The 54,876-nt window shown below is 41.7% G+C and overlaps 1 protein-coding gene and 1 long non-coding RNA gene across 2 annotated transcripts; one reads left to right on the top strand and one right to left on the bottom strand.

Annotated features, from left to right (window-relative positions):
• Window positions 1-4,569: 4,569 nt before the first annotated feature.
• Window positions 4,570-24,601, top strand: LOC116987836 (myosin-4-like). Its single transcript, XM_033044092.1, has 41 exons — window positions 4,570-4,627; window positions 4,846-4,886; window positions 5,423-5,641; window positions 5,738-5,881; window positions 5,960-6,116; window positions 7,554-7,581; window positions 8,919-9,036; window positions 9,148-9,240; window positions 9,362-9,425; window positions 9,527-9,625; window positions 9,728-9,831; window positions 10,725-10,863; window positions 11,482-11,600; window positions 11,688-11,837; window positions 11,947-12,117; window positions 12,224-12,524; window positions 12,622-12,686; window positions 12,816-12,903; window positions 12,998-13,115; window positions 13,224-13,347; window positions 13,651-13,787; window positions 13,915-14,170; window positions 14,256-14,498; window positions 14,600-14,776; window positions 14,866-15,011; window positions 15,473-15,563; window positions 15,670-16,059; window positions 16,168-16,294; window positions 16,406-16,524; window positions 16,804-17,000; window positions 17,109-17,292; window positions 18,109-18,274; window positions 18,476-18,600; window positions 18,796-19,104; window positions 19,361-19,564; window positions 21,532-21,657; window positions 21,779-21,949; window positions 22,039-22,143; window positions 22,715-22,810; window positions 24,190-24,324; window positions 24,479-24,601. Exons 3-41 carry the CDS (start codon window positions 5,438-5,440, stop codon window positions 24,491-24,493), a joined length of 5,805 nt encoding a protein of 1,934 aa, XP_032899983.1. The 5' UTR covers window positions 4,570-4,627; window positions 4,846-4,886; window positions 5,423-5,437; the 3' UTR covers window positions 24,494-24,601.
• A 1,455-nt stretch (window positions 24,602-26,056) lies between these two features.
• On the bottom strand, window positions 26,057-36,504 carry LOC116987839. Its single transcript, XR_004415803.1, has 3 exons — window positions 36,446-36,504; window positions 36,142-36,205; window positions 26,057-26,172 (listed from the first exon to the last, which is right to left on the bottom strand). It is a non-coding gene; the product is annotated as an uncharacterized LOC116987839 (long non-coding RNA).
• Between the last annotated feature and the right edge of the window lie 18,372 nt (window positions 36,505-54,876).

The following is a 54,876-nucleotide window of genomic DNA, read 5'->3' as shown; positions in this document are numbered from 1 at the left end:
GCCATCACTATCAGAGTAAAGAAGTTCCCCCTCATGTTACCCCTAAACTTCTGTCCCTTCATTCTCAAGTCATGACCCCTTGTTTGAAGCTTCCCTACTCTCAGTGGGAAAAGCTTATCCACGTCAACTCTGTCTATCCCTCTCATCATTTTAAAGACCTCTATCAAGTCCCCCCTTAACCTTCTGCGCTCCAAAGAATAAAGCCCTAACTTGTTCAACCTTTCTCTGTAACTTAGTTGCTGAAACCCAGGCAACATTCTAGTAAATCTCCTCTGTACTCGCTCTATTTTGTTGACATCCTTCCTATAATTAGGCGACCAAAATTGTACCCCATACTCCAGAATTGGCCTCACCAATGCCTTGTACAATTTTAACATTACATCCCAACTTCTATACTCAATGCTCTGATTTATAAAGGCCAGCACACCAAAAGCTTTCTTTACCACCCTATCTACATGAGATTCCACTTTCAGGGAACTGTGCACAGTTATTCCCAGATCCCTCTGTTCACCTGCATTCTTCAATTCCCTACCAACCACCGAAGTCCGACTGACTGGCCTGTAGTGCCCACTATTCTGCCTTGCTCCCTTTTTGTGCAGCAGGGTCATATTGGCATTTTCCATTAATTTGGGACCACTCCTGACCCTTAATTCCTGAAATAGCATTATCAATCCCTCCACAATCTCTAAAGCCAGTTCTCTCAGAACCCTAGGGTGCAGTCCGTCTGGCCCAGGTGACTTATCCACCCTGTCAGCTTCACCAGCACCTTCTCCCTAGTAACAGCCACTCCACTAACTTCCACCCCCTGACTCTCTTGGATTTTAGGCACATTGCTGATGTCTTCCACTGTGAAGACTGATGCAAAATAGTTATTCAACTCCTCTGCCATTTCTTTATTCCTCATTATCACTTCTCCTGCACCATTCTCCTGTGGTCCAATGTCAATTCTTGCCTCTTCCTTTCTCTTTATATAACTGAATAAATTATTTTATATTATTGGCTAGCTTACCTTCGTATTTTATTTTTTCTCCCCGTATTATCTTTTTAGTTACCCCTGGTGTTCTTTATAATCTTCTAAATCCTCTGGCTTCCCACTAGTCTTTGCTATGTTATATGCCATCTCTTTTAGTTTTGTACTGTCCTTGACTTCCCTTGTCAGCCACGGTCGCCTCTTTCTCCCCCTAAATTCTTTCTTCCTCTTTGGAATGAAAAGATCCTGCATCTTCCAGATTATTCCCAGAAATTCCTGCCATTGCTGTTCCACCATCATACCTGCTAGGGTCCCTTTCTAACCAACTTGGCCAGCTCCTCCCTCATGCCCCTGTGGTCCCCTTTGCCCAGCTGTAATACCGACACATGCGATTTCACCTTCTCCCTCTCAAATTGCAGATTAAAATTTATCATGCTGTGGTCACTACCTCCTAATTTGGTTAATTAAATAACACTAAATCTAAAATTGCCTTTTCCCTGGTGGGCTCCGCTACAAGCTGCTCTAAGAATCCATCTTGGAGCCACTCTACAAATCCCCTTTCTTGGGATCCAATACCAACCTGATTTTCATAGTCTACCTGCATATTGAAATCTCCCATGACCACCGTAGCCGTTTTTACAGGCTAATTTTATCTCCTGATGCAACTTGTACCCTATATCCTGGCCTCTGTTTGTGCGCCTGTAAATAACTCCCATTGGGGTCTTTTTACCCATATAATTTCTCAGCTCCATCCACAATGACTACATCTTCTGATCCTATGTCACCCTCACCAAGGACTGTATTTCATTTCTAACCAGCAGAGCTACCCTACCTCCTGTCATTCCGATATGATGTATAAGCCTGAATATTTAGCTCCCAGCTCCGATCCTCTTGCAGCCAAGTCTCTGTAATTCCCACCACATCTTACCTACACAGCTTTCTGTGGCAAAAAAATCCACAAATTCACCACCCGCTGACTAAAGATTTTTTTCCCTAATTTCCTTCCTAAAAGAATGGCCTTTAATTCTGAGGCTATAACCTCTAGTCCTAGACTCTCCCACTAGTGGAAACATGCTCTCCACATCCTCTCTATCCAAGCCTTTCACTATTCTGTATGTTTAAATGCGGTCCCGCCTCATTCTTCTAAACTCAGACAAAATAACACTAGGTGACGTTTCAGGTCGAGACCCTTCTTCAGACAGTCTCAAGAAGGGTCTCGACCCAAAATGTTACCTATTCCTTTTCTACAGAGATGCTGTCTGACCCGCTGAGTTACTCCAGCTTTTTGTGTCTATCTTTAATTCAGAGATCTGTTAACAATTTCTTATTACATCAAAAGCATTTGAATCATTTCCGATTAGTTCATTTTGTTCCAGACCTTCATACATTCAGATAGAACATCTTTTATTTTATGATTTTTCATTGAATCTCTGTTACCTCCTGCCACATTCTGACTCTCAGTGACATCCATAAATCTGGCTGACCAAAGAGTATATATATTCCTGGATCAAATTATTCGGTAACTCTACGCTTCCTGCATGCCCGCAGCTAGGATTTATGTTCCTCGTGTCCCGGGGAAACACAGCAGATGAGGCTATTGGGAATTTCACTGATCTCCAACCAATCCTCACATGCTGCAGCTGCAAATCCTTCCTGTCATCCCTACATAATATTGTCATATATGCTCAACAATAGGTTGCCATTCATGATAATGAGTTAATTTATTGACTCATTCAATTATCTGAAGTTAAGCAGTCTACATTATTGATAACAACCATTTTATTTGTTGAAAGCTGTATTTTAAATACAGTCACTTAAACTAAGCACTAATTCTGTAACTGTAAATCCTTCCCATATCTTATCATCGAGGCATCACAGGTATTAGTGATAAGTAGCATATTGTTTTGCATCAAGTTCTCACAATTACCTAATTACCCCATTAGGACACGAAGTTGCATTCCATCGATTTCCATTCTCAATGACCACTTGCGAAACTCCAATTGTTTCAAATGATTGCAACCATTAAGCATTTTATTATAAGTGTCGTCACAGATGTAATGAAGAAAATTCACACCAATCGGCACATTTTGGAACAAGTATGGTCTCCTAGCTAGAACTCTCATTACTAGAATCAACTTCTATCTTGACCATATCACCAGGACCCTGACTATTACACACCGTGCATCTCCTGATAGACTCAAACATAGTCATTTATAAGATTTCTGTTTATTTATCTTGGAGTTGAGCTGCTGGGCAACACCTCCAAATGTTTCAAATGTTACAGACAATTATGTTTCTTACAAGAAGTGTAATGTAGGACATAAAAGAAGTCCGCAGCATTCCACATATTTTGATAGCAAGACTGAGAGCAGATTGCTATTTTTAAAAAGCATTTAAGGGAGAAAAGTTACAATTTTGGTGTAAACACCCAATTACTCACCACTATTTGTTGTTGCACTATTTGCACACTCTCAACACTATTATGACTACACAAATCTGGTAAGTCTTGTTGGGTGTAAATGATTAGTTTGCATGAACTACAGAGTTTACGCAAAGACATAATAAATGGGAGCATGAATTGTCTATTGGTCTAACCAAGCTTGCACTGATTTTCATTATGACCTGGCTGATTTTTTACTTCGGTGACATAGTCTGGCATTGTCCCCATATCTTGTTCTCTTAATATTCTGACCAAAATGACTTAGGCTTTTCAATGCTCTATGATAGTAAATTCCTAATCTTCACCGTTGTGTGAATGAAGAAAAAAATGTTTAAGCCTCCTATTTTCTCTTCTGAAACTGTGCCCTCTAGTGCTAGATTCATCAGTCCGGGAAACATTTTCCCTGCACCCTGCCCATCGAGCCCTTGAGCACATTATATGCATCATTGAGATCTTACCTTATCCTAAATTCTAAAGAATGCATTCACAGTCTACTCAATCTCTCCTCAAATAGTAAACATGACATCCTGTTATTGTACTAGACTAGTGAATGTTTACAGCACTCTTCTGGTAAATATAGCCTGTCTTTTGCCCAACGTTGTTAATACTACACACATAACTCCCAGTGCAATCTCATCATGACCTTATGCTATGGTTTGTGGAATATGTCACATGTTTCACCATATATTTTATGGAAATTATGGAAATGTAAAATTTTGCATTTTAATTAACCCTATACTGTCCTGACCTCTTTTAATTAAACTCCAGCTGTCCTGGCCATAGTTTCAACATGGATATTAGGTGCTGGACAGGAATTTATAAAAACAATTTAGTTTTGTAAACGGATTTGTAAATTATAAATGTGACTTATGCTTATGAAAAAAAAGTACCACCTGTTTAGTAGAAGCCTATTTTAAAGGTTCAGTGGAATGAAGATACAAAAACTTGGGTTTGTTATTTGTCAGCTTTACAGCTTCAACTTATATGGCTGCGTGTCGTGTCAATCGGATTACTGCTAATGAATTCCAAAGCAAATTGCTTATGTTGCTTGTCTAATTATATCCCGATATTAGAACACCAGTCAATGCAACAAGAAAATCTGCTCATCAGGCTGTTGTATACTAAATATAGGAACCGGACTTGCTGTGGCTCACAAAAAAAAAGTATATATAAGTTGACCAGAGCACAGAGAAAGCTGCTGGTGCCCAACCATCGGGGTAAGTTTCTCACTTTCTTCATAAACATTCACTGGCGAAGCCGGGAAGGGGAGGGGGGGACCCCATCACGTCTCTCGGGTATTAAATGATAAGGAAGAAGCAATCAATCCAGAAACCCCTCACAAATATAATAGACCAACCAACATAAACATTTTGGCTCATGTAGATCAGACCCCGAATGATGTAAAATTAATTAATTTATTATTTTCTTTTGCTAGAATTGCGTGGAATATTTTATTCTTCACCGGGACTGAAAAAGGTAAAGGATGACTGAGCAAGCAAATGTTTTAACAGAAACTTGTGATTGATGAAACTGCGTTTGATTTTTAAAAGTTGATAATCGTTCGGTGATAGCGCATAAAATTAAAATACATATGTGCACTTTTAATGATTCAGTACGAGTTGTTATTGAACACCGCATTAAAAGTAGTTGCTTCAACATCCACCGGCGCAGCGTGATGTATCATGTATCACGAATAGCATAAACGCTGCACATATTCTGTGCAACGGTGGCGAGGTGATCAGACTTGTTGATACAGAACTGCTAACGGATGCGAATGAATTCTGTGTTGTGAATGAGTGATACAGGCCAAGAGCAACGTGACGACAATATAGAAATGAAAGAATGTAATTATTTTCCGAACAAGTAATAACAAGTGAGGTTAAGTCCGAATAAGAGCTCTGTTGTTTTCTGATAAATAAGTCAGTGAATCATTTGTTACTGCTAAAACGAAATGCATGGATTTTGCTGATGCTATTTAGAATCATATATACACATTTTCCCGTCAATTCCAGCAATAGACCGAAGCCATGGGGGATGCGGAGATGGCAGTGTTTGGAAAGGCGGCGTCGTATTTACGGAAGACTGATAAAGAAAGGCTTGAAGCTCAGAACCGACCGTTCGATGCCAAAACCTCCTGCTATGTTACCGATCCTAAAGAACTGTTCGTGAAGGGAACCGTCAAGAGTAGGGAGGGCGGCAAAGCCACCGTGGAGACCTTATTAGACAAGAGGGTTCGTTGAATAGTTAAACGTCATACCGTATTCGGAAACCTCTGCAGCGTACGCCAATGACACATTTCATTAAATTTGCCTGTTGATTATTTTCAGATCGTTACTGTTAAAGACGATGACGTCGTGCCGATGAATCCTCCAAAATACGATAAAGTAGAGGACATGGTCATGATGACTCACCTGAACGAGGCAACCGTGTTGTTTAACCTCAAAGAGCGTTATTCGGCCTGGATGATCTACGTAAGTACAGTTGTTGGATCTTGCAAAATGACCATACTGAAATACCTGATAAATTCTAATTCCATTCTCCCACCTTAGACCTACTCTGGGTTGTTCTGTGTCACTGTGAACCCCTACAAGTGGTTGCCAGTGTACGACTCGCAGGTTGTGTCGGGATACAGAGGGAAGAAGCGTCAAGAGGCTCCTCCTCACATCTTCTCCATCTCTGACAACGCGTATCAAGCCATGCAGACGGGTAGGTGGCCAGACTTGATCATAATAGTTTTCAGTTTCTGTTTAGAGTCGAATTACTACCGAGTTGTAGCAAAAACATGGAACAAAGGTATACAGATAACAAACAATGATTCCGACATCTGTACTCTTGCCTTCGGTCGGGGCTTGAGAAGAGAGCCAGATGACATTTTGCAACTTAATAGGACTTTGGTTCCGCTGCGTTTGGGATATGGTTTGCACCTTTGATCGCCCCATTACAGGAAGGATGTGGTGTGTAGACAATAGGCAATAGACAATAGGTGCTGGAGTAGGCCATTTGGCCCTTCAAGCCAGCACCGTCATTCAATGTGATCATGGCTGATCGTCCATAATCAGTACCCAGTTCCTGCCTTCTCCCCATATCCCCTGAATCCGCTATCTTCAAGAGCCCTATCTAGCTCTCTCTTGAAAGTATCTAGAGAACCGGCCTCCACCGCCCTCTGAAGCAGAGAATTCCTCAGGCTCACAACTCTCTGCGTGAAAAAGTGTTTCCTCATGTCTGTTCTAAATGGCTTACCCCTTATTCTTAAACTGTGGCCCCTGGTTCTGGACTCCCCCAACATCGGGAAATTGTTTCCTGCCTCTAGCATGTCCAAGCCCTCAATAATCTTATAAGTTTCAATAAGATATCCTCTCACCCTTCTAAATTCCACAGTATACAAGCCCAGCTGGTCCATTCTCTCAGCATATCAAAGTCCCATTATCCCGGGAATTAACCTTGTGAACCCACGCTGCACTCCCTCAATAGCAATAATATCCTTCTTCAAATTTGTAGACCAAAACTGCACACAATACTCCAGGTGTGGTCTCACTAGGGCCCTGTACAATTGCAGAAGGACCTATTTGCTCCTATACTCAACTTCTCTTGTTATGAATGTACAACAGAATGTTACATGGATTAGATGGTATAAAATGTAAGGACAAGTTAGACAAATTTGGATAGTTTTCTCTGTAGGTTGAGGAAAGACAATATAAATATATTAAGATATAAAGGGCACAGTCAGTATCTGTGCCCTTGATCAGCCATGATCATATTGAATGGCGGTGCAGGCTCGAAGGGCCGAATGGCCTACTCCTGCACCTAATTTCTATGTTTCTAAATTGGAAAGATTAAAGGGCATCGTTTGAAGGAGATGAGTGGCCAAATATCCCCTGGTGATGGTAGTGGAGGCAAAGACAATATGGCATTAAGAGGTTTTCAGACAGACACATTGTTATGCAGGGAATGGAAGGATGTTGATCCCGTGCAGGCAAAGGAGATCAGTTTAATTTGGCATCAGGTTCGGCACCGATATTGTGGGCTGAAAGGCCTGTTCCTCTGTTGTACTGTTCTATATTCTACATGTGCTGTGTCGCCCAACAAACCCACACCTCTCTGTGATTTGAACTCTGGATACTGATGTTGTTTTCTTTTTCCCAGATCGTGAAAACCAGTCCATCCTGATTACGTGAGTGTTACTGAGTTCAGAGCTTGCGATAGTGTGATAGAGGTGTCATTATTTATTTTTGCATATCAATCACATCGCTAATATCACCATGTAAATGCATTTTCTGTTAAAACCCACTTCCCTGTTTCCTCGTCGACCCCAACTGCCGACCACTTCTTCAATCCAAAAACCTCTCCAAGTCAGCGAAACTGGAGCTGTCCTCCTCCCCATTCGTATCCAGTCACGTTTAGTTCTGTGCTCACAACCTTCCCTGCAGCGACACCTCATTAAGATTCACAATTCTTCCCTGGCGTTGTCTCTTCGGCTATATTTTCTATCCACGTAATCAGGGGACATCTAGAATCATTCAATTATAGTCTCATATGCGGCGCTGATTTTAAATCACTCTACGTTTAATAATTAATAATTTAATAAATAATTAAATGATTTCTTAAATAAATTTGCCATAATTTTATGAAAGAATTCCAAAAGTTAGCTTCTTACGCATAGTCAGAGCTGAGTGGTGTCCAAAACACCACAGGGTTTCTTCGGAGTTTCTATTATTAGGTTACGTGATCGGTCTTTTCATAGTCTCGTCGACCTCCCCCTCCAAACCCCTCAAGACGTCCCACTATGGCGACCTAATTTGCGAGTTTAGAAGAGTTCGCGCTCGCCACAAACACACAGCATGGTCTTTTACCTTCCTGTTCATCGCGGGTGTGAATTTCAGACAGCGCTCTCCCGCTTTCCCTGGCCCCCGCCATTGTGATGTGTTTGTGTGTGTGTGTGCTGACGGTCGATCCAGCTCGCGGTTTCATCGCTGACAGTCGATCCAGCTCGAGGTTTTTCAGGTGAGTGCCCTCGAGCTTGAAGGTCGAAGACAGTTGTTGAAAAGTCGCGTAAGTGGGATAGGCCCTTAAGTGTTTCTTCTTCATGGCGATGTGAAATTACATTCATTGGCGCAGCCGTAGAGTTGCTGCCTTACAGCGAATGCAGCGCCGGAGACCCGGGTTCCATCCCGACGACGGGTGCTGGCTGTACGGAGTTTGTACGTTCTCCCCGTGACCTGCGTGGGTTTTCTCCGAGATCTTTGGATTCCTCCCACACTCAAAAGACGAACAGGTTAATTGCCTTGGTAAATGTATAAATTGTCCTTAGTGTGTGTAGGATAAAGCTAATGTTCGGGGATCACTGGTCGGCGCAGACCCGGTGGGACGAAGGGCCTGTTTCCGTGCTGTGTCACCAAACTAAACTACACCAAGCTTTTTTTGGAATTGTAGTTCACTTGAATCTTTATTCCTTCAGTCTGTCTCGCTGTTAGTTTGGTAATTGTTCACTTCGTCACGTTCTTCATGCAGCGGAGAATCCGGTGCCGGGAAGACTGTGAACACGAAACGTGTCATCCAGTACTTCGCTTCGGTTGCAGCAGTTGTCGACACCAAGAAGAAGGAAGCTCAAACTTCTGGGAAGAATAAGGTGAGACAGAGCTGGTACCACGCGCAATCTGACACCTTCCTGCAGTTTACTTCTAACTTAATTTAGTAAATTAATAAATTCTAGATTCTAATATCGAAAGTATTTTTGCAGGGATCACTGGAGGATCAAATCATCCAGGCTAACCCACTGTTGGAAGCCTTCGGTAATGCCAAGACTATGAGAAATGACAATTCATCTCGTTTCGTAAGTTTCCTGAGCAGTTTCATTACCCTCTTGTGTGCAGGCAATGATTAACAGAGCAGTGTTGATTAAAATGTTTCACACAACTAAATCGGTTTCTGATATGCGTTCTTTATATTTCAAGGGTAAATTCATCAGGATTCACTTCGGTACCACTGGAAAACTGGCTTCTGCTGACATTGAAACCTGTAAGTGCAGTGGAACTGGATTTGTAAATATTGTGTGTAAATCAAATTGTTGACTAGTTTGACATGTTCTTTGTCAATTCTATATTTGTTTGTCTCACCAGATCTCCTGGAAAAATCCAGAGTGACATTCCAGCTGAAAGCTGAAAGGAGTTACCACATTTTCTACCAGATGATGACCAATTTCAAACCAGAAATCGTTGGTAAGATTCAAAGTGTTGAACTGAAGAATTAAAATTAATTGGGTTACATGTTGTCTTTCTGTAGTTGCTCACAAGTCTTTCCACAAAACATTTATTTTGCAGAGTCATGTCTAATTACCACAAATCCTTATGATTATCCTTTCATCAGCCAGGGTGAGATTACAGTCAAGAGTATTGATGACACAGAAGAATTGATTGCAACTGATGTGAGTAGTTGCTCTGCATTTATTTGTACCTTCTTAATTTGACTAATACATTATAATACATTAATATAATCAAGCCATCATTGACATTAATCTATATTGACACAAAAGATATTCATAACTGAATGAAGATGATTTGATTTAAAGAAAAATAGTGAAAATAATTACAATGGTTGACCTTGGAAGTGTTTATGTATATGGAAATAAGAAAAATAAACCTGCCATCAGACTTTCAGGTAACACATAGTAGGCCGGATTGCATCCCAACTTTTGGTTTGGGAACAGCTCTGCCCAGATCACAAGAAACTGCGAACAGTTGTGGATGTAGCCCAATCCATCACAAAGACCAGGCACCCTACCATTGACCATATATACATTCATGGTGGCTTGGAAAAGAACCAATATAAACAAAGACTTGTCCCACCTCTCTCATTTGTTCCTCTTTTCCACTCCCATTGGGCAGAAGATAAAGAAGCTTCAAAGCGCACACCACTAGACTCAAGAATAGCTTCTTTCCCTCTGTTATTAGGCTTCCGATTTGTCCTTCCATACGTTAGGGTACTGTCTGATTCACATTTACACCATTGTGGACATTGGACTTTGTCTCTGGAACTGATGCACACCAATGCAGATAATTATATTCTGCACTCTGCATCTTTCTTTTGCTCTACCTATTGTACTTGAGTGTGACTTGATTGTATATATGTACAGTATTATCTGATCTCATTGGTTAGCAGGCAAAACAAACATTTTCACTGTACCCTGGTTCACATGACAATAATAATCCTACACCTACAAAAACGACTACTCAAAATAGTTTTTGGATGTGTCTACTAGATAACTGATGTGTTCAATGCAATAATATTGTTTTGGATTCTAACCATTTTGTTGCACAGACTGCCATCGATATCCTTGGCTTCGTCATTGATGAGAAATGGGGCATCTACAAACTCACTGGCGCAGTGATGCACATGGGCAATATGAAATTCAAACAAAAACAGCGTGAAGAGCAGGCAGAACCAGACGGCACAGAAGGTAACAGTTCATTTCACTTCCGCATTTATCATTATTTACAAATTCAAAATAATACGGACCTTCAGTATAATGTAAACAGTGCCAAAATATTTTTGAAAGATACTCCACCTCCCTAACAAATATCTACAGAGTTAATGTTCGCCACCAGAATGTTGCGCTGTTCTGTGTTATTTTTCCACCCTGGGCCCATCACAAACCAACTCACTATATTGTTCATCGGTAATTTTATGTTAGCTACTTGGTACAACATTGATATATTGTGAAGAAGATGTTAAAATAAGGTCGGATGAATCAGGCAAACAGCTTGCTGTGCACAGATCCAGATATTCCAGTGTATTGCCAGCAGTTCCACACAGAGAGAAAACTAAACTTCCTGGCAGTTGCTTAGAGAAATTTCTTGAGTGAATGCCAGTGTATAGATTGCTGGAATGCAGCAAACAGTCCGTGAAGGAATGGGCATAATGGCATTGCTTCTAGGGAAGCCATGCAGGATTCAAATGGCCTTTTGGCTGCCTGTGTGTCTTTATGAGAGAAGATAACATACAAAAGTTATTTTCTCCAAAGAAAACAATTCATTGCCATTTTCAAATGTAATAATTTGCCTTTACCTTATGTTAGATGCCGACAAAGTGGCCTACCTGACCGGCCTTAACTCAGCAGATTTGCTAAAGGCATTGTGCTATCCACGAGTAAAGGTTGGCAATGAATTTGTGACCAAAGGGCAGACGGTTCAGCAGGTACGGTTACCATGATGGTTCACAGATGTTTAAAATACTTTATTTAGAGTGTTACCTTCAACTAATACACATATTCTATTCTTTTAGGTCAACAACTCAGTTGGTGCTCTTTCCAAATCTGTTTTTGAGAAAATGTTCTTATGGATGGTCATCCGTATCAATCAACAACTGGACACAAAGCAGGCCAGACAGTATTTCATTGGTGTGCTGGACATCGCTGGTTTTGAAATTTTTGATGTATGGTTCAGAATTATAAACATTAACAAGATCAAATATTTAAAATTGACAACACTAAAGGCTAATAAGGGAATTAATGATAACACAAGAAATGTCTTTATTTGTTCAGTACAACAGCTTGGAGCAGTTATGTATCAACTTCACAAATGAGAAACTGCAGCAGTTCTTCAACCACCACATGTTTGTTCTGGAACAAGAGGAGTACAAGAAGGAAGGAATTGAATGGGAATTCATTGACTTTGGTATGGACTTGGCTGCTTGCATTGAGCTCATTGAGAAGGTAGGTAATATCATGGAAGACACTCTGCTATAATGAAAATAGAATATAAATCTAGTTTTATATTAATGGAAAAGGCTTAAAAAATAAACATTGGCATTGTCCACAGCCCATGGGTATCTTCTCAATCCTCGAGGAGGAGTGTATGTTCCCCAAAGCCTCAGACATTTCCTTCAAGAATAAGCTGTATGATCAGCACCTTGGAAAGTCAAACAACTTCTTGAAGCCCAAGCCTGTCAAAGGAAAGCCTGAAGCTCACTTCTCACTGGCCCATTACGCTGGCAATGTGGACTACAACGTTACTGGCTGGCTGGATAAGAATAAGGATCCACTGAATGAAACTGTAATTGGGCTATTCCAGAAGTCATCAGTGAAACTCTTGGGTATTCTCTACGTTGCAACCCCTGAAGGTAAATCTCTGCTATAAACGGCTGTTAGCAATGGTATTGCTTTCTCGCCTTTAATAATTTGTTAAGAACAATTAAATGTGTTGCTTCTTTTTCACAGAAAGTGGTAAGAAAGCGGGCAAAAAGAAGGGTGGTTCATTCCAGACAGTGTCTGCTTTGTTTAGGGTAAGATTTTTCCTTGCACATTCACTTATCACAAGTTATATGAATCGTGAATTAATATGTAAATTATTGACTGAAATGCATCAGACTAATGTACAATTGTGTAACTGTCTTTATTTTTTAACCTCACAGGAAAACTTGGGCAAGCTGATGACTAACCTGAGAACCACACATCCTCATTTTGTGCGCTGTCTCATCCCCAATGAGACAAAGACACCAGGCAAGTCGTAGTTCCATCTATCCAGTCAATGTGTCATAGAAAATAATTTTGTGTTCTACTTTATTCTTTCAATTACTTATGTTGTAAACACCAGGCACTATGGAAAATCACCTTGTCATACACCAGTTGAGGTGCAATGGTGTGCTGGAAGGTATCAGAATTTGCAGAAAGGGATTCCCAAGCAGAATCATCTACGGTGACTTCAAGCAAAGGTGAAATATCTCAAAATATACATTTTTATTCCATTTCAAATAAGTTGGTCAATATATTTAGTTCTAATAAAAATCACCAATAATGCGTATAAAACTCTCATGCAACAGGTATAGGATTCTAAATGCAAGTGCCATTCCTGAAGGCCAGTTCATTGATAGCAAAAAGGCATCTGAGAAATTACTGGGATCCATTGATGTAGATCATACCCAGTACAAGTTTGGACACACTAAGGTAATTATGTTGAAAGTGTAAGTTTTGTAATGTGAAATAACGAGATGAATCAACAATATACTTTTGAATGTAATCTTAGGAACAGGTGATTTGAAAAACATCTTTGTTAATATGTAAGTGGATATCTGAGGCCAGTAAAATTCAACTAAAATGCACTCCATTAGTTCAGTTCTGCAAAATACTTATTCTATGTTGACATTCTGATACATATTTTTATGCACAAGAAAGCAGTTTAAACTGTGCTCCTAAAATGTTTATGTTTTTAGAGTTAAGTATTCAAACTGATCCCTTACTTTGTTTAAGGTGTTCTTCAAGGCTGGTCTCTTAGGTGCACTTGAAGAGATGAGAGATGATAAGTTGGCACAGCTCGTTACCCGAACTCAAGCTGTATGCCGTGGCTTTTTAATGAGGGTTGAATTTACGAGAATGATGGAAAGGAGGTAAATATTGCTTTACAAATATCCAACAATATATTTACACATAAACAAATTTTATACATGAATATAGCAGTTTATTCCATAAACAGAATATTGCTCTAATCTTTGTTAATTTTACCATGGCCTTTAGGGAAGCACTGTATACTCTACAGTACAACATCCGTTCATTCACCAATGTCAAACACTGGCCATGGATGCAACTGTACTTCAAGATCAAACCTCTCCTGAAGAGTGCTGAAACTGAAAAGGAAATGGCAAACATGAAAGATGAGTTTGAGAAAACTAAGGAGGCACTTGCCAAATCTGAAGCACGGAAGAAGGAATTAGAAGAGAAAATGGTGGCCCTTGTGCAAGAAAAGAATGATCTCCTACTTCAAGTCCAATCGGTACCTACATTGGCTATCTTTGCATGGTTATACATGTATACAAAACACATGGCCTGGTATAATTCATTGTATCATTTTATTGCAGGAAGGTGAAACTCTGGCAGATGCAGAAGAAAGATGCGAGGGGTTGATTAAAAATAAGATTCAACTAGAGGCTAAAATGAAGGAAGCTAATGAAAGATTGGAAGATGAAGAGGAGATGAATGCTGAGCTGACAGCTAAGAAAAGGAAACTGGAGGATGAGTGCTCAGAACTGAAGAAAGATATTGATGACTTGGAGCTCACATTAGCCAAAGTTGAAAAAGAAAAACATGCCACTGAGAACAAGGTATTAAACAGTGATTTTGATGTCAAATTGATACACTATCCATAAAAGATTTCTGATGATTACATGTCATTATTCTGTTCATTTTGTTTTGCTGAACATAGGTGAAAAACCTCACTGAAGAGATGGCTAGTCTTGATGAAAACATTGCTAAAGTAACCAAGGAAAAGAAAGCTCTCCAGGAGGCCCACCAGCAGACCTTGGATGATCTCCAGGCTGAGGAAGACAAAGTCAACACTCTAACTAAAACAAAGACTAAGTTGGAACAACAAGTTGATGATGTGAGTATTTTAAACCATGATCATGTGATTTTTTTTGCAGTTATCGTGGATTGAAGTAAATTTTAATAAACATATTGTTTCTTAAAAAGCTTGAAGGTTCTCTGGAGCAGGAGAAGAAACTCCGCATGGATCTGGAGCGTGCTAAGAGAAAGCTTGAAGGTGACTTGAAGCTGTCTCAAGAAATAACAATGGACTTGGAGAATGACAGGCAGCAACTGGATGAGAAACTAAAGAAGTCAGTATTTAAAGTTATGAACAAATATGTTTTTTTTTTGTAATCCACTGTTTAAAATTATTTTCTATTTGTCACGTTGATGCCTTGCAAAATATCCAGCAACTGGATGAGAATTAAAAAAGTCAGTATTAGGTCTTTGTTATGTCACTGTTTAAAATTGTATCCCACTTGCCTTGTTTATGTCATGCAATGTTTATTTTTCATGACATTGACACTTCTGTTGGAAAACGTTAAGTTGTACCTATTTAAGCTTCTGTGATTGTGCTACATATATTACATACATGAACTTACACTTAAAAGATATATGGTGATATGTATAAAGTATATTTTTGGTATCTGCTGTTTAACAAGTAACTATTTCTTCCGAATGCCAATGAGAATAAGCCATTTTTCGTGCGTTCATTCAAAATACGTTAAAATATTCAATTAATTAACTGAATTTTTCATTTTTGTTATTAAAGGAAAGAGTTTGAAATCAGCCAGCTTCAAAGCAAAGTTGAAGATGAGCAGGTTATGGCTACCCAACTACAGAAAAAGATTAAAGAATTACAGGTGATGTATAAGTCCAGTAAAATTATCACTGCCTTTCAGTGAAAGTCATGCACATGAATTGATACTACTGGTTCCATGATTATAACCAATGCATATTTATCTTAAGGCTCGTATTGAGGAGCTTGAGGAAGAAATTGAAGCTGAACGTGCCTCTCGCGCTAAGACTGAGAAACAGAGAGCCGATCTTTCTCGGGAACTTGAAGAGATCAGTGAGCGACTGGAAGAAGCTGGCGGGGCAACTTCAGCTCAGATTGAAATGAACAAGAAACGAGAGGCAGAATTTCAGAAAATGCGCCGTGACCTGGAAGAATCTACCCTCCAGCACGAAGCCACAGCTGCTGCTCTTCGCAAGAAGCAGGCTGACAGCGTTGCAGAACTTGGGGAACAAATCGATAACCTGCAGCGGGTGAAGCAGAAGCTTGAGAAGGAAAAGAGTGAACTGAAGATGGAAATTGATGACCTCGCCAGCAACATGGAATCAGTGTCCAAAGCTAAGGTACGGTGATAGAGGACACTAAATACTACACTTTTATAGTTAACTTTGAATTGTTGGTGTTGTTCGGTTGGTGTCACAGCTCTTGAAAACTGGTTGCTTTGTTTTCAGGCAAACCTTGAGAAAGTAGCACGGACACTAGAGGACCAGGTCAGTGAAATGAAGACCAAACACGATGAACATCAACGGTTGATCAATGACTTATCAACTCATAAAGCACGTCTTACAACAGAAAACGGTATTGATCTTGATTTCAAAATAATATTGATCTATATTTGTTGTTCACCATATAGAAAACATTACCATGTAATATTTGTAATATTTCACTCACATTATCTTTAATTCACAGGTGAGTTGAACCGCCAAGTGGAGGAGAAAGAGGCCTTGGTATCGCAGCTGACAAGAGGGAAGCAAGGATATACCCAACAGCTTGAGGAACTGAAGAGGCAGCTGGAGGAAGAAACCAAGGTACTAAATTAACTTGAGAGATTTGTTTCACAGGGAAACTTTCTAAACGTGCATTATTGTCAATTTTGAACCAATTTAATGTTATAAAAATGCAACATTTATGTTATAAAATATTATATTTTAATGTACTGATGTCCAACAACTTACTTTAGGATTTCCCTCTAAAGCAACATTTCTTTTCATTGTGACCATAAGCAAATTAACAAGGTTAAGTTACTTTCTAATAATCACAATGATATTGAATATCATGTCGTTCATGCCACGTTGTAATCATTTCAGGCTAAGGGAGCCCTGGCCCATGCTCTGCAATCTTCCCGCCACGACTGTGACCTGCTCCGTGAACAATATGAAGAGGAGATGGAGGCAAAGGCTGAGCTCCAGCGTGGAATGTCCAAGGCCAACAGTGAAGTGGCTCAGTGGAGATCAAAATATGAAACTGATGCAATCCAGCGCACAGAGGAACTGGAAGAAGCCAAGTATGTAACAAAGAGGAACCTATGTTCATGCAGCACATGCTGTCAAGGAGAATGTATGTTCTTCCAAAATTTCCTGTGAGATGGACTTGATGGTTTTGTGTTTTTCAGGAAAAAACTTGCTCAGCGTCTGCAAGATGCAGAGGAGCATATTGAGGCCGTGAACTCCAAATGTGCTTCACTGGAAAAGACTAAACAGAGACTACAGAATGAAGTGGAGGATCTGATGATAGATGTAGAGAGGGCAAATTCAGCAGCAGCAGCTCTGGACAAGAAACAAAAGAACTTTGACAAGGTAGGAGCTGGTTGTTGCGTTGTTTCTCTTTACATGTCGTTCTGAAGGAAGTAACCAACATCATGTATTTCCATTTTAGCCAGGGACTGGCAAGCAGCTGGTAGTTTAAACAAATGTCTAAACAATTGAAAGGGTTCAGTGATTTTGGCATTTCCTGAGTGTGAAAAAGTCACATTAGAAATAACAGACATTATTAAATTACTGAACCCTTTTAATATTGTACCATCCTAAGAAGTACTTCTTTCTTGTTTATTTACACATTCAAGCATAATATTATGTTTTGGAAGTCATAAAATCTTAGAGAGTCATAGTCATAGAATCATAGAGTGATACAGTGTGTAAATAGGCTCTTCGGCCCAACTTGCCCATACTGGCCAACATGTCCCATTTACACTAGTCGCATCTGCCTGCGCTTGGTTCATATCACTCCGAACCTGTCCTATCCATGTACCTGTCTAACCGTTTCTTAAATGTTGGGATAGTCCCAGCCTCAACTACATCCTCTGGCAGCTTGTTCCATACACCCACCACCCTTTGTGTGAAAAAGTTACCCCTAAGATTCCGATTAAATCTTTTCCCTTCACCTTGAACCTATGTTCTCTGGTCCTCGATTCTCCTACTCTGGGCAAGAGGCTCTGTGCATTTACCCGATCTAATCCTCTCCTGATTTTATACACATGGATGCTGGGAAAATATCAGTTCAGTTTTCAGATTGAAATCTATACATCTTTCTCACTGGCTCTCATACCTCATTGATACTGAGACAGAAGTTAAATTTGAGTATACATTTCTTACATTTACAATTGTACACTTAAGGTTCTGGCAGATTGGAAACAGAAATATGAGGAGACCCAGGCAGAACTGGAAGCATCTCTGAAGGAATCTCGTAGTTTGAGTACAGAAATCTTTAAGATGAAGAATGCATATGAGGAGTCTCTAGATCACCTTGAAACTCTTAAACGGGAGAACAAGAATCTACAGCGTAAGTCTATACCCATTCTCTCATTTAATATTATTAACAAGATACTTACTTATCTTGGAATTTAATGCTTTTACAGATTCTATTCTCATTGCCCATTCCCTCTGAATTTTCATTAATAATGTAAAATATGCACGCATTTCTATTGTAATCCAAGTTTTATCAACTCAAGATAGGTTGAACTAACACTACATTTAAACACAGAGGAGATTTCTGATCTGACTGAGCAACTGGGTGAAAGTAGCAAGGCCCTCCATGAGATGGAAAAGGCAAAGAAGACAGCTGAGCAGGAAAAGAGTGAAATCCAGTCAGCATTGGAGGAGGCAGAGGTAAGGTTAACAATTATTTCAACATTACATTTTAGAAATAGATATTTTGAACTATCATAGTTGTCAAATAGATTAAATGTTGCAATAATATCAGAGTAACGACCTGTTTAAAAGATATTTTTAAGATATAAAGAAATATACTTTTGCGACAACAATGTGCAAAATACTGAAAAATACAGTTAATCTCTCTCGTAGGCCTCTCTGGAACATGAGGAGAGCAAGATCCTCCGCATTCAGCTGGAACTGAACCAACTGAAATCTGAAGTTGACAGAAAGATTGCAGAGAAAGACGAGGAGATCGATCAGGTGAAGAGGAACCACCAGAGAGTTGTGGACACAATGCAGAGCGCTTTGGAGGCTGAAGTCAGGAGCAGGAATGATGCCTTGAGAATCAAGAAGAAAATGGAGGGTGATCTAAATGAAATGGAGATTCAGCTGGGACATGCCAATCGCCAGGCTTCAGAAGCTCAAAAACATCTCAGAAATGTACAGGGCCAATTGAAGGTTTGTATGATGAGATAATGATTTCCAGTACACTGTTATTTTAAATGTTGTATGATTGTCAGTCAATTATGTAAGTATTGATTTTCTTCTCGCAGAACCTAATATAAAATGCAAGATTTGTTATTTGAACTATGAGTTAGATTTTTCAAACTATTTATTGATGAAAAACAGCTTATTACTACCTGATTCAATTATAAGATAAGCATTACAGTGTACTGTAATACCTGGTAACAAAGCAATCTTGCATTATAAACAGGACGCCCAGATACAGCTGGATGATGCCTGCAGAAGCCAGGAAGACTTGAAGGAGCAACTGGCCATGGTGGAGCGCAGAAGCGGCCTGCAACAGGCTGAGATTGAAGAAATGAGAGCCGCTCTGGAACAGACAGACCGAGCTCGCAAAATTGCTGAACAAGAGCTGATCGATGTCACTGAAAGAGTTCAGCTGCTGCACTCTCAGGTTAGTTCCCACATTGATGTCACCTTACATTACCACCAGGTCTTGTTAGGCATTGGTCAGGTTAGTCTTGTTTAGGTTATCCTAAAAGGGGGATTTTACAATTGCTTTGTTCAATTTCCTGTTTGGATACCATCTGGTTTACAGGAAATGATCTCCAGTGATAGAACATTGAAACACAGAGACATAGAAAATAGGTGCAATAGGCCATTTGGCCCTTCGAGCCAGCACGGCCATTCTATATGACCATGGCTGATCATCCGTAATCAGTATCCCACTCATGCTTTTTCCCAATATCCCTTGATTCCGTTAGCCCGAAGAGCTAAATCTATCTCTCTCATGAATACATCCAGTGAATTGCCCTCCACTGTCTTCTGTGGCAGAGAATTCCAGATTCACAACTCTCTGGGTGAAGAAGTTTTTCCTTATCTCAGTCCTAAATGGCCTACCCCTTATTGTTAAACTGTGACCCCTGGTTCTGGACTTCCTCAACATAGGAGACAAAATTCCTGCACCTAGCCTGTCCAATCTCTTAAGAATGTTATATGTTTTAATAATAACACCTCTCATCCTTCTAAATTCCAGTGAATACAAGCCCAGTGACCCATTCTTTCATCATATGTCAGTCCCGCCATCCCGGGAACTAACCTGGTGAACCTACGGTGCAATCCCTCAATGGCAAGAATGTCCTTCCTCAAATTAGATGAAAACTGCACACAATACTCCAGGTGTGGTCTCACCAGGGCCCTGTACAACTGCAGTAGGACCTCATTGCTCCTGAACTCAAATCCTCTCACAAAGAAGGCCAATTAGCTTTCTTCACTGCCTGCAGCACCTGCATAATTATTTTCAGTGACTGATGTACAGGGACACTTAGGTCTCATTGCACCTCCCCTTTTCCTAAACTGACACCATTCAGATAATAATCTGCCTTCCTGTTCTTGCCACCAATGTGGATAACCTCACATTTATCCACATTATATTGTATCTGCCATGCATCTGCCCACTCACCCAACACACCCAAGTCATCCTGCAGCCTCATAGCATCCTCCTCACAGCTCAGCTTTGTGTCATCTGCAAATTTGGAGATGTACCATTTGATTCCCTCATCTAAATCGTTAAAATATATTGTAAATAATCGGGGTCCCAGCACGGAGCCTAGCGGCACACCACTAGTCACTGCCTGCCATTCCGAAAATGACTCGTTCATTCCTACTCTTTGTTTCCTGTCTGCAAACTAGTTCTCTATCCATGTCAATAACCTACCCCCAATACCATGGGCTCTAATTTTGCACAATAATCTTTTGTTGCTCATTTTTCCTGCTGTATTCCAACCTCAAGAATCCAGATCAGCACCAATAATGGTGTGAGGGCCAATTTAAATGTTACTTGATTGCCTCATCTCTCCATAGCATGACTTCAGACATCCAATATCCACTGGCATATAGCCAGCAGCGGATTGATATCCGTCTCCCTATATTTTGTTTGTTATTGGTTCCGTCAAAATTCTTCCTCCACCTCCCACAATATATTAGTGCATATTGAAACTGAGATTAGATTCATCTTTACTCCTGCAAAATTAACATTAGGGCACAGATAATGTGAATGCACAGTCTTTCTTCCAGGGAAGGGAAATGAAAAGCTAGAGAACATAAATTTAAGGTAAGAGAAGAAAGATTTAAAAGGGACCTGAGAGGCAATTTCTTCACACACAGAAGGTGGTAGATACTGTATATGGAACAAGCTGCCAAAGAAAATGAATGTGGTTGGTACAATAATAACATTTAAGAGACATTTGGACAGGTAAACGGATAGGAAAGATTTAGATGGATATGGGCCAAATTCATAAAATGGGTCTAGCCTAGATAGCCATTTTTGTCAGCATGGATAGGTTGAGATGACGAGCCTGTTTCAGTGTTGTACTTCTCTATGATTGTATGACTCTTATTCAAATGTGTCTTTTCCTGCAGAACACCAGCCTCATCAATACTAAGAAGAAGCTGGATGCCGACCTGAATCACATCCAGTCTGAAATGGAAGAAACTATCCAGGAGTCAAGAAATGCTGAAGAGAAAGCCAAGAAAGCTATCACTGATGTACGTCATAAATTATTTTAACAATTTGATTTTTGTTTTCAAATATTACCTCAATTAATTACGTTGATAAAATTAGAATTTTGAACATGTAATGATTTGCCCAATTGTCTCATATTGCAAGGCTGCCATGATGGCTGAAGAGCTGAAGAAGGAACAGGACACCAGTGCTCACCTTGAACGAATGAAGAAGAACCTCGAGCAGACAGTGAAGGACCTGCAGCTTCGCCTGGATGAGGCTGAGCAGCTGGCAATGAAAGGAGGAAAGAAACAACTCCAGAAACTGGAGGCCAGGGTAAATCCTGAGACTGTTTTACTGTGCACACTGAAACTTTGGATATAATATGAATATTATGGAATAAATCCCGTTTTGTGGTTGTTTAGGTGCGCGAGCTGGAAAGTGAGCTGGAAGGCGAGCAGAAGCGAGGTGCTGATGCTATTAAAGGTGTTCGCAAATATGAAAGAAGGGTCAAGGAACTATCTTATCAGGTACTGTACAGTTAATAATCAATTGGTGGACTTAATTCAGCCAAAGCTCTGGAAGGATAACAGTGTTCCTGTAGCTATACCCCTGCAGTCAGCATGATTGGTGTCCTGACCACCCTACAACATTTGCTTTGTCCTTTGAGGTTAGCCCATTCCCCGAAAAGTCCTGATTGAGATGTTACTTTCCCAATCTTGGTTGATTGAAGAAAGTGTTGTCATTTGTATGCACCAAGTAACAGAATCTTCCAATAGAAGGAATCTGGTGGGCATAACACAAGTCTTGTGGTAAAGGCATTTTGGGGTCGTACAGACAATTAACCTTTGACTGGGTCACTGAAAAGAAACCCTTTCTCAACACTAATCAGAGGGAGGGTCCTGCTGTGAGATGATGAGCGGAGCCAGAAGAGGCCATTGGTGATGAAGTGAGTGGAGCACTGAGAAGGCAGCAATGTAAATATCACAGAGGGATGAGTGGGTCAGCAAGAACCAGGATATGTATCTTTAAATGTGTCATAAGAATACAATAAAATGAAAAATAAAACATTTCAAATGTTGCTTCTTTTGTGACATTCAGTCAGAGGAAGACAGAAAGAATAATCTGAGACTACAGGACTTGGTTGACAAGCTGCAGATGAAGGTTAAGGCCTACAAGAGACAATCGGAGGAAACTGTAAGTTATTATGACTATAACTGCAATTTTTCAAGAAAATTATTTTGTATGACATTAAATTTTAAGATTTTTGTATAATATAAAGAAGAATTTAACACAATCTACATTAATAGTAAGGTGGGAATATCATGTCTATGGGCAGAGCATTAAAACAACATCTCTATTCATTGTTCTAGAAATGTTTCAATTAGATTCTTTCCCATTGCTCTAATCTCAAAAGAATAGAATCCTTGTGAATATCTGAGCTCTGAAATATTTGTCATAATATAAGGCTCATTATCATAATTCATGAAAAGCTTGTTTTTAACGGGTCAGTTAAAGATTAACAGCATTATATGTAGGACCAGGTGCAGCATAGTAGGCTTATCAGCCTTCACCATTCAATAAGATTAAATCCATTCTTTAATTTTTCTATCTATTTTCCCGTATCGAGAAATCCACCAGGTCCAAGCTGGAATGGACTTGACAAAGTCTTTTGTGTTGGAAATTCTAAAAGTATTTGCTTTTTCTCAGTCCTAAAGTTATTCTAGTCTCTTCAGGCAGCTTCTCATCATCTACTTTAGCAAATATCTCAAGAATTTTAAATAGTTCAAGAATACCATCTCCTGTTGTTCAAAATTCCAAAGAATGTGAGCATGTTTTATTATGTACAGTATCTGCTCACATGACTGGTCTCACCTCAAGAAAATAATAAAATGGGCAAGTGGAATGCTAGCTTGATTCAGAGGACTGAAGGACAATTTATATTACAGTTCCACAAAACATTGATTAGCCCACAGCTGAAATAGTGCAAACAGCTATGAATGCTTTACCTGAGGAAGAAAATATTTTCCTTTGGATGAGATTAATCAGAATGACACCTAGACTCCAAAGGTTACATTTTGAGGGGTTTACCAAACTAAGATTCTATACCATGAGATTTAGATTAAGGGTTGCCAAGATTGTGTGGAAATCGAGAGGATTGATGTAGGAAAACTGTTACTATTTGAAGCCAAGCGCTAGTAGGCATAGCATGATTGTTTTCCACATTAGAAGTAAATAGCTAATCATTTCTTTGAATGCATGTGATTCACTAATAAATTAAAGTATCTTAACCCCAAAGTGTAAGAGATCAACACAAAGAATGTTTCAGAAGAGACCTTCATCCAATCTAAACTAAGTAAAATCATGTATTTTGTGCAAAAGATTGATTAGTGCAGATTTGTGCATTATCCAATCTTGATATTCAAAAAGTAAAGCCGGCAGACCTTCATCCAATAAAGCTCAAAAACTGTAAATTTCTTAATTAGTTGGTCATCAAAAGTATAATGGTGTTTAGCAATCACCTGGTAAATAATTTTCATTCTTAAAATCTGAGCTTTCACACTGTTTTCCTACAGGAGGAACAGGCCAACGTTCACCTGTCCAGATTCAGGAAGATTCAGCATGAACTGGAGGAAGCCGAGGAACGTGCCGACATTGCCGAATCTCAAGTCAACAAACTTAGAACTAAAACCCGCGAAATTACTATCAAGGTACAGTAAAAAGTATTCAAAATGGTGATTTATATCAACATGGAGGAATAGATAAAGCGATCCTTATTTCTGTCATTAATCAATGTGCAAGTAAATTTGAAAGGCACATTTATAATACTGATTTAATCATTTGCATTTCCTTTTTACCTATCAGAGCGCTGAAGAGTAGATGACAACTTGAAATGGTCCAAAGAAGAAATCTACAAAATGTGTATTTCTTTGTAACATAGTTTTATAAATGTAGCAATATCAACAAAAATAAACGTGCAACACTAAATTGTTTCCTTGTTTTATTAAGACGATGCAATAATTATAGTCCATCTCAAAGCCTCTTAAGTGCCACCATCAATTCGGCCTCCACTGCCACCCCTGGCAGCACATGCTAAGCACCAACCACTCTATAAGAAAAAAAACTTGCCCTGCATACCTCCTTTAATTTTTCCCTCTAACTTTTAAGATGTACCCTATGGTCTTTGACAGTTCCACCCCAGGAAAAAGGTTTTGTCTACTGCATATAATTGTATATATGTGTATACCTCTCATAATTGTATAGACGTTTATCAGGTCTCCCATCAACCTCCAAGTTCAAAAGAAAACAATCTAGATTTGTCCAACCTATCCTTGTAGCTAATACTTCACCTTCCTTATGGCTCTGACAAAACATTTTATGTGGTTAAACAAAAACTTCTGTCTTCAGTCATTATGTTCGTTTGCAGAAACAATACCTTAATAGATCACGTGCATTTCCTACGCACCAAAATATCTGGAAGCATATCTAAATAGTTCATTTCTTCCTCATTTATATTCCTCAATTTCAGGTAAAATTGAATTTTCTAAATTAGGTAACTAACCAACAATAACAAACCTTTCCCCTTCCCCATCTCCTTCCACCTATATATCTCTTCCTCTGGCTTCACATGTCATGCTTCTTCTCTCCTGATCTCATTATTTCATAGTCTTTTGTCTTTTTCCATTCCTGGACTTTGTCCACCCATCTACTAATCAACCACCTGTATCCTTGCATTGTCCAGTCCCCACCTCTCTTCTAGCTTTCTCTTCCCCCTCCACCCCCCAACTACTATCATCTGAAGAAGGGTCCCGACCCAAAACATCACTCAGCCATGAAAGAGAGAGACATTTCAAATAGGTGTCTTTGAAGCCTGGGAATTTTGTCTCCCAATGGGCCTCATGGATATAAATTTGCTGAATCCAGTCCAAATAATGAACATTTGGATGACATGAGATTAATTTCCATTTGAGGTCATAACATATGTTTCAATCATTATAGCATCCACTTTTCCTGCTACACATTATATTTGGCAAAATTCGCAAGCCAATAGCTTCAACAGATGCCCACAGTCATTCTGAAAAGAATTTCATGAAAATGTTTCCTGGTCTTAATGTTATGGAAACATTCGAGGAAACATCAAAACTCAAAATCCTCAACTGGAAGAGAGATAATTGTGATAACTGCAGTCCAAAGTGATCGGAAACAAAAACTGCCAATGAAAATAGTAAACAGGCAATGTAAGTTACCAATAATACATAGTTTTCAAATTAGGCTCGGCACAATGAGACAGAGTGCTACGTGGAGAGACAGGAAAGTCAATCCAAATCTGGAACCCTTGGATAACAATGGGATAGTTACTAAAATAAATGGAAATGGCACATGCTAAATTTCGACTATTGAAAAAAGCAAGAAAATAGGCAGTGCAGATGGTGAAGAGCAGCACCGAGTGAAGATCGCAAGGATGGGTTGATATACGCACCTTTAAGGACGTTTAAGCCAGATGTTTTGAGCCAATGATCATTTCATGTGTGATGGCAGCCTTTATTAAATTTTCCTTCCTACAAATTTATTAAAAGAGAATTTGATTACAAGACTGATATTCCTGATATTCCAATTGTATTAACCGTTGTGATAATGCATTTAGAAAATTGCGCACAGCTTGGATTCCCAAACTGAGAAAAGATACACATATAAGTTGAGTACAGCTGAGGTTCACCAAATTCATTTACAATATATATTAATGATTTAGAGTAGGGAACTAAATGTGACCTCCAAGTTTGCGGATGACACAAAGCTGGATGGCAGTGTGAGTAGTTCAGATCAGGTCAGATCAGAATGCTTTATTGTCATTGCATGTGTCACATACAACGAGATTACTGTGTCTCTCCATTTAAAAGAACTTCAAACATTCACATACTCATACTTTTTACACTCCCTCCCTCCCCAAACCCACCCATGGATTCACATTTACATAAATTAACACTGTCTCCCACCCCCCCTCCTTCCCCATAACCCGCTCCCAAGACAGAGTTCAGTTCCAAGATTGCTGATGGGTACAAGCTGTTCTTGAGTCTGGCAGTGCGTGACTTTAGCGACCTGTACCTTTTTCCTGAGGGCAGCAGTGTGAAAAGGTGGTGACAAGGATGTGTAATGTCTTTCACGATATTACAGGTACTGCTGCGGCATCTGGAGTGGTAAATGTCCTCCAGAGGGGGCAGGGGGAGTCCAATGATACCCTGGGCAGTTTTTATCACCCTCTCGAGAGCTGCTCTGTCAGCTGCTGAACAGTTCCCAAACCAGGCACTTATGCAGTAATTCAGTATGCTTTCTACCGAACAGCGGTAGAAAGACTCCAGCAGTTTAGCAGACAGATGGGCCTTCCTCAGTGTTCTGAGGAAGTAAAGTCTCTGTTGCGCCTTTTTTACAACTACAGCAGAGTTCACAGACCATTTAAGATCCTCACTGTTGTTGATCCCCAGAAATTTAAAACTAGGCACCCTCGCCACCTCCTCGCCCCCTATCTCCAGTGGCCTGAGCTCCGCTCTATGTCGCCTGAAATCAGTGATGATCTCCTTCGTCTTTTTAGTGTTCAGAGAGAGATTGTTGTGAGCACACCACTCAGAAAGTCTGTGCACCTCCTCTATATAGGCGACCTCGTTCCCATTTGAGATGAGCCCCACCACGGTTGTATCGTCCGCAAATTTTATGATCCTATTTGTGGGGTGATGGGGCAAGCAGTCATGTGTGTATAGGGCGTAGAGGAGCGGACTGAGCACACAGCCCTGCGGTGCTCCTGTGCTGAGGGTCAGGGATGTCGAGGTGTTCCTCCTGGGTGAGGAATTTTCAGGCAACTACACACAACTCCAAGAGACAGTGCAGATTAAAAAATAATGTTTAAGCTTCTGAAATTATACCCATTGTTTTATTTAATAGCCTGGGATATAGTAGCTTTGGTTAAATATTTTATCCGGATATATTTAGCTGCTTTCAAAGATGCCAAATCCCTTAATATCTCCTATTCTATATGGCTTATTCCGTCCAATATTTTACATATTTTCTCTTTAGCTAATGCTTCACCACTTTTCCTCTCCTTTGTAAATAAAGCAGCAAGGTATCCCTTTAGAATGTTACTTTAGCTATGCATCCGCACATGGGTTATTATTTTAGTCCCTTTGTTATCCTCTTGCCCTTTATATAGATCACATGGTTTTGATTCTTCCTTGATATTACCTTCCTGGTAAAATTTCTCTAGTAAAAATACATGTATACATACATAGTAATAGATACAAATATTTTAAAAACAAGTATTTCTTACACATGTTTAAAGAGAACTTCATTTATTATAAATACCATCTACCTAACCTTCAATGGTACTAACTTTAAAATTTTAAACATTCAGACCAGATGTAATTGGTTTTTGTTTAGTTTAGTTTATTATTGTCACGTGTACCGAGTAAAGTGAAAAGTTTTATATTGCGTGCTATCCAGTCAACGAAAAGACTATACACGAGTGTACTGTACGCCTTGCTGCCTTACAGTACACTCGTAGAGTTGTTGCCTGACAGCGAATGCAGCACCAGAGACCTGGGTGCGATTCCGACTACGGGTGCAGCCTGTATGGAGTTTGTACCCCATGATCTGCGTGGGTTTTCTCTGAGATCTTCAGTTTCCTCCCACACTCCAATGAAGTACAGGTTTGTAGGTTAATTGGCTTGGTAAATGAAAAATTGTCCCCAGTGGGTGTAGGATAGTGTTAATGTCCGCTGGTTGGCGGGGACCCAGTGGGCCGAAGGGCCTGTCTCCACGCTGTATCTCTAAGCTAAATTATATGGCAAAAACAAAATAAATTGCCCCATCCACCAATGGCTGTAATAATTTCTTCGTTTGGTGAGAGTCACCAACAGTCTCACCCATGTAAAAGTCTGTAATTCTCACATTGGCCTCTTCCACCACCTCAGACCACACAGAACTGGAATGGCAATGAGCCATCCTCAATCTGGAGAGAATCATTATGGTGGCCTGTGATTACATCATAATATTGTGATCCTGTAGGCCAATTTATTTTGTAATTACCTCATCAGGGCATTCTATGCATAGTGAGCTAGCAGATCAGCTGTTTTCACACTTTCAAGCCATCACTGGTATTCCTATGATGCAATTTAAATTGGTATATTCATATTAGAAGTGTAATGTTACAAGAAACTTTATGGTTTATTTTGCAAGCACTTTTAGAGTCACTCACAACCATTGAAATGTTTGGCAAACAAAAAAAATATTGATTTATGTTTTGCAGAGGACACAATCAAATCATTTATACAATCTTCAATTAACAATGGAAGGTAACAGAAAAAAATCCTTTCCAAAATACAACTGAAATAAAACTTGCAATCCCATTTCGCAGTATGAGAAACATAGCAGTTGCTTAATGTCAAGAATAATCAAATGTTGCTAATAGATTTTAACATCCTGTCGACATAGTAAGTTTTAAAATGCAATACCTTGTTCATCTGAAGCCTAATAAATAAGTTTAATATGACATTTAATTTTCACCGAAACAGAAATGAAACGTTCCTCTTCCCATGGTCACTTTGTTATTACTTTAAATAATGTATCAGGATATTTGATAAATTATAAATAAGGAAGATATCATCTCTAAAAGAGATTCAACATTATTTTGCAACCTTAATTACAATCTTCCAAGTTAATTCCCCTTTACTTTGTGTTATATGCCATCCAGGTTGCCTCCCGAAGTAGTCTATACTCAGAGATTTATTGTTATCCATGAGCTTAGTGTCTAAAGGTCAAGAGTTATATTACAGTGTGTGTGAAAATCTTTAGAACATTGAATTGCTGTGAGTGCTTTTAGTTGCAGACTATGATGTCGGCTCATTCAGGTCTACAACTCAGCACGAGTCCTTGCCAGGTGAACGTATGCGAGACCATTTTCAAGGATGGTTAACCCCACATTGATCAACATTTGGACACAAAAAAGGCAGATATTTCTTTAGTGTGATGAATATTGCTGGATTTGAATATTTCAGGAAAGAAACAGAAACAAAAATATCAATAAATTACTTTAAATTAACAAATATTAAAAGGTAATAAATTAATAAATAATACCAGAAATAGGTAAATATTTTCATTTCAACAGCTTGGAGCAGTTGTGTGTCAACTTCACCAATGAAAAACTGCACTGGTTCTTCAACACCACTTTTGTTCCAGAACAAGTGTATGGGAAGAAAATAATTGATAGGGAATTCATTAACTTTGTATGGAATTGATTGTTTGCAATAAAATCATTGAGAAGGTGGATATTATCATAGAAAAGACCAATACGAGGTGAATAAGAGTGTGAAGACAAGAGTGTCAAGTTTGTTTAAATATCATATGCACCAGGAATGGAACATTGACATTCTTTCTTGCTGCAGATTTACTGACATAATAACACAATAACACAATAATGATATAATAATCAAAAACAAAATATATTATCTGTCACACGAAGTAACCAGAAAATAATGGTTCAAACTGAAGTACATCATGCATCCAAAACAAAACCCATAGTAAATTGTGGCTGAGGTAGGGTTGTAGTTAGGGTTGTGTAGTGTGGTTAAAGAAACCTGATGGTTGATGGGATCTGGAGGGTCTCGGTTCTTACACTATTTTCCCAATGGTCATAGTCATAGAGTCATAGAGTAATAGAGTAGGGAAAGAGGCCATTCGGCCCAACTCGCCCACACCCGCCAACAATGTCCTAGCTACACTAGTCCCACTTGCCTGCGCTTGGTCCATGTTCCTCCAAACCTGTCCTATCCATGTCCCTGTCTAACTGTTTCTTAAACGATGGGATAGTCCTAGCCTCAACTACCACCTCTGGCAGCTTGTTACAACACTACCCAGAGGTCTACCATTTACTGTGTAAGTCCTGCCCTTGTTCAACGTCTCAAAATGCAACGCCTCACACTTCTCTGTATTAAATTCCATCAACCATTCCTCCGCCCACCTGGCCAATCGATCCAGACCCTGGTGCAATCTTTCACAACCATCTTCACTATCTGAAAAACCACTAACTTTTGTATCATCAGCAAACTTGCTAATCTTGCCCTGTATGTTCTCATCCAAATCATTGATGTAGATGGCAAACAGTAACGGGCCCAGCACCGATCCCTGGGGAACACTACTAGTCACAGGCATCCAGTCTGAGAAGCAACCTTCCACCATTACCCTCTCCAGTAATTTACCAACGACAGATGTTAAGCTCACCGGCCTATAGTTCCCAGCATTTTCCTTGCAGCCGTTCTTGAAAAGAGGTACAACATTTGCTACCCTCCAGTCTTCCAGCACCTCTCCTGTATTTAAGGACGACTCGTAAATTTGAACCAGGGCTCCCGCAATTACCTCTCTAGTTTCCCACAATGTTCACGGATATATCAGATCAGGCATGGAGATTTGTCTACCTTCAAACACCACAGTACCTTCAGTACTTCTTCAGCAGTAACACTGACTGCTCTCAAGCCACTTCCAGTGACTGCTCCAATTTCCTCCGTCCAACTGTTTATCTCCTTGGTAAATACAGAGGAGAAAAACTAATTTAGTACCTTGCCCATCTTCTGTGGCTCCACACAGAGGTGACTGCTTTGATTCTTGAGAGGTCCCATTCTCTCTCTAGTTACCCTTCTCCCCTTATGTATTTATAAATTATTTTGGGATTGTCCTTAATGCTACTCACTAGAGCAATCTCCTGGCCCCTTTTTGCCCTAATTTCCTTTTTTAGTTTACTCCTTAGCTCCCGAAACTCCTCCAGGGATGCACTTGATCCCAGCTGCCTATACCTGTTCCATGCATCCTTCTTGTTTTTGACTAACGTCTCAATTTCCCTCGTCAGCCAAGCTTCCTTACGTTTGTTTGTTTTGCCTTTCACTATAACTTGGATGTGCGTATACTGAGCTTTTGTCAGCACACTTTTAAAAGCATCCCACTTGGCTGATGTTCCTTTCCCATCAAATAACCTGCTCCAATCAACTTGAGCGAGACCTTCTCTCATACCCTCAAAGTTGGCCTTACCCCAGTTGAGCATTTTAACATGTGGACCCTCTCTGTCCCTATCCATCCCTATCTTAACCCTAATTGAACTGTGGTCACTGGTCCCAAAAGGCTCCTCCACACACACTTCATTAACTTGCCCTTCCCAATATTGCAATACAGGATCCAGTGTTCCCCTCTCACGTGAGAGGGCCTCCACATACTGTTTAAGAAAACTCTCCTGAACACTTTTGAGGAATTGCACCCCATCTAAACCCTTCACGCTATGATTTTCCCAGTCTATATTGGGAAAGTTGAAATCCCCTACTACAACAACCTTATTAGACCTGCAGCTGTCTGCAATCTCTCGGCACATGTGGTATCAGCGTGATGAGAGCATGGGCAGGCTGGTGTGAATCTTTGATGATATTAGCTGCTTCTTTGAGGCCAAGATACTCAACTAAGCAACTTCAAATTGCATCCATCCCTCTAGAGATTCCCTGTCAAAGTACCCTGTCCAAACGTCTTTTAAATGCCTTTACTTTACCTGCTTCAACCATTTCCACTGGATGCTCAGTTCACATGCATACCACAAAAAAGTTGCCCCTCAGGTTCCCTTTTAAATCTTTCCACTCTCATCTTAAACCTATGTACTCTAGTTCCCCAACACTACGAAGACTGTGTGCATCCACCTTATCGATGACCTGACCACCCCACCACACATCACCTCGTCCTCAGTCCACCCACCTGCCTTCCTCCGGCCCCAACCCCCATCCCTGCCGGGTGTTCACCATCGCCCCTGACCTCCCCCTCTCCGATACAGAACGTTCTGTCCTCAGCAGAGTTCTTACCTTTGTCCCCCTTCGTCCCCACCTCAATGAGTTCCGCGCCCACTACAACTTGGAGCTCTTCTACCGTCGCCTCCGCGTCACTGCGTTCTTCTATGGGGCCATGGTAACATCCCTTTTCCCATCTCCAACGCACCCCCTCCTCGTGGACCCCCCCTCGTGGCCCTCCGGCTTTAGAACCTTTTATCCAAAACTGCCTTCACGACATCAACCGCCTCAACTTCTCCACTCCCCTGTCTCACTCCAATCTCTCCCCCCCTGAATGTACTGCCATCGACTCACTCCGCAACAACCCAGACTGGGTTATCAAACCCGCCGTGGTAGTCCGGCACGTCGATCTCTACAAATCTGAGGCCACGCGCCAACTCTCGGACACCTCCTCCTACTTACCCCTGGACCATGACCCCACTGACGATCACCAGGCCACTATCTTTAGCACCATCACCGACTTCATCACCTCCCACGCCCTGCCCGACCGAGCCTCCAACCTCATCGTTTCCCAGCCCCGCACGGCATGATTTTACCTTCTCCCCAAAATCCACAAACCTGACTGTCCCGGTAGACCCATCGTCTCTGCCTGTTCGTGCCCTACCGAACTAATTTCCACATACCTTGACTCCATCCTATCCCCCTTGGTTAAATCCCTCCCTACCTATGTTCAAGACACCTCAGACACTCTCCGTCGTCTCCACGCATTTAATTCTCTAGGCCCTCATCCTCTTATCTTCACCATAGACGTCCAGTCACACTACACCTCCATCCCCCACCAGGATGGTCTCAAAGCCCTACGGTTCTTCCTCTACCGGAGAAGCAACCTATACCCGGCCACTGATACTCTCCTCCGCCTAGCGGAGTTGGTCCTTAAGGTTCATAAGGTTCATTTATTGTCACATACACCAATTGGTATAGTGAAATTCATTGGCCAGGTCAGTCATATAATTTAAAAAGCAACAGACTCAAAAACACATTTTAACATAAACATCCATCACAGTGACTCCTACACATTCCTCACTGTGATGGAAGGCGAAAATAAAGTTCAAGTCCTTTTGTCAATAACTTCTCGTTTGACTCCTCCCATTTCCTCCAAATACAAGGCGTAGCTATGGGCACACGCATGGGCCCCAGCTACGCCTGCCTCTTTGTCGGGCAAGTCGAACAATCCTTGTTCGAGACGTACCAGGGCCTCATCCCCGACCTCTACCTCCGCTACATCGATGGCTGCTTTGGTGCCACCTCCTGCACCCACACACAACTGACTGACTTCATCCGCTTCACCATTAACTTCCATCCGACACTCAAATACACCTGGACCATTTCCGACACTTCCCTACCATTCCTTGACCTCACTATCTCCATCGCAGGAGATAGACTTCTGACCAACATCCACTATAAACCCACTGACTCCCACGACTATCTGGACTACACTTCTTCCCACCCTGCTTCCTGTAAAGACTCCATCCCCTACTCCCAATTTTTCCGTCTACGCCGCATCTGCTCCCAGGATGAGGAGTTCCACACCAGGGCATCTGAAATGCCCTCATTCTTCAGGGAACGGGGGTTCCCCTCTCCCACCATGGATGAGGCTCGCACCAGGGTCTCGCACCAGGGTCTCTTCCGTACCCCGTAACGCTGCTCTCTCTCCCCATCCCCCCACTCGCAACAAGGGCAGAGTCCCCCTGGTCCTCACCTTTCACCCCACTAGCCGTCACATACAACAAGTAATCCTCCGTCAGTTTCGCCACCTCCAACGTGACCCCACCACTCGCCACATCTTCCCATCTCCCCCCATGTCTCCTCCAACATCATCTATTGCATCCGCTGCTCTCGATGTCAGCTGAGATACATCGGTGTACATCTACATCTGCTTGGTCACACCGATGTAGATCAGCTGGCGATCGTTTCGCCGAACACCTCCGCTCGGTCCGCACTAACCAACCTGACCTCCCGGTGGCTCAGCACTTCAACTCCCCCTCCCATTCCGTATCCGACCTCTCTGTCCTGGATCTCCTCAGAGTGAGCTGCACCGGAAATCGGAGGAACAGCACCTCATATTCCGCTAGGGGAGTCTGCATCCTGGTGGCATGAACATTGAATTCTCCCAATTTTGTTAGCCCTTGCTGTCTCCTCCCCTTCCTATCTCTCCCTCAGCCCTCGGGCTCCTCCACCTCCTCCTCCTCTTTCCTTTCTTCTTCCCGCCCCCCCCCCCCCCCATCAGTCTGAAGAAGGGTTTCGGCCCGAAACTTTGCCAATTTCCTTATTTCCTTCGCTCCATAGATGCTGCTGTACCCGCTGAGTTTCTCCAGCATTTTTGTGTACCTTATCTATGACCCTCATGATTTATAATAATAATAATAATAATAAATTTTATTTAATGGGCGCCTTTCAGACATCTCAAGGACACCTTACATAGTAATCGGAATAAAAACATATAATCGGAATATAACAGGTAATAAAGACATCACAGAGACACAAATTAAAAACAGAATTCAATCCAAAAACAGAAAATCAAAAACACAGTGTGAAGAGAGAGCAGCGGCAGCCAAAGCGCGCCAGTGTCCACTCTCTGACCTTTCTGACCTGGGCCACCTCCATTGTCAGAGTGACGCCCAGCACAAATAGAAGGGACAGCACCTCATATTTTGGTTGGGTAGTTTACACTCCAGCGGTATGAACATTGACTTCTCTAACTTCAGATAGCCCTTGCTTTCTCTCTCCATCCCCTTCCCAGTTCTCCCACTAGTCTTAGTCTCCGCCTACATTCTATCTTTATCCCGCCCTCTCCCCTGACACCAGTCTGAAGAAGGGTCTCGACCCTTCTCTCCAGGGATGCTGTCTCCCCCGCTGAGTTACTCCAGCATTTTGTGCCTACCATTACCTAACTAAATTGATAGAATTTTAATTAGTGGCCAATAAAATTCATTGCTGGGAAGATTGACGTTGTTTTGGCAGGATGTAGGGCAGAATACCAGTGGGCAGAATACTTTCCCTCAGTTAAGGCGGTGTCACACCGGGATGATGTTTACTGTATAAACTTTATATTCAGTGGAAATCACATTACTGCCATTTCATCAACTTTTAGTTCATCCAGAGATACCTCAGTTTATCACCAACCATTTCTTCTTTGATCGTCATCCGTCCCATCTCATGACATTAACAATGATCTGGTACCATTGATAACGGAGACTCTCGATCGCGCAGGCATCTTATTTAAACACGGCCCGAACTTGCACAGTTGTCAGCACGTAATGTTCTTTAAGGTATATCAAATTTGTTCAAATGTACCTGTCTATATTTTATTAAGATGTGGAACCTAGTGTAACATTTGGAAAGTTTCCACAATTATCTGAGCACGTTAACAGAAGTTACTTCAATCTAACGATTCCCGCTTTGAGATTTTTAAAAATATTGACTAATTTCTGCGCTGATGTAAATTCAGGAAAAAGCTCGCGTTCTGCGCAGTAGGATATATAAGATGATACAGTTGATTATACTAATAGTGATACAGGACCCTGTGAAGGTCATTTCTTAACCAGCTGTTTGAAGGACAATCAGTGTGCCAGTCGGCAACGTGTAACATTGCAATTGATCTTCATGGCTTATATTTGAAAAATTAATAATCAAATTTCCTATTTAATTCTATACTAACGGTTATTTTACCTTTCACGCAATGCAACTTGTCTGATTCCGCCGATTCCTCTTCATCCAAAGATGCGGTAACAATCTGCAATCAGATAACAGAAATAAAGAGGAACCGCCGTGATTATTAAAACCGAGAGGCACATTTTGGAAATGATAACCACAGGGTTTGTAAATTAATTTCATTTCATCGGAGACATTATACAAATACCGTCTCAGAATATAATCGCAAATGAAAACCAATACAGATCCATCATGTTATGCATAACGGAATATGTGAACAACTAATTTACAACACGGCAAATTTTATCGTGTATAATTATACCATAAACTCCCGATTAGCGTGAAGAAAGTCAGGGAGGAAGAGACCCGTTGGTTGCACCCCAGAAGCCGCCAATGTACTGTCAGGCAATTTATATACCCCTTTTATTGCCTGTGCAGCAAGCCTGGTCCCTATTTGGACTTTGGGAAGCACGACGGGTGGATTTGGTTGTGGGATTAACTATCGTTTTCTCGTATCAGGATAAATTTAGAGAAGCTATGTCAGTAGTTTTGGAGGAATTCTTCAGCGATTAATCCAATCATCATCATGTGTCCAGAGACTTTGCACGGAAAACATGTGACATGTTTCTGTGGTCATAAGAAACTTCCACCAGATGGAACATTTGGGCGAGGAACTCTGCATCAGCAGAAAGTACAAACACGTGTAAAATGCGTTACCGTTTCCTAATCGTCGCTGGTTTTAACGACAAAACCAGAAACTTAATTTGGACGTTGTGCTAATATATGGCGTTTTCCTGAATTGTATCCAATAAATGAAAGTACAGAGCGTGTTTGCCCCAAACTTTGCACAAACCGCTTACGGAAATTAACAATTATGAAAGGATCCAGCGTTTTTGGAACAGCGTTTCTTCCACCGGTTGAAGAACTTTAGGAAATCACAGGCAGTGGCACAGGGGCGCAGCTGGAAGACCTGCTGCTTCACTGCGCCAGTGACATGGGTTCGATCCTGATTTCGGGTGCTGTCTGTGTGGAGTTTGCACGTTCTCCGTGTCCGCCGGTTTCCTCCCAAATCCCAAAGACGTGTATGTTTGTAAAATTGCTCCTACTGTGTAGGGAGTCGATGAGAAAATGGAATAGCATGGAACTAGATTGAACGGGTCGGTGTGGACTCGGTGGGCCGAAAACGGTGCAGAAGAAGGGTCTTCAGTCTGCCGCCTTGGTAATCAGGCATCCCTGTAGAACGAGTCAACAACACTTCGGAGTTCAACGTGGACGGAGGAAGCGCGGTCTGATCAAGCCAATCATAGAATTTGTAAAATCATTTAACCAGCAACGACATCTTCAAACCAGCATGTTATTGATATAAACAGTGGAGAAATACATTGATCCCCATGACAAAGATGGACCCAACCTCCTGTCTACGTCTTTAGTTATTAGCAGTTATGGACAATGCAGAACTTACATGATGCAGGGACCAGATATTGGGGGGGGGGGGGGGGGGTAATAGCTGTGTCAGTAACTTTCTTGTAATCAGTTTCCTATCTATTCCTATGATTATTATATCCTTATAGGGTGGATATTCCAATGTGGTAGTTATAGGGATTTTGCCAAGTAAACTGCATTCCTGTTAGACCAATGGAAAGTTGTGCATTTCATTTCTGCCATTTACATGTTAATTTTCAGAGAGAACAAATTAAAGCCAGATATCCAAGTTGTCTGCTGACAACCTTGCACTAATTGGACTAAGTTTTCTTAAAATTCCCCTAAGTTTTCCTAAAACCAATTTAGAAACAATACAGTGGCAGTGATTATTTATGACCACAAGAATGACTAGTGTAAGATGCAGTTATTTGTGTCAATAGAACTTCCTAGATGGATCTTTATGAGAGGGCAAGATACAAGAGCAAGATCTGAAAGTCTGGAAGAGATAGTTCATGTTCATAAGTTATAGGATCAGAATTAGACCATTCGGCCCATCAAGTCTACTCCGCCATTTAATTATGGCTGATGTATACTTCCCCATTCTCACCATCCCCGACCTCTATCTCCGCTACATTGATGGCTGCTTTGGTGCCACCTCCTGCACCCACACACAACTGACTGACTTCATCCGCTTCACCATTAACTTCCATCCGGCACTCAAATACACCTGGACCATTTCCGACACTTCCCTACCATTCCTTGACCTCACTATCTCCATCGCAGGTGATAGATTTCTGACCGACATCCACTATAAACCCACTGACTCCCACGGCTATCTGGACTACACTTCTTCCCACCCTGCTTCCTGTAAGGACTCCATCCCCTACTCCCAATTTCTCCGTCTATGCCCCGGACGACAGATGGCACAATGGGCTAAGTGTTCGGCTGGCAACCGGAAGGTAGCTGGTTCGAATCCCGCTTGGAGTGCATACTGTCGTTGTGTCTTTGGGCAAGACACTTCACCCACCTTTGCCTGTGTGTGTCCTTGGGCAAGACACTTCACCCACCTTTGCCTGTGTGTGTGGATGTAATTATGTGAAGCACTTTGGGGTCAATGCAAGTTGACTAAAAATGTGCTATATAAATAAAGAAATAATAATAATAATCTGCTCCCAGGATGAGGTGTTCCACACCAGGGCATCTGAAATGCCCTCATTCTGAAGTTCAGGGAACGGGGGTTCCCCTCTCCCACCATGGATGAGGCTCGCACCAGGGTCTCTTCCATACCCCGTAACACTGCTCTCTCTCCCCATCCCCCCACTCGCAACAAGGACAGAGTCCCCCTGGTCCTCACCTTTCACCCCACTAGCCGTCACATACAACAAGTAATCCTCCGTCAGTTTCGCCACCTCCAACGTGACCCCACCACTGGCCACATCTTCCCATCTCCCCCCATGTCTGCTTTCCGCAAAGAGCGCTCCCTCCGTAACTCCCTTGTCAATTCTTCCCTTCCCTCCCGTACCACTCCCTCCCCGGGCACTTTCCCTTGCAACCACAAGACATGCTACACTTGTCGCTTTATCTCCCCCCTCAACTCCATTCAAGGACCCAAGCAGTCGTTCCAGGTGCGACAGAGGTTCACCTGCATCTCCTCCAACATCATCTATTGCATCCACTGCTCTCGATGTCAGCTGATCTACATCAGTGTGATCCAAAGCGGAGACTTGGCGATCGTTTCGCCGAACACCTCCGCTCGGTCCGCACTAACAAACCTGACCTCCCGGTGGCTCTGCACTTCAACTCCCCCTCCCATTCCGTATCCGACCTCTCTGTCCTGGATCTCCCCAGAGCGAGCAGCACCGGAAATTGGAGGAACAGCACCTCATATTCCGCTTGGGGAGTCTGCATCCTGGTGGCATGAACATTGAATTATCCCAATTTTGTTAGCCCTTGCTGACTCCTCCCCTTCCTATCTCTCCCTCAGCCCTCAGGCTCCTCCTCCTCCTCCTCCTCCTCCTCTTTCCTTTCTTCTCCCCGCCTCCCCCCCCCCCCATCAGTCTGAAGAAGGGTTTTGACCCGAAACGTTGCCTATTTCCTTATTTCCTTCGCTCCATAGATGCTGCTGCACCCACTGAGTTTCTCCAGCATTTTTGTGTACCTTATCTATGACCCTCATGATTTATACACCTCTATAGCATCACCCCTCATATGTTCCAAGTAATAAAATGCTAGCCTGTCCTACCTCTCCCTCTAACTCAGCCCTTGAGTCTGGGTAACATCCTCAAATCTTACTCTTTCCAGTTTTACGTTTTCCATTCAGATTTTTTTCCAACACCCTTTTGAACAACAAAAAAATAATCTTTCCACCTTTATGGATAAACCCAGCAATGAAAGTCATTTGAACCTGAGCTGTGGGAAAATATACATAAAAAACAACAAAATTATCATGAATTTGTTAAAGACATACATTACCTAACCTAGCGCAGGCTCGGCGATCGTTTCACTGAACACCACTGCTCAGTCCGTCTTAACCTACCTGATCTCCCGATGGCTCAGCATTTCAACTCCCTCTATTATTCCCAATCTGACCTTTCTGTCCTGGGCCACCTCCATTGTCAGTGTGACGCCCAGCACAAATAGAAGGAACAGCACCTCATATTTTGGTTGGGTAGTTTACACTCCAGCGGTATGAACATTGACTTCTCTAACTTCAGATAGCCCTTGCTTTCTCTCTCCATCCCCTTCCCAGTTCTCCCACTAGTCTTAGTCTCCGCCTACATTCTATCTTTATCCCGCCCCCTCCCCTGACACCAGTCTGAAGAAGGGTCTCGACCCTTCTCTCCAGAGATGCTGTCTCCCCCGCTGAGTTACTCCAGCATTTTGTGCCTACCATTACCTAACTAAGTTGATAGAATTTTAATAAGTGGCCAATAAAATTCATTGCTGGGAAGTTTGACGTTGTTTTGGCAGGATGTAGGGCAGAATACCAGTGGGCAGAATACTTTCCCTCAGTTAAGGCTGTGTCACACCGGGATGATGTTTACTGTATAAACTTTATATTCAGTGGAAATCACATTACTGCCATTTCATCAACCTTTAGTTTATCCAGAGATACTTCAATCTAACGATTCCCGCTTTGAGATGTTTTTAAATATTGACTAATTTCTGCGCTGATGTAAATTCAGGAAAACGCTCGCGTTCTGCGCAGTAGGATATATAAGATGATACAGTTGATTATACTAATAGTGATACAGGACCCTGTGAAGGTCATTTCTTAACCAGCTGTTTGAAGGACAATCAGTGTGCCAGTCGGCAACGTGTAATATTGCAATTGATCTTCATGGCTTATATTTGAAAAATGAATAATCAAATTTCCTATTTAATTCTATACTAACGGTTATTTTACCTTTCACGCAATGAAACTTGTCTGATTCCGCCGATTCCTCTTCATCCAAAGATGCGGTAACAATCTGCAATCAGAATGCATGACTCCACACTTTGCTGCACTGTAATCCATCTTCCACTTCTAGGCTCACTCTTCCAATCTATCCAAGTCCTCCTGCAGAGTCCCTACTTTCTCTACACTTCCTGCCCCTCCACCTATTTTTGTACCATCTGCAAACTAGGCCACAAAGTTTGCAGATATCATCCAAATCATTGCAATACAATGTGAATAGTAGCAGCCCCAGCAGTAACCCCTGCGGAACATCACCAGTCACTGGTAGCCAACCAGAACAAGCCCCCTTTATTCCTACTTTTGCCTTCTGCCATCCAGCCAACCTGCTATCCATGCCAGCATCTCCCCCCCGTATCATGTGCTCTCATCTTCTTTAGCAGCCTCACGTGTAGCACTTTATAAAAGCCCTTCTGAAATTCCAGATAAACAACAGTCACCAACTCCCATTTGTCTGTCCTGCTATTTACTTCCTCATAGAATTCCAATAGGTTCATCATGTAAGATTTCCATTTCACAAAACCATGCTGACTTCAGCCTACTTGATCATGACCATCTTAGTACTCAGAAACCTCATCCTTTATATGGATTCTAAAATCTGACCAATCACTGAAGTCAGGCTAGCCAGCTTATAATTTCCACTCTTCTGCATTGCTCCCTCCTTGAATAATGGAGTGATATTTACAATTTTCCAATCCTCTGGAACCTCTCCTGACTCTAGTGATTCTTGAAAGATCACTACTAATGCCTCCACAATCTCTAAAGCCACCTCTTTCAGAACCCTGGGATGGCTTATCCACCTTCAGACCTTTTAGCTTCTAAAGTACTCCTTGTGGCCCTGTCTCACGGTGCGAGTCCACCCACGAGTGATCCCGAGTGAAAGAAAAGATCAAACTCGTGGTTGTCTACGAGATTCCAAGTTTATGTTCACGAGTATAAATGTGTTCCCACGTGTATGTCCAAGTTTGCCGTTTGCTTCTCATTTCTGCGATGTACCAAGTTCCTCTCCCGAGTTACCAAGTTCCTCTCCCGAGTTACTCTTGAGCCAACAACGACTACCAATGTGTGGACATGCTCTAGATGTCAGCTGACCTACATCAGCGAGACTAAGCGGAGGCTGGGCGATCGTTTCGCCGAACACCTCCGCTCGGTCCGCAAGAACCTACCTGACCTCCCGGTGGCTCAGCACTTCAACTCCCCCTCCCATTCCCCGTCTGACCTCTCTGTCCTGGGTCTCCTCCATGGCCAGAGTGAGCAACACCAGAAATTGGAGGAACAGCACCTCATAATTGGGTAATCTGCATCCTGCGGGCATGAATATTGAATTCTCCCAATTTTGTTAGCCCTTGCTGTCTCCTCCCCTTCCTCAGCCCTCGGGCTGTCTCCTCCCATCCCTCAGCCCTCGGGCTCCTCCTCCACCTTTTTCTTTTCTTCTCCCCGCCACCCCCCATTAGTCTGAAGAAGGGTTTCGGCCCGAAACGTTGCCTATTTCCTTTGCTCCATAGATGCTGCTGCACCCGCTGAGTTTCTCCAGCATTTTTGTGTAACCTACAAACCTGGATGTCGTTGGAATGTGGGAGGAAACTGGAGCTCCCGGGGAAAATGTACAAACCACAGTTACGGGCAGAACGTACAAACCTCGTACAGACAGCACCGGTAGTCAAGATTGAACCCGGGTCTCTGGCGCTGTAAGGCAGCAACTCCACCGCTGGCCACAGTGCCAGTATTTTGGATTTCACACCATCAGCTGCCTGAGATCAGCACTGTGATGAATATTTTGTTTATTTTATTGTCACGTAAACCGAGGTACAGTGAGAAGTTTTTGTTTATTCCGTGCTTTACCAGTCAGCAGAAAGACTATACATGACTAGAATCAGGCCATCCACAGTGCACAGATACAAGATGTAAAGTTTAGTTTAGTTTATTGTCACGGAATCAAGGGATATGTGGAGAAGGCAGGCATTGGTTACTGATTATGGATGATCAGCCATGATCACAATGAATGGTGGTGCTGGCTCGAAGGGCCAAATGGCCTCCTCATGCACCTATTTTCTATGTTTCTATGTTTCTATGTAAATTAACTCTCACAATGCGGCTTTCCCCACACTGCATGGTTCATTCTTTTTGCCACTGTTTCTCAGATCCCAGGTGAGTGCTTTTTGCTCCTTCACTGAAAATTTTCCATTAAGATCTGACTAATCTGCAACATTTCACTTCTGGCACTCAGGCCAAACCCACAAGATACTCACGAGTCTCTACAGTAAACTCATGGGCTGCTACGGTATTAAAACGAGTTTAAAAGTGTCAAATTTTTCCTTCAAGAGTAAATTTGACTCGTGGAAATCTTACAACATGATGAAAAATTTTCATGAGTTAACATGTTTCCCGAGTACCTGCCGTTAGCGTTACAAGTCGCAAAGTTACGTCCACGAGTTCCGACGTTCCCGCTACGTTAACTCTACATGATTACCACGAGTTTGATTTGTTTTTAACTCAGGATCACTCGTGGGTGGACTCGCACCTTGAGACAGGAGTTTTAATAATAGCCACTCCTCTAACTTCCACCCCGACCCTCTTGAATTTCAGGTACATTGCTGGTGTCTTTCACAGTAAAGTCTGATGCAAAACACTTATTCAATTCCTCTGCCATTTCTTCAAGTCAAGTCAAGAGTCAAGAGAGTTTATTGTCATGTGTCTCAGATAGGACAATGAAATTGTTGCTTTGCTTCAGCACAACAGAATATAGTAGGCATGAATACAGAACATATCAGTGAGTCCATATCTATATATATATATATAAGTATAGAAACTTACAAAATTCTTAAGGGGTTGGACAGGCTAGATGCAGGAAGATTGTTCCCGATGTTGGGGAAGTCCAAAACAAGGGGTCACAGTTTAAGGATAAAGGGGAAATCTTATAGGACTGAGATGAGAAAAACATTTTTTACACAGAGAGTGGAGAATCTCTGGAATTCTCTGCCACAGAATGTAGTTGAGGCCAGTTCATTGGCTCTATTTAAGAGGGTTAGATGTGGCCCTCGTGGCTAAAGGGATCAGGGGGTATGGAGAGAAGGCAGGTACAGGATACTGAGTTGGATGATCAGCCATGATCCTATTGAATGGCGGTGCAGGCTCAAAGAGCCGAATGGCCTACTCCTGCACCTATTTTTCTATGTTTCTATGTTTCTATATTACTAAAAGTCTGATCATGACCACTTCTTGTTGTTCTGTATATTGATTTTAGAAAAAACGCTGCCACTTACGTCTGTGATTTGTGGCCAGCTTACTCAGTCCCCCTTCACTGTGCAGGACGAGGATTTTTCCCATTGATGAAAAATAAAAGAGTTATTAGTGTTTAAAAACTGTTGAGATTCTCTCTCCTGAAGGTCACGCCCATTCCGGAGGAACTATAAAACCCGGAAGTGTTGAGTGCCTCAGTCATTCTATGCAAGATGGGGGAGCGAGATGGTCACATCTCTCAGTCTGAGCTGTGAATAACACTGAACACATGTCTACTAAACTGAGTGTGGTTTTACTGACATTGAGTGCCCTTAATGTGGTTTGAAAATGAAAATGTGATTGGTTTGAAGTGAAGCACTGCAAATGGCTGTTGGCGGTGGTTGGTTTGAAGTGAAGCACTGCAAATGGCTGTTGGCGGTGGTAATTTGCAAACAACGCCCATACCAGCGCTCCAGAAAGCCCCCCCCCCCCCACTGGCCACCAATATTGGAATTGGTGGAGAGTGGAATATTGCATCGGGGGACCAGCCCTCCCGTGTGAACATGGGACCCAAAGGGTCCCACTTAGTCTAGTACCATTATATAAATATATACACACATGAATAAATAAACAGATAAAGTGCAAATAAACAGATAATGGTCTATTAATGTTCAGAGTTTTGTTTGAGTTGAGTTTAATAGCCTGATGGCTGTGGGAAAGTAGCCAGGATGGTGTGGGTCCTTGATGATGCTGCCAGCCTTTTTGAGGCAGCGACTGTGATAGATCCCCTCAATGGTAGGGAGGTCAGAGCCGATGATGGACTGGGCAGTGTTTACTACTTTTTGAGTCTGCACCAACCTGCGATCCCCGCACATTAACACTATCCTACACAGTAGGGACAATTTTACATTTACGCCAAGCCAATTACCCTTCAAGCCTGTACGTCTTTGGAGTGTGGGAGGAAACCGAAGATCTCGGAGAAAACCCTCGCAGGTCAGCGGAGAACGTACAAACTCCGTATAGACAGCACCCGTAGTCAGTATCGAACCTTGGTTTCTGGCACTGTAAGGCAGCAGCTACTGTCATGCTACCGTGCTGCCTGTCCTTCCATGTCCTATCTGGCTACAGCAGATTGCCTGTAGTTTGTAGACAAATAATCTGCCATAATATGCTTTACTGTGGCAGGATGAAATAGTTTGAATCATAAGTGATGAATAATGACATGATTGCTGTGTCTGTGGAGCTTGCGGAATCTCCCTGTGGGTTTCCACAAGGGTGTTGCAGTCTCCTCCCCTATCCCAAAAACTCGTGGTTTGGCAGGTCACTGTAAATTGCTCCCAGTGTGTAGGTGAGTTGTAGAATATGGTGGGGGCGGGGGTGGAACTGAATATGAAAGAATAAAATATGGCATTAATTTTTTAATCAGTGGAACGTGGTGGTTGATGGACGCTGTGGACAAATACATTGATCGGACAGTTTCTGTTCTGTGTAGCTATGAATCTTTGACATGGTCAAATTATGCAATGTCCTTTGAAAGAGGTATAAATACTTTTGTACATGGTATTCACATTTAGGTATTATGTTACTGGAAACTTAGCTCAAGGAGTGTTATATTTCAGTCTGAAATGTAAACATGACCTGCTAATGCTATCAACAGCCCTAACACTTGCACAATCCACATTTTGGAAGGCAATGTAACCTAATCTTCAAGAAATATTTATAGGTTTTGAGGAGTCAGATATTTACAAAAAAACGATATGTTAATCCTTTCAAAAAACTATAATTAACTTATTTTTAATTTAAATCACTGGTCAATGTTTAATTTTAATTGGAATCAATTCACCATCATAAGATCTCCCCTCAGCTTTATCTGCTCCAGGGAATACAGTCCAAGCCTGCCCAATCTTTCCCTATAACTCTGGCTCAAGTCCTGGCAACAACCTTCTCTGGACTCTTTTTAGCTTATTGGCATCCTTCTTTACAACAGGGTGACAAAAACTGAGGAACATAATATTCCAAATGCGGTCTCACAAGTGACTCGTACAACTGTAACATAACACTCCAATGTCTATACTCAATACCATAACCGATGAAAGCAAATGTACCAAAAGCCTTCTTTACCCTCCTAGCTACAAGTGATGCCACTTTCAGGGAACAATGTACCTGTACTCCTGCTCCACACACCCCTCAGGGTTCTACCATTCATTGTGAAGGTCCAGTCCTGGTTTGAAATCCAAAAATGAAACACCTCCCACTTATCTGCATTAAACTCTACTAGCCATTCCTCAGCCCATTTGCCCAGATAGGCAAGATCCTGCTGTAATTTTTGATAACTATATTCACTCCCGACAATACTACCTACTTTAGTGTCAACTAAAGAAGGTAATGTCATTAAGAATGTCATCTACAAACATACTAATCATGCCTTGTACATTATCATCCAAATCGTTGATATGAACAACTAACGACAATGGGCTTCACACCGATCCCTGACGAATACCGTCATCGGCTTACAGTCTGAAAAACAACCTTCCACCACCACCCTTCGCTTCCTCCCGAGAAGCTGTTTCTGCATACGGACCAAGCTGTGCCTGGATCCCGTACGATCTAATCTTCTAGTGCAGCATACAATGCAGAACTTTATCAAAGGCCTTGCTGAAGCCCATTTCAACAATATTTATGGCCTTGCCCTCTCAACTTTCTTGGTTATTTCATTTAAAAATTCATTCAAGTTTGTAAGTACAAAACCATGCTAACTATCCCAAATCAGCCAGTCTATCTAAATGCATATATATCACCCTTCAGAATCCTCACCGGTAACTGTTAGGCTCACAGGTCTATAGTTCCCAAGCTTTTTCTTGCAGCCCTTCTTAAATAGAGGCAAAAACATTAGCCACCCTCCAGTCATCAACGATGGTTCATGTATTTCAGCTACGACTCCTACAATTTCTTCTCAAGCTTCTCACGTTGTCCTCGGATATATCTGATCAGGCATGGGAGATGTATATACCTTGAAATGCTTTAGGACATCCAGAACACCTCAACCATAATACTGACTGACTCTATCTATCTATCTATCTATCTATCTATCTATCTATCTATCTATCTATCTATCTATCTATCTATCTATCTATCTATCTATCTATCTATCTATCTATCTATCTATCTATCTATCTATCTATCATAGAAACATAGAAACATAGAAAGTAGGTGCGAGAGTAGACCACCAGGTCCGTCGAGCCCGCACCGCCATTCGCTCATGGCTGAACACTAAACAGACACACTTACCCACAAACAGTAGACACAAGACACAGAACACAAGACACTACCCTCCCCTTTATACCGCTATCACCCCTCTCCACCCCAAGAACCGCGTGATCTCCTGGGGGAGGCAAAAAACCGGATAAAAACCCAGGTCCAATTCGGGAAAAAAAATCCGGGAAATTCCTCTCCGACCCCAATCCAGGCGATCGACACTTGTCCAGGAGATCACTCAGGTCTTACTATACTAACCATACCTAGGTCCATATCCCTGCCCTCTCCCCGTAGCCCCTTATCCCCTCGGCAGCTAAAAAACCATCTATTTTAGACTTAAATATATTTAACGTTTCTGCTTCCACTGCTCCCTGGGGCAGTGAATTCCATAAATTAACCACCCTCTTGGTGAAGAAGTTCTTCCTCATCTCAGTTTTAAAAGAGCCCCCCCTTATTCTGCAACTATGTCCCCTAGTTCTAGTTTCCCCGATCATTGGGAACATCCTCGGTGCATCCACCCGATCAAGGCCCCTCACGATCTTATATGTTTCAATGAGATCGCCTCTCATTCTCCTAAACTCCAAAGAGTAGAGCTCCAGCTTACTTAACCTTTCCTCATATGTCAATCCCCTCATTGCAGGAATTAATCTTGTAAACCTTCGCTGCACTGCCTCCAGGGCTAGTACATCCTTCCTTAAGTATGGACCCCAGAACTGTACACAGTATTCCAAATGTGGTCTCACTAATACTGTGTACAGCTGCAGCAAGACCTCCGTGTTTTTATACTCAATCCCCCTAGCAATAAAGGCCAAAACTCCATTGGCCTTCCTGATTGCTTGCTGCACCTGCATACTGACTTTTAGTGATTCATGTACTAATACCCCTAGATCCCTTTGCGTTGCATTACAACGCAGTTATCTATCTATCTATCTATCTATCTATCTATCTATCTATCTACCTACCCACCCATATGTTCTTGGGATTTGGGAGGAAATCAGAGGCATCCTCAGGATTTACAAAAGTGCTATATTTGTGATGGAGGAAGCTCACTTCAAGAACCAGAGTACAAGAGTTAAGATGAGCACTGTTGATTATAGTCTATGTAATGACAAGAACAGTAATTGTGGATGTAATTAGCTGCATTTGTCCTTGTTTGCCACTTTTCTGGTGGGAAGGGCTGCAGAAGAAGATTAGAATTTTCAGACACGTTTAGCTGATTAGTTGCAGTGAAAAGAGTCAAATTATAAATTTAGTTTATTTGGAAATGCAACATAAACATAGTAGGAGAATTTTGGAAGCATCAAAAATGCTAAAAATGTGTTGTAGTTATGTGAGCAAAGATTTATCACTAGTTATCTAGTGCGCAATCTAATTGAAGTGACTAAACGCACTTTGTTACTCAAACCTCATTTCAGACACTATTTTCCATTTTATTCTGCTTTGTCTAACAAAATACATACTGTTGTAGTGAATTTCAAGTGATACATCTCAGTATTTTAATTAATGAAAGAGCAATATCGTTAAATAGGTGATACCAGACAAGCGGGTGTACTATTTGCTGCATTATGCACAGTCTCAACCAAAACTAATTATTCCAATACTGTACATCTGATGCATAAGCGTATATGGTGCAAACATAATCAGTAGAATTAAGAGTTTCTGGATAAATATTACTAACTTTTCTTGTCAATGACTTTCCATCAGTGAACGCTTCAGATCAAAGACCCTTTGCCAACGTTTAGATGAAGGGTCTTTAACCTGAACTGTTAACTCTGTTTCTCTTTTCACAAATGTTACACTGTGGATAGTTTGCCAACAGCATACTGTATATTTTACACCTCGTCAGATTATGACATTACCAACAAAGAGACTATTACCAACAATTTTGTTTCAAAATTCCAGCATCTGCAGGTTTACTAATTTTCCAATATTTAATCAAAACGGGGAAAGCTTAGAATAAATAGGCTCCAAGATGTAAAGAAAGGAAAAATTAAATAAAAGATGGAGGCAGACTACAGACATTGTTCCTCAGAGACTAAGAATGCTCTCAAACATTTGACATAAGCTGAGCTCAGGTACAAAGCACATGCCACTTCAGACCGATCATAAAATTAATTCCCATATCCTACCAATCATTAAGACCACTTGTCTCCACTGTGAGATACAGCACAGTAACAGGCCCTTCAGCCCACTGAGTCGGCGCCAACCAGCGATTCCCACCCACTAACACTATCCAATTACAATTTTACCAAGCTAATCAGCCTACAAACCTCCAGTGTAGGTGGAAACCAGAGCACCTGGAGAAAACCCACACTGTTCACAGGGAGAACATACAATCACCATATAAGCCTCTATAGTCAGGATCGAACCCTGGTCTCTGTAGTTGTAAGGCAGCAATTCTGCTACTGCGCCACCGTGCTGCTCTTACACACTGTGCCACCCCGGGATACATACACTAAATAGCTAACTTTGTGGAAGAAGCAGCAGAGGTGTCGAATGTCAGAGTCAGAAATCAGCCTGCAATAAAGCAGGTAGAACAGTACACAAAAAATGAATATGGAAAGATTGCAGAGCAAGTTTATCCAACCAATCTTGTTGTATGAAGGCAGTTGTCAATATAACAAAGTCTTTCTGAATATGAACATCTGTCTAGAGATATACAGACACGGCTTACGAACATTATGTAAAGCAGCTGCTATGAATACCTACATGGTTTACGGAGCCATCTTTCTATTCTTTCTTCGGTCCCAAAGTGGCAATCCAGCCTGAATGCAGTGCAGAGTCATCACAAGCATCTTCCTGGACAGTGTAAATCAATACATTGGATTAATATGGAGTGGTTACTGACAATTTATACATTTAACAAGTTATTCATGCAGAGTGCAACAGTATCTCACTGTTACATCTCTTCAGTCTATCATGTACACCAGAGCAAAACAATTCCCAGTGGAAATGTAGAAACAAGGAACTGATTTCCTAAAAAGACACAAAATACCAGAGTAACTCAGCGGTACAGGTAGCATCTCTGGAGTCATGGACAGGTGATGTTTCGGGTCAGGACCCTTCTTCAGACAGTCTGAAGAAGAATAAGTCTGAAGTAGGGTCCTGACCCCGAAATATCACCTATCCATGTCCTTCAGAGATGCTGCCTGTTACCCACTGAGTGATTCCAGCACTTTGTGTTCTGCAAACAATAATTCCAGCATCTGCAGTTCCTTGTGTCCACTGGTATTTCTGTGTTCCTTATTTTTACTGCGGGACAGATCAGAGAACTTGCAACATCACAATTACAACAATGCAGCTGCAAAGATTCATACGCATAGAATGGCGAGGATGTTGGGTTGGTAGTAATACCCAAGTTACAGTAATTAATTAAGGTTAATGTGCGCAAACCAACTGAATCTTTGATCTAGTAGAAAACAAAATACAAAGTCTTGCAGTAACTGAGCAATTCAGGCAACATCTCTGGAGAACATGGATAGTTGATGATTTGGGTCAGAACCCTTCTTCAGACTGATTGATGGGAGAGGGGAGGGGAGATACCTGGAAGAGAGGAGGGACAGGACAAAGCCTGACAGGTAATTGGTGTAGACAGGTGAAGTTGTTTTTTTGATAGTCACATGACGGACAAAGACCAGAGACGAAAAGACAGAAGGTGTGTGTCAAAAGGATTGAAGAGTCATAGAGTCATGGAGCACTGAAACAGACCCTTCAGTCCAACTTGCATGTGCTGACCAAGATGCCCCATCGACCCTAGTCCAACCTGCCTGTGTTTCGCCCATATTCCTCTAAACCTTTCCTATCCATGTATCCAGTACAAATGTTTTTTAAATGTTGTTATTGTATTTGCCCCTGGCAGGTACACCCATTTGCCCACCATGCTTAGTGTGAAAAAATTCCCCCTCAGGTTTCTATAAAATCTTTACCCTCTGAAGTTAAAGCTCGACCCTCAGCCTCCTGCATTCCAAGGAATAAAGTCCTAGCCAACCAAACCTCTCCATATAGCCCAGGCCATCAAGTCCTGCCAACATCCTCATTACTATTCACAGCACTTGTTCCAGCTTCACAACAGCTTCCAATAGCAGAGTAACAAAACTGAACCCAATACTAAGTGGAGCCTCACCAATATCTTGTACAACTGTATTATAATATCCCATCTTCATACTCAATACCTTGACTGATGAAGCCCAATGTACCGAAAGCCTTCTTGACCACCTTATCAACCCATGATACCATTTTCAGGGAACTATGTACCTGCACTCCCCAATCGCTCTGTTCTACAACACTCTACAAGGCCCTGCCATTTACTGTGAATGTCCTGCCCTGGTTTGACTTCCCAAAATGTAATACCTCGGACCTATCTGTATTAAACTCCATCAATCATTCCTTCTCCAACTTGCCCAGCTGATCAAGATCCTGTTTTACTTATATTTTTAATAATTATTGTCATTATCTACAACAGCACCCACTTAATGCCATCTGCAAATCTACCATACATTCTCATCCAAATCCATAATAAAAACCACAAATAGCAATGGGCCCAGTACCGATCCCTGATGCACACTACTGCTCACAGGCCAACAGTCCAAACAACAACTTTCCAACATCATTATCTGCTTCCTTCCATGAATCCAATTCCCTATCCAGTCAGGTAGCTCTCCCTGTACTCTAACCGATCGAAGCAGCATACCATACGGAACCTTATCAAATGCCTTGTTAAAGTCCATATCGACGACGTCTACAGCTTTGCTTTCTTCAACCTTTTTGGTTACTTCTTCAAAAAACTCAATCAGATCAGGGATCCCTATCCTTGTTCCTTCTGGGGAGAAGAAGAGCAAGAGTAGAACTATGGGACACAGAGACGATCAGGGTGAAAGATGACAGCAAGGAGGAAATCACGCTTTAGTACACATCCTTGGAAAATGTGGTTTGTTCCCTGCATATCTCATATGCTGGTAAAAGGATGAAAATAACAACATTCTTTTGGCTTATGCTCAGCAATCTGGTAATACTTCCACCAATATGTCAAGCCAGGAGCCACACAATTTATCATCATCATAATAGAAGCCAAAGAAATAACATAAATGTTTCCGTTATATCCACAGATCAAAGAATAATTTTATACTGATGCTACACAAAGTCTTATATCTTATGGTAACACTAAATGACACTGAGTCTGAAGAAGGGTTTCGACCCGAAACGTTGCCTATTTCCTTCGCTCAATAGATGCTGCCTCACCGGCTGAGTTTCTCCAGCATTTTTGTCTACCTTCGATTTTCCAGCATCTGCAGTTCCCTCTTAAACACTGAGTACATTAATTCCTGGAATTATATTACCTTCACAATCAAAAGCTTCTTCCAACACATTTTGATTTAAACCAGCATTTGCAGTTCCTTCCTACACTATTTTCATTCATATTTGAGGACCACCATTCCAACAAAACTGAAAAGGTTTGATTTAGTTTAGTTTAGAGATCCAGCATGGAAACAGGACCTCTGGCCCACAAAGTCAATGCCCACCATCAATCACCTATTCACATTTTCTCCCACTTTCTCATCACTTCCTACACATTAAGGGATATTTACAGAGGCCCACATCCTACAAACCAGCCTTTGGGATGTGGAAGTAAACTAAAAACCAGAGGAAACCCATGAGTTCACACGGTGAACATGCAAATAGACAGCACTCGAGGTAAGGATGGAGTCCGGGTCTCGAGCATTAATAATAATAATAATAATACATTTTATTTATGGGCGCCTTTCAAGAGTCTCAAGGACACCTTACAAAAATTTAGCAGGTAGAGGAAAAACATGTAAGGGGAATGAGATAAATAGTAGAGACATGACTAGTACACAAAGTAAAGACAGAATTCAATTCAAAACACAATATGAGGCAATTAGGCTAAGGATAGGCAGGGGTGAAGAGATGGGTCTTGAGGCGGGACTGGAAGGTGGTGAGGGACACGGAATTGCGGATCAGTTGGGGGAGGGAGTTCCAGAGCCTGGGAGCTGCCCTGGAGAAGGCTCTGTCCCCAAAACTGCGGAGGTTGGACGTGGAAGGAGAGGAGACCGGCTGATGTCGATCTGAGGGACCGTGAGGGTTCGTAGGGGGAGAGGAGGTCAGTGAGATATGGGGGGGCCAGATGGTGGAGGACTTTGTAGGTGAGGATCAGGATTTTGTAGGTGATCCGGTGGGAGATGGGAAGCCAGTGAGGCAGCAGCTTTATTAGCTCAGTAACTGTGCTGGCCATTTTTGTTTTCAGATGCAGTATGGAAACAGACCCTTCGGCCCACCAAATCCACACCGACCATTGATCACCCATTCACACTGGTTGTATGTTCCCTCACTTTTCCTTCCATTCCCTACACACTCGGAGCAATTCACAGAGGTCAATTAATCTACAAACCCACACTTCTTTGGGATTTAGCAGGAAATTTGAGCATCTGGAGGAAACCCATACAGTCACAGGGAGAAGATGCAAACAACACATAGACATCACTCGAGGTCAGGATTGAACCCGGGTCTCTGTCGCTGTGAGGTAGCAGCTCTACTAACTGCACCATTGTGCCACTCTATTTATGCAGCAGAATTTTTTTTTTCTGAATTGATAAAATTGTCAGAGAAACTGAAGAAAACCTGGTTGCCACCTGATTGAGATCCTTGAAACAATGAAGACCTGGAGGAACACAACTTTACTACTCAGACCTTTCCCTAGTTCACCATGGTTACACTTTACTGACAGTGCAGAGTTGTTTGGAGAGAAATTCAGAAGAACCCCAAAGCAAAATACTGCAGACAGTGAAAATCTTATATAACCAATGATGTAGGTAGTTCGAGGAACGCAGTTCTGCTGAATGAATTTGAGCAGCTAAGTACCAAATTGAAAAGCAGAACCAAGAAGGTAATAATCTCTGGATTGCTACCTGAGCCACGTGCAAATTGGCGTAGGGTTCAGAGGATAAAAGTTGAACGTGCGGCTCAAAGACTGGTGTGGAAGAAGTGGTTTTGAATTTGTTGGATATTGGTATTGGGGAGGGAGGGCACTGTTCCGATGGGACGAACTCCACTTGAACCCGACTGGAACCAGACTCCTGGCAGACCATATAACTAGGGCTGTAGATAGAGCTTTTAAATAGTTGGGGGTGTCAGCAAATTGGAGGTGTGGAGTTAAAGGGAAAGAGTGTGCAGGAAATGTTACAGAAATCTCTCAAATTAATGGGACTGTAAATTCAAGAAGGGTAGAGTAAGGTTGGGCAAAATCTGGACCAGTGTGAGAAGGGAGGTGAATATACGGAATTAAAGGAATTATAGCGAGACACGCATTGTGAATCAAAAGTGATCTTTATTAAGTAATACAGAGAGCAGCACACACGCGACTGGGGATGGTTCTCCCAGAGCTCCGA

This window comes from Amblyraja radiata, chromosome 26 (assembly GCF_010909765.2).
Source record: "Amblyraja radiata isolate CabotCenter1 chromosome 26, sAmbRad1.1.pri, whole genome shotgun sequence".
NCBI classification, from domain to species: Eukaryota; Metazoa; Chordata; class Chondrichthyes; order Rajiformes; family Rajidae; genus Amblyraja; species Amblyraja radiata.
Note: the sequence above shows the minus strand (reverse complement) of the source record. Positions and strands in the feature narration are given on the sequence as shown.

What these genes read in the sequence shown, in the direction of transcription:
- LOC116987836 (XM_033044092.1), top strand. Translation starts at nt 5,438, where the DNA reads ATGGGGGATGCGGAGATGGCAGTGTTTGGAAAGGCGGCGTCGTATTTA. An exon ending in AGACCTTATTAGACAAGAGG is followed by an intron (nt 5,642 to 5,737) that starts GTTCGTTGAATA and finishes GATTATTTTCAG; the next exon opens with ATCGTTACTGTTAAAGACGA. An exon ending in TTCTGCTGACATTGAAACCT is followed by an intron (nt 9,426 to 9,526) that starts GTAAGTGCAGTG and finishes TTGTCTCACCAG; the next exon opens with ATCTCCTGGAAAAATCCAGA.